At 38.6% G+C, this 72,089-nt stretch overlaps 2 protein-coding genes across 2 annotated transcripts; one reads left to right on the plus strand and one right to left on the minus strand.

Annotated features, from left to right (window-relative positions):
- The first annotated feature begins 25,531 nt into the window (after window positions 1-25,531).
- Window positions 25,532-47,045, plus strand: LOC136218174 (uncharacterized). Its single transcript, XM_066004943.1, has 4 exons — window positions 25,532-25,671; window positions 45,035-45,147; window positions 46,052-46,811; window positions 46,907-47,045. Exons 1-4 carry the CDS (start codon window positions 25,532-25,534, stop codon window positions 47,043-47,045), a joined length of 1,152 nt encoding a protein of 383 aa, XP_065861015.1.
- A 6,546-nt stretch (window positions 47,046-53,591) lies between these two features.
- Window positions 53,592-55,194, minus strand: LOC136233804 (dof zinc finger protein DOF5.4). Its single transcript, XM_066023494.1, has one exon. The coding sequence runs from the start codon at window positions 54,857-54,859 to the stop codon at window positions 53,870-53,872; it is 990 nt and encodes a 329-aa protein (XP_065879566.1). The 5' UTR covers window positions 54,860-55,194; the 3' UTR covers window positions 53,592-53,869.
- Window positions 55,195-72,089: the final 16,895 nt, after the last annotated feature.

A 72,089-nucleotide genomic window follows, 5' to 3' on the forward strand; every position in this document is an offset into this window, starting at 1 on the left:
CAAAGATTAATCGGGGATTAATCGAAGATTAATCGGATTTGTATTTTTCTATTTTTTAGATTTATATTAAATAAATATTATATAAACACATTTAAAATATAAATTATACTATCTAAAAATAATAATAATAAATATTATATAATAGAAAAATATAAATATTTATTTTAAATAAATAATAAAATAGTTATTAGTTAATACTAATTACTTGTATTATTTTTTTACTAATTGTAATTTATAAATTGGGCCGATTTTAACCTATTTCAACCGATTTTTTCCGCCTAGACCGATTTTTCCCGCCTAACCCGACTTGACCGACTTATCCGACTTAACCCGAGTTGAACCGCCTAGGCGGAAGAAAATCGGACTCCCGACTTATGCCGATCAGTTATATAAAATCGGTCGGTGTTGTAAAACTCACCGATATATCGGCCGATTAGTCGCCGACTTGACCGACTTTTACAACACTGCCAGTCATACACCAGTTCGAATTAGGGTTGTAAATGAGCCGAACTGTTCATGAGCGGCTCAGTGGTCGGCTCGATTTGTAAACGAGCCGCTCGTGAGCATGATTTACTGGCTCGGCTCGAAAGCTCGCGAGCATGCTCAATTAGAACATTTATGAACAAATTTTAGTTTTGTAGAAAACTATATAGTTTTGTGTTAGTTCACAAATATCTAAACTTTTATATTATTTCATTTGCTGTTAGATGAGTTCGTTCACAAAAATAATAAAGGAGTAATAGACGAACTATTTGTAAGCATATTGTTTATTTATTCACGAAATTTTCTTATGAGCTTGTTTGTGTACACAATTAAAGAGTTATTTGTGAGCAAACTTCACAAATCTAACTAACCATTTACTTACAAACAATTCATGATTAGATAATTTTCTTAATGAACCAAGTCCAAAGAGGATTTTAGGCTCGAAACAAGCTCGAAGCTTGGCTCAAGCTCGTTGAGCAAGCCAAAGCTCAGCTGGGGGCTCGAGCTCATTAATTTTATAACAAGCTTGGCTCAGTCTCGAGCTTGTTAATTTTATAGCGAGTCGAGCTTGAGCAGGTCGAAGATCGGTTTGGTTCGGCTTGATTACAGCCCTAGTTGGAATGGACAAATTCTGGTCATTTTATGGAAGTTCTCCCCTTGTAAAAGGCTCTACACATGTCGTTCGACCAAAAAGTCAGAAGAGGATACCATCTCAAGGTGAAGATCCAATTCCAAGAACATGTAGTAGGTACAGAAATACTAGCCACACTAGGTTGAATTATCATCGTTTGCTACCAAACACAACTCAGCCTTCAAGTACAGTAGCAAGTTCTCTAAGTTCTAGAACGTGATGATGTAATATTTCATTGTGTAAACTTTCATTGAACTCATATATTAAAATCTTTTGTTTCCTGTCCGAGCGTGCCAGAAGTTTTGCGGAAAAACCCCAAAAAAATGTCAAATTTGACTTTTGTCTTAGAATGTAAAAAACTTCAAGGACTAAAAAGCTTAGAATTTGCAATTAAAGCTATAGAATTGGTACTAACTCTATTGAAATAGTGCCAAAAAATGGAAAATCAAATTGCTTAAATTGAATTTAAATGACGAAATGACAGAAAACTCAAAACTTACAATAATGGACGAACAGATTAATAAAAGCTACGTTTGCAGGAAGTAAATAATTTAAATCTCCATTGAAGAATTTCTAGATTCTGTCTCGTTTTTGTGTGATTGTTTGCATGTCTTCCCATTTCACGAAATCTCATTTTTTAAAGTGTAAATTACCATCTATTGGAAGAAATAATTGTTTTTCCCCACTACTCCTAACATGTAACCACTTCCCCATTACTGCAATCTTACGTGACCTGTAACCACTTCTCCATATGGCTGCTCTAACCGTCTGGCAAGGAAGTTCCCAACTGCTCCACTATCTCACGTCTTCTCCCACTTTCTTTCTCCAAATTTATGCAAATATGGCTGAAAACAACTCCAATACAGCCAACAAATATGGATAATTACCAACTTGGTCCCAAATCTTCCATCTTCCCTATATTTTGACGGAAAAAGTGTATTTGAAGGGCTAATATCACATTCCAACCGGAATAAACATCGAAATCATCCAATTGGCCCCCATTTCCTTTAGTTTAACCAATTTAGGCCATATGAAGTAATTAATTATGGAATCGCCCCAGATTAAAATATGGATTGAACAACGGTCCCCAATTCCATTAACTTTACTAATTTGGACCAAATTAAATACATTAATTGCAAAATTAACCCAAATTAAACGAAGGGTGAAACAATTTCATTGTGTGCTTATTTGTCAGTAGGTGTGCTTACTCATATATTTCATTGTGTAAACTTTCTTTCATTGAACTTATATATACCATAAAATTGTATAAATAGGTGTGCTTACTTGACCATTTCAATAGGTATGCTTCACAGTTATATGGGCTGCGATGACATGCTATTGAAATTAAATTCATAGTTACATGAGACTACAGAACAGACATTTGAACTGCAAAATCATCTATTTCACAGGTCAAATAATACATCCGCATTTAATGAGACATCGAGGTACGATGTGCTACAAGTTCAAACAATACCTCTGTAGTTAATGAAACTTCGAAGTGGTTATTTACACTGCGAAATAACTATAATAATTCAATACTCAAACCTGAACATTCACAGTATCTACCATAATGTACAATACTCAAACTTGAACATTAACAATATCAAACACAATATTACCACAATATGAAACATAATATCAACCACAATATTTTATAAAATAACAAACACAATATCCAAAATATCAACCTGAATGTAATATAACAAATTATACACTCAAAATCTTTACTTTTCCAATCATAAATCAAAACATTCAATATTCCAAATCCAACGGATAGAGTTTCCTATGAAACCCCTCAAGCGCAATACGATATCAAAAAAAGTTCCATTCATTGGGGTAAATGTAAACGGCGTTCGATCAGATAAATACTGTGTGAAAGCACAAACGAATACGTCACAATCGTTTGAGCCCGTTGTAGACACCGAGTCGGAGGACCTGTGACGAAAACCTGAAAACAAGACGGTTGAAGCGATAGATTCCGAAAGTTTCGAAAAAAAAAAAAAATAAGTTACGATGGGTCGCTGATGTTGATCGAATGGCTCGCGAATGCTTAACGACATGGTGCGAGTGCTTAGCGGCAGCCGGCACGCATTCAACGACAGTCGGACGCCCGCTCAACGATGCAAAGCGCGCGCTCGACGTCTGTTGGACGCGCGCATCCAACCCCGGATAGCACGCGCTCGACGTCTGAGCAATGCACGAGCTTGGCGGCGCGAGGCGCGTGCTCGTCGGCCACTGGACGTGTGCGCCCGGCAGTGCGGAACACACGTTCGGCGGTCACGACGCGTGGACGCCAGACGGCGCGGAACGCGAGCTCGACGGCCGCGGGGCGTGCACGCCGACGGTGCGAGACGAACCCCGGCGGCCGTTGGGCGGGCGCCCAACTGCGTCGGGCGGACGCCCAACCTCGCGTTGGGCGCTCGCCCAACGCAAGGTTGGGCAGCCGCCCAACATGCCTTGGGCGGCCGCCCAACCCCCTTGGGCGACGCCCAATTCTCTTCGGGCGTCGCCCATTCCGTCGGGGATCCGTTTGCCTATAAAAGGCACGGATCCCCATGCATTGAAGGAGAGGGGAGGAATTTTTGGAGCTTTCTCACTCTAAACATTTTTAGAGAGAGAAAGTCAATTTTTTGGAGAAAATATTTTTTTTTCCCAAAAAAATCCAAATTTTCCAAAGTTAAATTTTTACTAAAAAAACACAAAAAACCGGAAAATCACGACTCGTGGAATCAATCGGCTTCAACTGTCAGATACCGAATTTAAGGTATTATCCGAGGACTAGACTCTTTTATTTTATTTAATTTATTCCTTTCCTTTATTTATTTTTATGTTATAGTTTTTTATTTATTTAGTTATTCTTTTATTTTATCATGTTTTATTTAATTTGGCATATTTATTTAATTTTCGTCTCGTGTTGAATAAAATTCGGTTTTGCTTTAAAATAAAAAACCTCGTTTTGATATCCCAATACGAACCGTGATCCGATAAAAAGGTAGTTCGGGTGTTAAAAACGTTGTAATTATAAGTTTTAATTTAAAAGAATTTCCGAATAATGTTTTAAAATAAAAACGTCGTTTTAGGAACTTCCGTTATTGACTATGATCCATTTTTTGTAGTTCGGAAATCCGAAACGATTGAATTAGACTTAATTTAAAGCTTTTGAATAAATCTGGAAACAGTTGGAGTAGTTCTGTAATTTTCCATTTCTGTCACTAATTGCTGTTTACCGACGGATTTTCCGTCGGTAAATCTGCCAGAATGTAAAAAATGCTGTTTTAGTCCCTCTTTCTCAACTTTTAAGTTTTTGATCCTTGGTATACATATATATAGTTATGTAATATATATTTTTAAGCTATTTTTAAATACTTTGTACATACATTTACTTAATGTCTTCATATGTCTTTTCTTTCATCAATTTGGTTTTATAAACTATATTTTATATATTTTCTATTTAATTCATTTAAACCATATTGGGTATTATTTTAGAAGATTATTCATTTGGGCATTTTGGGTAATTAATTAGAAGGTGTTTTGAGGATGATTGGGAGTCATTTTGATATTAACGTATATTTGGGAGGGTTATTTCTTATATACTTATTATGTTAGTTATTTTAGGGGGTATAATGTTTATTTTCAATTAATTTAACTTAATAAAATATATGTGTATATATAGATTTTTCTCCTCATTTCATTTAAGCTAAATATTAATTTCTTATTTATAACTTATTTCCTTTTTTGGCTTTTGATTAGAATGGCAAGTTATTATACTTATTAAATACTTTCATCACTATTTTCATTCATCAAAGTTCATTATTTTCTCTATATTGTTTTAATTACTTATTTTGTCACATATGTATATGTATATATATATCTTTCTCCTTTTCTTCTCAAAATTCTTATATGTATATATATATTATTTGGGGAAAATGTTTTGATTGATTGAGTTTGAGATTCAATTTATTATTTATTGTAATTATGACAAGTGGAGAATCCATTAAGGAAAAAGGAAAAATAAATCACAAAAAGGGTTTTCAATTTAAACTAATGAATTTTTAGAGGTTCCGAATGTAAATAAATAGAGTTTTCTTGACATTTCAAATCGTTTCTCAAAACAACACGTTTTAAAACCTTAGTCCGTTCCAACGACGGATTAAGCGAACATTGTAATTAAAATCGTTTTCTTTGTGAATAATAGAGTTTTGAATCATTTTCTTAAAGGATTTGTATAAAAATAAAATTGACTTGTATGTTTAACCACGTTTTCTTAACTAAAGGTTTTTGTCTCAAATGTTTCCAAAGCACTTGAGTCGTTCCAACGGCGACTCGAGTAAACTTCACTAATCGGGGTTTTAAAACGCATCTAAATCGTTCCAACGGTGATTAAGATGCGAACCATGTAAATAAACTCGTTTTGGGGAAATAAGTTAGTGTAGAATAAACACACGGCATGACATTTAAATAAAGTTGTAAATAAATCACTTCTTTCTTCCCCCTTCTCTGTGTATGTATAATATAAATGGGTGATCCTTTACTAATATGGCTTTCCAATAATATATGCTCAAAACGGTTTCTGAAAAGAGAAAGAAAAGGTTTCAAATGAATTTTAAACTTAAAGAAGTATACGATTAGTCCGTTATCGCCTAACATGCTGAGTAGGAGGCCGGTGGTTCATAACCGGGCGATGTCGGGGTGCCTAGTAGCCTTTCTCCGGAAAGGAGCTAGCCTTCTCGGCTCGTACCTAAGTTTCCCGAACCCACACCGGTCTCCCGCAAGGGATCGGTGTTCATTTTCCCATTCGTGGGTGGCGACTCTTCCATATCTCCGAGCTCCGGTCCTGCCGAGCAGCTTGATTCCACGATTGGTTGCTTTCGGCGCCAATCACCGCTTACATCGCCATGAGGTGTCCACCCCCCGGTCCGCCCGGGAGATTAGGCCGCGGCACCTCGTCTAACAAGTGGCGACTCTACTGGGGAAGCGAGAAATTTGATTCCGGAAGGCGTGTATTAAGCCCTTAACGAGGACGGATCGTTTTACTTCTTTTCGTATGCATTCATGTGCATTATTGCAAACCCTTTGGGTAATTTCCGCGAAACCTCTAGTGAGAGTCCATTCGTCGCTCGAAAGAGGCTGGTGTAAGTTCCCCCTTACAGTAAGGCGCCAAAGGGTCCCCATCCATTCGTTAGGGGCGAATTTGTGAGGTCCTGTGAGGTCCCGCGGTCAGCCGTGTCAGCATATAGTAGCCTTAGAAGTTTCCATAGGATCACCCGTTACTATTTTTGATGTGATAAATGAATCAGTTCGTGTTTTCAAACCGCCATGATACGTGTCTAATCCTAAAGTATGTAAAGAAAATGAGACGATGCGTTAATATATACTCATGAATCGACATACTAATTACCCTAAAACATCGAAACGATTTGAACTAAAGACGACTTAGTTATCTCATATGAATGAACATGTGCGACCCGCCTTGTCCCTTTCGGTGTCCCGACGAAGGCACATGTTCAGGAAATGTGTTATGACGTAAGCACGTATTAGTATGAATCGGTTCGATGTTAAGGATAGTTACATCTCGATACAAAAGACTATATTAACAGTAGCCGTTATTCACATTCTTTAAATAAGTTGGGATAAAACGAGATCATGACGAAACGAAAACGAAGAACATTTCTGTTTTGAACGACCCTGTCGTAACGTGAAAAGTTTCGCACAAGTAGCCCGTCCCTTCCGAATAAAAGACGAGCTTTTACGTTATGCCCCGTGTCATTTTTAAGAGAAATGGACGTGTCCGCGGAAGTGACTAAGAAAAGAAAAGCGAAAAATGAACTAAATGACCAAAATCATTCCGAATTTACGATATATGTCAATCCCGAGCGTAGTTAAAGAAAATAAACCAATGCCGTTGAATACGTGCCTCGAACGAGTGTATACCCCGTTTAAAATCTCGAAGCCGAATCAAGCCAACTCATATAATTGCGCCATATGGACGAGACTGCGGGTTTTGACTAACGACTCGATCATTTCGACCGTTACCAAAACTGCAAGAAATATGGCCCGATATACGTGTTTGCTTAAGTCGTGCCTAAAGGAAAAAGAACGGTGATATCCTCGCTTTGAATAGGCATGCGATTCAACGAAACGTTGATTTTCTATAACCACACTAACGTGATATATCCCGTAGATCGGAAAGAATAAGTAGTTGTGCAGTTTGACCAGTTACAGATTGACAGTTCTGAATCAGTAGTTGTGGCTTCGGAATCATCTTCGTCCGAGTATACTCAGTCTTCAGCTAGTATGTCTGCGACCGACGAAAAAGTGGCCGGATTGGAAAACTCCGTGAACAACATTAATGAGCAGTTAGCGGTGATAGCGGCCCAGTTAGCTAAGCTGGCGATGAAAGACGACAAAAGTGGCAGTAAACACGCTGAGAATGAGGTGAACGATGGACCTCGCTTTGGGAATGAGGAGGATTATCAGGATTATATCATAAAACAGTTAGAGAAAGAGAAAGCTAAGGAAGAGGAGTGGAAGCAACACATCACACAGGAAGTGCAGGACTTGCGCGGAGGAAGCTCTGGAAGTCAGGATTTCTATAACTTGAAGAATTATTTGTCGGCAACAGCTTTGCCTTTGAAATTTCGGCTCCCTGATATGAAAAAGTTCGATGGAACGGGAGATCCCACCGCTCACATGAATCAGTATGTTGCGGTGATGAAGCACATGATCCTGACGGAGGATCAGGTCCTAGGGCTGTTTAACACCTACTTAGAGGGGGCTGCCCTCACATGGTTTCATGCGTTACCAATGGTGACAAAGAAGGATTGGAAGGAATTAGCGAAGTCATTCATCGCTCAGTATAGCTTTAACACCATGCTGGAGGTCACTTTGAAAGAGTTAGAGAGCACTAAGCAACAGGCTGGGGAGTCCTTTTCCGATTTTGTGAAAAGATGGAGGGCTAAGGCCGCAGTGATGAAACAAAAGCCGCTCGAGCAGGATCAGATCCGAATGGTGGTTGGCAACACGTTGCCGTATATCAAAAATGAGTTGCGGTATATGCCATTTACGGATTTCAATCAGATGTATAGTTGTGCCTTGACTGTTGAAGGGGATGGAGAGCCGAAGAAAGCTTATACCAAGTGGACGAAGTCTGGATATAGTGCCGGAGGGCCTAGCGCGAGTACGGAATCCACAGCAGTGAAAGTGGTTGATCTTAATACTATTGAAAAGAGGCGGTTCTCCAAGTTCGATCAAACCTACGCGAAAGTTTTCGAGCGTCTACAAAAAAAGGGATTGTTGAAAGCCCTTACCCCGTATAACAAAGCTCAACCTACTCCGTAGATACAGGCTAGAGGGTATTGTGAATTCCATAGCAGTTATGGGCATACAATTGAGAATTACGAGAGGTTGAAACACGAAATCCAAGATTTAATCGAAGAGAAGAAGATAGCTGATCCTTCATCAGCGAACCCTTCCGTTAGGCGCAATCCATTGCCTAATCATAGAGTGAGTACGATCAGAGTTGGTTTGACAGAAACTGTAGTGATGGAATCCTTCGAGGAGAATGTAGAGGAGTTGTTGGACTCCGATGAAAAGAGCAATGTGGGAAAGGGGCTGTATGTGTCCTTCCTGGGTGAAGAACAAGAGGATGAACCGATGGGGGAAGGGTCAGATGGTGGAGCACCGTATGATGAGGATAGTGCTGAAGAGACCGGAGAAGGGTCGTCTCGGACTATTGTGCCAGATTTGGGTTTGTTTAGTGGAGGAAGGGATCCCGAGGCGCACTTGCGTGAATATATGCACGACATGTTTATTGAATCCTTCGGAGTAGATGAAATTGCCCCGTGGTTCCACCATTCGCTGATAGGCGAGCCTCTGGAATGGTTCCATTCATTACCCGACTCTTGCAAGCATGATTGGGATCGGTTGTCGGATTTGTTTCTAGAAAAGTACCAAAGAGCTGAAGATAGAACTGCGGAGCGCTTTGCGATGCAGATCGGACCCATCAAACGTCCGCTACCGAGGGTTAGTAAGTATAACGGCAATAAGGACCCTATGGAGCACCTTCACTTCTACTTGTCGGCTATGGTACCCTTGGGTTTTAAAGAAGAAGAGATCACTAGCTTGTTTTGTAATTCGTTGATGGGTGAACCATTAATGTGGTACATGTCGTTGCCGATGTATGTTAAGACCGATTGGGCGGCAATGACGAAAAGATTTATCAAAGAGTACACAGTATGGATGCTGGCAGAGCAAACCCCGGATTCCCCGTCTTACCAAACACCTGATGCGGTGTTAGCGATGCCTAGGTATGGTGGATACCAGGATCCTGTTGAGCATGCGAGGTTATTCCGCAACCATATGTACGACGCCGGATTCCCGCAATGTGAATTATATGAACATTTCCCGGAAACTTTAATGGGAGAAGCCTTGTTGTGGCACCAAGGCCTATCAGAGGAGGAAATAGGTCATTGGATACCGCTTAGGAGCGCTTTTGTGACGAGATATGAGATGTATGTTCCATGGACGGGATCCCTGGAAGATCTGGATAGGATCAGTCAATTCCCCAAGGAACCATTCGTGGATTATGCTAGGAGGTGGAGGCACCGGTATGAATAGTGTCACGAAACAATGAGTGATAAGGTGCAGCTTATGTGCATACAACGAGGTGCTATTCCTTTGGCCGCAAGAAGGATGAGCAGAGTGTCCCTCCGTGATTACGACGATTTGATAGGCTGGGTGTTGTATGGATCGGCAGATCCCTTTTATTTGAATCCAAACATTCCTCACGTCATGGATTTAATGATTGTGGACATTTGGGAGAGTTCCTCGGACGAGGAAGATACTAATCAGAGGATTCCTATCAATATTTGGGATGAATTGGATGATGAGCCAGAAATCGCCGTCATGACAAGGTCAGGACGAGTGGCCGAGGGAAAGGCACCTATGGTTGAGACTGAGATAGGGGAAGGGTCGGCTCCTAAGCCCGATGACCAAGTTCTTGAGCAGTTGAAGAAGACACAAGCCAAGTCCACAGTCTGGGAAGTTCTATGCCATTCCAAATACCATCGTGAAAATTTGATGAAAGAGTTGCAGAATCTGGTTATTTCCACCGATACTGAGCCGACAGCGCTAGTAGGGGAATTATGGCTCGAAAGAAAACTGAAATCACATTTACCGACGAGGATCTCCCAGAAGAGGGGAAGGCTCACAATAAGCCTCTGTACATCCGAGCAAAAATCAACGGGAAGAAGACTAGCTGTGTGATGGTCGATGATGGATCGACCATTAATGTTTGCCCGTTGAAACTCTTGTCGAAGTTGGGAGTTGAGAGGGGAGACTTGACAGCCTCTGAAACTGTGATTAGAGCATATGATGACAGCCGTAGGCATATTGAAAGAGTCTTCAAGGCCAAGTTGAAAGTGGGGCCGCATGAAGAAGAAACTGAGTTCACAGTGCTGGATATCCCGGTAACCTTTGCCGTATTATTGGGATGCCCATGGTTCCACAAGTTGGGAGGTGTGCCCTCCACGCTCCATCAGATGATCAAGTTCCCCTTCGGGGAGGAGATAGTGACAATTAGAGCTGAGAAATTGAGCTCGGTGGCAGCATTGGGAATTGAGCCTCAACTTTTCTCCGGATTCCAAGTCTCTGGGATTTATGAGTCCAGCATGACCACCGATGTGGTGAAGATGATGAAGGGAGGTTTCATCCCAGGAATGGGCTTAGGAGCACACCATCAGGGGTTGCCAGAATTTCCGGACTTTAAGAGTCAGAAAACCCGGAGGGGTTTGGGATATGAGCAGGGAGGTCCATCCAACGCAAGTGGCGAAGGAAAAGTGGGCTTAAGGAAGTACTTCGTGAATGAGGGGCATGGAAAGGTGTATTCAGGGACCCCCGAATCATGGACTAGCACAGAAGGAAAGATTCTGCCGGGATTCGAAATCTTCAATGATGTTGCCGACTGGGGCAAAGGAAAAGCGAGCTGCTTTGTCGAGGAGATTATGATGTTAGACTTAAATGCCAAGGAGCAAGTCATCACCATTGAAGCAACTGCGGGAACGGTGGACGAGCCTAGTACCTCCAAAATTCATGAGAAGTCCGAAGACCCTGATGATGAAAACTGTATTACTGCTTTGTTTGAATCCGACGATGTAATCACCCATACTATCAATGAAATGAATTCTGATTTTGCTTACTTGCTCGATGTTGATCATGATCATTCCATGCATTCTCATTCATATAACATGCCTACATTTGAAATCAATGCAATAGAAATGTCAACTTTCAATCTTGGTACGGATGAAAATCCTAAATTTATACAAATTGCTCAAGAATTAACTATTGAAGAGAGAAAAGAACTTGAGAGAATAATTAAAAAATACGAAATTGTATTCGCATGGACATATGAAGACATGCCTGGAATTGATCAATCTATCGTAACTCACCGCATTCCAACTTACCCCGAAGCAAAGCCCGTAAAGCAGAAGCTCCGACGTATGAGACCAGAATGGGCAGATAAGATCAGAGAGGAGGTGAAGAAGCAGTTAGAAGCAGGATTCATCGAAGTGATCGACTATCCCCCTTGGGTCGCAAATGTGGTGCCAATCGCAAAAGAAGGACGGCAAAGTAAGAATGTGCGTCGATTATCGAGACCTTAACAAGGCATGCCCCAAGGATGAATTCGCGTTGCCTCATATTGACGTGTTGATCGACAGTGCAGCATCGAGCGTCTTATACACGAATGTGGACGGTTTCATGGGCTACATGCAAGTTCAGATGGCCGAAAAGCACAAAGCAAAAACCTCGTTCACAACCGAGTGGGGGACATACTGTTACAGAGTAATGCCGTTCGGTTTGAAAAATGCCGGGGCAACTTACCAGCGAATGGCCACAACACTGTTCCATGATATGATACACACGGAGGTAGAAGTCTACGTGGACGATATGATGGTCAAATCAGAGATAAGAGAGGGGCATTTTGCCGCGCTCGAGAAGTTTTTGGCCCGAATTGCAGAATTCAAGCTAAGGTTAAACCCGAAGAAGTGCTTTTTCGGCGTTTCATCGGGGAAAATCTTAGGCTACGTAATCGGAAATAAGGGAATCGAGGTGGATCTTGATAAAGTGAAGGCTATACAGGAGATGCCGGCGCCGAGAAATGAGAAGGAAGTGAGAGGGTTTCTGGGGCAGGTTCAGTATATCAGTCGGTTCATAGCGAGACTCACCGCAATCTGCGAGCCAATCTTTAAGTTGCTAAGGGAAGACCAACCCGCTACTTGGAATGATAAGTGTCAGCAAGCTCTGGAGAGCATCCGGAACTATTTGTCTAATCCGCCATTGCTGAGACCGCCTAAACTGGGAAAGCCGCTTCTCCTCTATGTAGCAATTGAGGAGCGATCTATTGGGGCAATGTTGGCTCAAGAGGGAGACACCGGTGTGGAGCACGCGGTGTATTATTTGAGTAAGAAGTTCTTGGAGTACGAGCTCAGGTACAACATGATCGAAAAGACGTGCGTGGCAGTAGTATGGCTAACAAAGAAACTACGGCACTATTTTCAATCATATAAAGTGATCATTATTTCTCGGATGGACCTCGTGAAGTATCTATACCGAACTCCATCCTTGACAGGGAAGTTAGCCAGATGGTTGTTGCTTTTGTCCGAGTTTGACATTGAATATGTGACGAAGAAGGTTATCAAAGGGAGGGCCGTGGCAGAATTTCTGGCCAACCAACCCCTGAATGCGGAGGAAGAAGAGATAAGCTATGATTTCCCCGATGAGCACTTGAACGCAATAGAAGTTATACCGTGGAAAATGTTCTTTGATGGAGCAGTTAATTCGAATGGAGCCGGAGTTGGAGTACTACTTATCTCACCAGAAGGAGAAAGGATCCCGATGGCCAAGAAGTTGTCGTTCCCTCTTACCAATAATATGGCCGAATATGAAGCGTGCATTTATGGTTTAGAGTCTTTAGCGGCACTAGGAGCATCGTACGTCGAAATTTGGGGTGACTCAAAGTTGATCATCGAACAGGCACAAGGAAACTGGGAAGTAAGGGAAGAAAGGCTACGTCCATATCTAGATCAGCTAGAAGGGTTGGCACAAAGATTCAAGGAATGTCGTTTCTATCATATTCCTCGAGCACAGAACCAAGCGGCGGATGCTTTGGCCACTTTGGTGTCAGTTTGGGACAACCCCCGGAACCTTGCCTCGAAACCGTTGGTATTGAGGAGATCTCACAAACCATGCTACGAGGACATAATGCTGTTAGGGGCAGATGAAAAACCGTGGTATTTCGATATCGTGAACTTCATGAAGCATGGAACATATCCGGCAGAGTCAGAACCGAGGGATCAAGCTGTGATTAGAAGGTTAGCCTGGCAGTTCGTCATCCACAATGATTTGCTTTATAAAAGGCACACCGATGGGTTACAACTGAGGTGCTTGGATGCGGAAGAAGCCCGCGAAGCAATGGAATCAGTACACTCGGGAATTTGCAGGGCCCATATGGAAGGAGCGGTGTTAGCAAAGAAAATCATAAGGCAAGGCTTCTACTGGCTCACCATGGAAAGAGATTGTAACGAGTATGCAAAGAAATGCCATGATTGTCAAATCCACGGCGATTGCAGTCATCTTCCGGCCATGGAACTACATGTGCTAGCACCTATTTGGCCATTCGCTGCTTGGGGCATTGACATCATCGGCAAAGTAAGGCCTAACGCTTCAAATGGACATAAGTTTATTGCTATCGCCATCGATTATTTCACCAAGTGGGTAGAAGCAGAGTCGTTTAGCAAACTGGGATCCAAGCAGATGAGAAAGTTCATTGAAAAACACTTGATCACCAGGTTTGGAGTGCCTCATCACATGATTACGGATAACGGGGTCCAGTTTCAGGGGGAAGTAAGGAATCTTTCCGAGAATATGGCATTGAACATCACAGATCTTCTCCGTACCGTCCACAAGCTAATGGGGCAGTAGAAGCAGCTAATAAGAATCTTAAAAGGATTCTCGTAAAAACGGTGGAATCACATCGGAATTGGCATGAGCAGCTCCCACTCGCATTATGGGTTTATCACACGACAGTCAGAACCTCGACTGGGGCAACGCCATTCTCCTTGGTATACGGAACAGAAGCAGTCCTGCCGATTGAGATCGAAAAGCGATCGTTGAGAATCGCAATGGAAGCAGAAATTCCCGAGACGGAATGGGTGAAGAGGCGATGTGAGCAGTTGGCTTTAGTTGACGAAAAAAGGATGGAAGCGCTTTACCATGTACAGTTATACCAGAGAAGAATGGCTCGGGCTTTCAATAAAAAAGTCAAGACCAGTCCTATCAAAGAAGGAGATTTGGTGCTGAAACAGATTCGTGTGACGCACACCGACCCTAGGGGCAAGTTTAAACCTAACTGGGAAGGGCCATTCGTCGTGAAGAAGATACTAAGCAAAGGAGCGATGAAGTTAACTACCATGGACGGCATGGAATTCTCCGAACCTACCAACCTGGATAGGCTTAAGGAATACTTTTCGTAAAAAAAAAAAAAAAAAAAATTCCCGATAGGTTGAAAACCCGCAAAGGGCGACCTATACAACAATAAGGGAACTCCCAATGGGTGAAAACCCGAGAGGGCACTCATTTAAAAATTCCGGGATAGTAAAAGGAGAGGAGAAAAATCGCCGGGATCCGAAAACCGAAAGGCGGGTCCTGGTAACAATAGTTATAACTTGAGCAGTTACAAAAACAATGTATAAGAGGCTAAGTATTTCTGTTGTTTGTAAATAAATAAAGGCATGAATATATTTGACGAGAATGATTGGAATCATCATAATCTACTGAATGCATGGTAATATGAATCACGAGTTATACATTTCCTATCCTACTTTTCACAAAAAGCCTACCTACTATCCACCCACTCCCTATACATTAGCTATACAGCGGGGAAACTCCAATAAAAGCTACAAAGCAATAATGAAAGCTACAAAGCAATACATAACGAGCCTAATACGGAGGGAAGTCCCAATAGTCCTCAAAATCTCTCAAGTGTGATGCCCGCTCCGCAGATAGTGCCTCCTCGGCAGCTCGCGCTCGCTCATCAGCAACTCATGCTCTCTCATCGGTGACCCGTGCTCTCTCCTCGGCAGTGAGGCGTCCGATCGACTCATCGCGCGCCCTCTCCTCGACGGCGAGGTGACCCTCAGTCTCCCGTCGCATCATCCCTGACCAGTGATCATTTCTCTCCAGATACACCTGACCGACCCGGGCGTCGGCCTCCCGCACCAACTCGCTCTGTCTCCGCTCGTGGGCATGCAGATCGCTCTAAAGCAAAAAAAAAGGGGAAAAACAGATAAAAATAAGAAGCAGCGTAGGCACGAACATAAATCATACATACATGCATACATCCCACTACACTAAAGTAAAATAATAATACATACCAGGTGATCGGTGCAGCGCAAGCTGAGGCGATCTCGGAGATAACCAGACAGCCCCACGTAATCCGTGCAGGTCTCCCTCGTAGTCAGAGAAGCATCTGAGGGATCAAAGGGGACCCTCGAGGTGAAGATAGGAGGAGCTGTCTCAAATCCCGCATAAGCTGCCCCGGACCCGTCATAACAAATCGTGGCAAAATCTCGCCCGTAGTCTGGTAAGGGCACACCTAGGGATGAGCTCTCTGGTCGGGCAGCGCTGGAGGACTCGCCGATATAGTAAGGCTGCTCGCACACGGGTGTCTGAGCTCGAGTGCCGTCAAAGAAATCAGATAAATAGGCACTCCTCCAGGATCCCTCCTGCAAAAAAAACACACAATAAATACCGCTAACCATCTCATGAATAAGGGGTAAAAAAGCGGAACCACTCACCGGGACCTCCTCCTGACCAAAGACTGCCGCAACAGCCTCCCTCGAAAATACATCTGCCACCGGATCCACCTCCATCGCTGCCGCTGGGGCATCCCTCGCGCTCAGCAGAGTAGACAAGTAAAGCTCACGACCCCCGGTGTGAACCCACACCGCTCTACCAACGAACCGACGAGACAAGTCCCGATGAACGACCGATAGGGACATGGTCCGCACCGCAAACATAGAGACGGGGATCTCACCCGGTGTCCAATACGCGTCACTAACTCCGGTGATGCCTCGGTCCCCCAAATACCACGCCCGCACGCAGGGGCCGGTGAGCACACACTGCTGCTCCTGGATCATAGATACATACGTATAATCGGGACCGAAGTCGAGGTCGTCCCACCTGAACTTAATCTAAAAAATGCACAAAGAGAAAGTCAGAAAGACTCAAACAAAAATCTAGCACGACTAGGCAAAATCTACCTGTCTGAAGGTCAGCGAGTCTATCCAATCTAGAAGTCGCGGCACCGTCCGTGTCCTCTCGGCACCCAAGTCAAAATCTCTCCACCCGGTCATGAGAGGCGGCCTCGGTACTCTCGGTCGAGATCGACTGGGAAGGATGTGCCTCTCATACGCCCACACCTGCGGTAAAAACAAGGACTAGGAGTGTGAAAAACGCGAAGAAGATAAGCCGGGCAAGTTAAGAAGGCGTCACGTACCAGCAGAGCAAAGGTGTAACCACCGAAATCCTTGCGCTTCCGGCAAGTCAGATCCAAAAATTTATAGAGAAAGGCTAAGCCTGCCCCCGCCCAATCATAGGAAGCCGCCGCATCTAGATCGCTGAGTGCCTGAATGAGACCCGCGTGTACCTTCCCGCCCTTCGTGCGGAAAATCGTCTCACTCAGAGTATATACCAAGAAGCTACGAACCGCCAAGTCGGTATCGTCAGTCTTGCGAAAATCTCGCCGACTCAAAAGGCTCGCGGTGGAAATAAACTTCGCCGGAGTAGATTTGGTCGACCCGTGGTCGCATCATATCAAAATGAAAGGGAACGGGAGTGCTGCTCCCTCGTAACCCTGTCAGTAGTGAAAAATCTCTGGGCGAGATGGTCATCTCCCCAAAAGAAAGGTGGAAGGTGTGGGTCGAGTCAACCCACCGCTCACATAAGGCGCGTAAGCCAAAACGATCACATACCCCGTTGGTGCGGGGCAACGCTGCAATAAAAGGCTCGAAGCCCAACTCACGCACGCGGGCTCTCGCCGCGGCACCCAGCCTAGCATACCACGAGTGAATCTCGGCGGTGGTCCCGGAAATCTCAATAAACTAGAAAGAACAAGACAAGAAAATTTAAATACAGTTCCTAAAGCATGCAATTAATGAAGACACGTTAAGACTATGCATTCTTTCATTATCTAACCTAGAGACATCCGGTCAGTTAGGACCAACTTTCTGTAAAAATCTCTCCTTTAGGGTCGTCCATGTAAGGTTTAGTCAATTCTTTAACCCACTCTCGTTTGCATAGACGAGAGGCATAGATTAGGTTTACACTCACATGCATTAGTTAAGTTTGCACTATTCACGTTTTTTTACTATTCACGTGCATTAGTTACGTTTTTACTATTCACGTGCTTTAGTTAAGTTTTTACTATTCACGTTTTTTACTATTCACATGCATCAGTTAAGTTTTTACTATTCATGTTTTCACTATTCACGTGCATTAGTTAAGTTTTACTATTCACATGCATTAGTTAAGTTTTTACTATTCACGTGCATTAGTTAAGTTTTTACTATTCATGTACACTATTCACATTTTTACTATTCACGTGCACTATTCACGTTGTTTTTACTGTTAGCATGCATAAATTCGTAGTGTAACTATTCACATGCATATAGCGCGCATTCTCACACAGAAATAAACAAGTTAAGAAATTCATGTTTTCTAGCTAAAGTCCTCTAAGGCAATCTAAAGGTTAGCATGCAAATCATGTTCGGATAGGAATGCTAAAGCCTAGAGCTTGAATCAAATAAAAGTGAGAAATCACTTACCTCGTTGCAGCGTGTCCGGCTCAGATGCGTTGTAGGGTCGTGGAAGGGATCCACTCTATCTAGGTTTACGTAAACCTCGTCCATGCCTCTAGTGCCATCCTATTCATCTAAATCCATCCCGAGAATAATCCAAAATCAAAGTCTAGAGAGAGAAAGAAGAAGGAGAAGGTGTGGGGTTGAAATGAAACCCCACCACCTTATATAGGAAGAGGGAATGGCATTCCCGTAAATAGTGAAAAAAAAAGTACGATGTGACATAAAGGTAAAAAGTAAATAATTAATTACCGAGTGCACAGACCTCCGATTTGCAGTCCGTTTCAGCCTGCATTTCTCCCAGACAGCAACCAATACTGTCAAGATATGAACTCCAGACAACAGTTAATTTTTACAGAACAGTGACACCAGTCAAAATACAGACGACAGTCAATAGAAAAATAATCATTAGTCTATATCATTCCAGACCAAAACACGTTCCCATTAAACCTCCGAGACACTAGCTCCAGACAATGGTGTTTTAAAAGAATTCAGAATCGTTAGAAAAAAACTTTTCTGCCCTTGAGCCATCTTACCTACGGCTCACGACCGAGGTAGCTTTTTAGCCATCTTACCTACGGTTCACGACCAAGGTAGCTTTTTAGCCATCTTACCTACGGTTCATGATCGAGGTAGCTTTTTAGCCATCTTACCTACGGTTCACGACCGAGGTAGCTTTTTAGCCATCTTACCTACGGTTCACGACGGAGGTAGCTTTTTAGCCATCTTACCTACGGTTCACGACCGAGGTAGCTTTTTAGCCATCTTACCTACGGTTCACGACCGAGGTAGCTTTTTAGCCATCTTACCTACGATCCACGACCGGGGTGGCTTTTGAGCCATTCTTACCCATAGTCAACGTACGCTAGATTCCGAGAGAAAAACATCCACCGACGACCGATTCAGAGGCGAGGATGGAAAGAATCGGAGAACGACACCGGAACGCGCAGTGTGAAGGTCAGGTATGCTCCCTCCTACTCTTCACGTGTCTTTTACTTTTATATGTTTTACATTGCATGTGTTACGTTAGCAAAAAAACGTTTTCAAAACACACACATCACTGTCAAAATAGAAAAGTAGGGGCAACTATAGACACCGAGTCGGAGGACCTGTGACGAAAACCTGAAAACAAGACGGTTGAAGCGATTGATTCCGAAAGTTTCGAAAAAAAAAAAAAGTTACGATGGGTCGCTGCTGTTGATCGAATGGCTCGCGAATGCTTAACGACATGGTGCGAGTGCTTAGTGGCAGCCGGCGCGCGTTCAACGACAGTCGGACGCCCGCTCGACGACGCAAAGCGCGCGCTCGATGTCCGTTGGACGCGCGCATCCAACCCCGGATAGCACGCGCTCGACGTCTGAGCAATGCACGAGCTTGGCGACGCGAGGCGCGTGCTCGTCGGCCACTGGACGTGTGCGCTCGGTAGTGCGGAACACACGTTCGGTGGTCACGATGCGTGGACGCCCGACTGCGTGGAACGCGAGTTCGACGGCCGCGGGGCGTGCACGCCCGACGGTGCAAGACGCGCCCCGGCGGCCGTTGGGCGGGCGCCCAACCGCGTCGGGCGGACGCCCAACGACAGTTGGGCGCGCGCGCCCAACCTCGCGTTGGGCGCTCGCCCAACAATGTTGGGCGGTAGCCCAACGCAAGGTTGGGCGGCCGCCCAACATGCCTTGGGCGGCCGCCCAACCCCCTTGGGCGGCCGCCCAACCCCCTTGGGCGACGCCCAATTCTCTTCGGGCGTCGCCCATTCCGTCGGGGATCCGTTTGCCTATAAAAGGCACGGATCCCTATGCATTGAAGGAGAGGGGAGGAATTTTTGGAGCTTTCTCACTCTAAACATTTTTAGAGAGAGAAAGTCAATTTTTTGGAGAAAATATTTTTTTTTTCCCAAAAAAATCCAAATTTTCCAAAGTTAAATTTTTACTAAAAAAACACAAAAAACCGGAAAATCACGACTCGTGGAATCAATCGGCTTCGACTGTCAGATACCGAATTTAAGGTATTATCCGAGGACTAGACTCTTTTATTTTATTTAATTTATTCCTTTCCTTTATTTATTTTTATGTTATAGTTTTTTATTTATTTAGTTATTCTTTTATTTTATCACGTTTTATTTAATTTGGCATATTTATTTAATTTTCGTCTCGTGTTGAATAAAATTCGGTTTTGCTTTAAAATAAAAAACCTCGTTTTGATATCCCAATACGAACCGTGATCCGATAAAAAGGTAGTTCGGGTGTTAAAAACGTTGTAATTATAAGTTTTAATTTAAAAGAATTTCCGAATAATGTTTTAAAATAAAAACGTCGTTTTAGGAACTTCCGTTATTGACTATGATCCATTTTTGGTAGTTCGAAAATCCGAAACGATTGAATTAGACTTAATTTAAAGCTTTTGAATAAATCTGGAAACAGTTGGAGTAGTTCTGTAATTTTCCGTTTCTGTCACTAATTGCTGTTTACCGACGGATTTTCCGTCGGTAAATCTGCCAGAATGTAAAAAATGCTGTTTTAGTCCCTCTTTCTCAACTTTTAAGTTTTTGATCATTGGTATACATATATATAGTTATGTGATATATATTTTTAAGCTATTTTTAAATACTTTGTACATACATTTACTTAATGTCTTCATATGTCTTTTCTTTCATCAATTTGGTTTTATAAACTATATTTTATATATTTTCTATTTAATTCATTTAAACCATATTGGGTATTATTTTAGAAGATTATTCATTTGGGCATTTTGGGTAATTAATTAGAAGGTGTTTTGAGGATGATTGGGAGTCATTTTGATATTAACGTATATTTGGGAGGGTTATTTCTTATATACTTATTATGTTAGTTATTTTAGGGGGTATAATGTTTATTTTCAATTAATTTAACTTAATAAAATATATGTGTATATATAGATTTTTCTCCTCATTTCATTTAAGCTAAATATTAATTTCTTATTTATAACTTATTTCCTTTTTTGGCTTTTGATTAGAATGGCAAGTTATTATACTTATTAAATACTTTCATCACTATTTTCATTCATCAAAGTTCATTATTTTCTCTATATTGTTTTAATTACTTATTTTGTCACATATGTATATGTATATATATATCTTTCTCATTTTCTTCTCAAAATTCTTATATGTATATATATATTATTTGGAGAAAATGTTTTGATTGATTGAGTTTGAGATTCAATTTATTATTTATTGTAATTATGACAAGTGGAGAATCCATTAAGGAAAAGGGGAAAATAAATCACAAAAAGGGTTTTCAATTTAAACTAATGAATTTTTAGAGGTTCCGAATGTAAATAAATAGAGTTTTCTTGACATTTCAAATCGTTTCTCAAAACAACACGTTTTAAAACCTTAGTCCGTTCCAACGACGGATTAAGCGAACATTGTAATTAAAATCGTTTTCTTTGTGAATAATAGAGTTTTGAATCATTTTCTTAAAGGATTTGTACAAAAATAAAATTGACTTGTATGTTTAACCACGTTTTCTTAACTAAAGGTTTTTGTCTCAAATGTTTCCAAAGCACTTGAGTCGTTCCAACGGCGACTCGAGTAAACTTCACTAATCGGGGTTTTAAAACGCACCTAAATCGTTCCAACGGTGATTAAAGTGCGAACCATGTAAATAAACTCGTTTTGGGGAAATAAGTTAGTGTAGAATAAACACACGGCATGATATTTAAATAAAGTTGTAAATAAATCACTTCTTTCTTCCCCATTCTCTGTGTATGTATAATATAAATGGGTGATTCTTTACTAATATGGCTTTCCAATAATATATGCTCAAAACGGTTTCTGAAAAGAGAAAGAAAAGGTTTCAAATGAATTTTAAACTTAAAGAAGTATACGATTAGTCCGTTATCGCCTAACATGCTGAGTAGGAGGCCGGTGGTTCATAACCGGGCGATGTCGGGGTGCCTAGTAGCCTTTCTCCGGAAAGGAGCTAGCTTTCTCGGCTCGTACCTAAGTTTCCCGAACCCACACCGGTCTCCCGCAAGGGATCGGTGTTCATTTTCCCATTCGTGGGTGGTGACTCTTCCATATCTCCGAGCTCCGGTCCTGCCGAGCAGCTTGATTCCACGATTGGTTGCTTTCGGCGCCAATCACCGCTTACATCGCCATGAGGTGTCCACCCCCCGGTCCGCCCGGGAGATTAGGCCGCGGCACCTCGTCTAACAAGTGGCGACTCTACTGGGGAAGCGAGAAATTTGATTCCGGAAGGCGTGTATTAAGCCCTTAACGAGGACGGATCGTTTTACTTCTTTTCGTATGCATTCATGTGCATTATTGCAAACCCTTTGGGTAATTTCCGCGAAACCTCTAGTGAGAGTCCATTCGTCGCTCGAAAGAGGCTGGTGTAAGTTCCCCCTTACAGTAAGGCGCCAAAGGGTCCCCATCCATTCATTAGGGGCGAATTTGTGCGGTCCTGTGAGGTCCCGCGGTCAGCCGTGTCAGCATATAGTAGCCTTAGAAGTTTCCATAGGATCACCCGTTACTATTTTTGATGTGATAAATGAATCAGTTCGTGTTTTCAAACCGCCATGATACGTGTCTAATCCTAAAGTATGTAAAGAAAATGAGACGATGCGTTAATATATACTCATGAATCGACATACTAATTACCCTAAAACATCGAAACGATTTGAACTAAAGACGACTTAGTTATCTCATATGAATGAACATGTGCGACCCGCCTTGTCCCTTTCGGTGTCCCGACGAAGGCACATGTTCAGGAAATGTGTTATGACGTAAGCACGTATTAGTATGAATTGGTTCGGTGTTAAGGATAGTTACATCTCGATACAAAAGACTATATTAACAGTAGCCGTTATTCACATTCTTTAAATAAGTTGGGATAAAACGAGATCATGACGAAACGAAAACGAAGAACATTTCTGTTTCGAACGACCCTGTCGTAACGTGAAAAGTTTCGCACAAGTAGCCCGTCCCTTCCGAATAAAAGACGAGCTTTTACGTTATGCCCCGTGTCGTTTTTAAGAGAAATGGACGTGTCCGCGGAAGTGACTAAAAAAAGAAAAGCGAAAAATGAACTAAATGACCAAAATCATTCCGAATTTACGATATATGTCAATCCCGAGCGTAGTTAAAGAAAATAAACCAATGCCGTTGAATACGTGCCTCGAACGAGTGTATACCCCGTTTAAAATCTCGAAGCCGAATCAAGCCAACTCATATAATTGCGCCATATGGACGAGACTGCGGGTTTTGACTAACGACTCTATCATTTCGACCGTTACCAAAACTGCAAGAAATATGGCCCGATATACGTGTTTGCTTAAGTCGTGCCTAAAGGAAAAAGAACGGTGATATCCTCGCTTTGAATAGGCATGCGATTTAACGAAACGTTGATTTTCTATAACCACACTAACGTGATATATCCCGTAGATCGGAAAGAATAAGAGATTTTTGTTAGCCGAAAGATTACCGTGCGCACAAATAAGACTCGCCGTCTTTTCGTGTAGCAAAATGAGCAAACGAATCCTCGACGCTAAGAACAAACACGTTACGCGATGAGTCCGTTCCCTAAAGTAAAATCCAAAAGTGATTCCATCACTAAATAAACGCATGGTTACGTCTCTCGATAGATCCAAAAAGATCCCGTTATAATCCAAAAATCGAGACACGAATCCACGTGAATAAAAAGGGAACGAGTCATTTGCAATAACAAACGATTGGAATAGAAGAATAACTCGCACCACGTCTAAAAGCTGAGATGCACTCAAAGGGAGTCAAAACCCGAATTAATGCGTCTCGCGAAAGGACAAAAGACGAGTTATTCTGAAAGGACAATCCGACTTGGTCGATTTCTTAGTCACTGAACGTTGATACGTCAAAACGAATTGTATTGTCTGATGAATGATTTCTTTTTCCGCAATAATCGACGGCATCACGCGTCCCTAGGAAAGAGACCTGGACCAACGAGTGTGTGGAGGAATAAGGGTGGAAGAGAGATGTTGTGATACGTGTAATTAGACTAACGTTTGTTCTTCTTATCTTATATATCCGTAAATAAATAAACGCACACACCACGAATCATGCATATAAAATCATGCATACATACTAATGGATACCGTTCGCGCATACGTCATCATTAAGCGATTGTGGTACCGAGAGAGCAGTCGGCTAGTTAGGCAGTTTGACCAGTTACAGATTGACAGTTCTGAATCAGTAGTTGTGGCTTCGGAATCATCTTCGTCCGAGTATACTCAGTCTTCAGCTAGTATGTCTGCGACCGACGAAAAAGTGGCCGGATTGGAAAACTCCGTGAACAACATTAATGAGCAGTTAGCGGTGATAGCGGCCCAGTTAGCTAAGCTGGCGATGAAAGACGACAAAAGTGGCAGTAAACACGCTGAGAATGAGGTGAACGATGGACCTCGCTTTGGGAATGAGGAGGATTATCAGGATTATATCCGAAAACAGTTAGAGAAAGAGAAAGCTAAGGAAGAGGAGTGGAAGCAACACATCACACAAGAAGTGCAGGACTTGCGCGGAGGAAGCTCTGGAAGTCAGGATTTCTATAACTTGAAGAATTGTTTGTCGGCAACAGCTTTGCCTTTGAAATTTCGGCTCCCTGACATGAAAAAGTTCGATGGAACGGGAGATCCCACCGCTCACATGAATCAGTATGTTGCGGTGATGAAGCACACGATCCTGACGGAGGATCAGGTCCTAGGGCTGTTTAACACCTACTTAGAGGGGGCTGCCCTCACATGGTTTCATGCGTTACCAATGGTGACAAAGAAGGATTGGAAGGAATTAGCGAAGTCATTCATCGCTCAGTATAGCTTTAACACCATGCTGGAGGTCACTTTGAAAGAGTTAGAGAGCACTAAGCAACAAGCTGGGGAGTCCTTTTCCGATTTTGTGAAAAGATGGAGGGCTAAGGCCGCAGTGATGAAACAAAAGCCGCTCGAGCAGGATCAGATCCGAATGGTGGTTGGCAACACGTTGTCGTATATCAAAAATGAGTTGCGGTATATGCCATTTACGGATTTCAATCAGATGTATAGTTGTGCCTTGACTGTTGAAGGGGATGGAGAGCCGAAGAAAGCTTATACCAAGTGGACGAAGTCTGGATATAGTGCCGGAGGGCCTAGCGCGAGTACGGAATCCGCAGCAGTGAAAGTGGTTGATCTTAATGCTATTGAAAAGAGGCGGTTCGCCAAGTTCGATCAAACCTACGCGAAAGTTTTCGAGCGTCTACAAAAAAAGGGATTGTTGAAAGCCCTTACCCCGTATAACAAAGCTCAACCTACTCCGCAGATACAGGCTAGAGGGCATTGTGAATTCCATAGCAGTTATGGGCATACAATTGAGAATTGCGAGAGGTTGAAACACGAAATCCAAGATTTAATAGAAGAGAAGAAGATAGCTGATCCTTCGTCAGCGAACCCTTCCGTTAGGCGCAATCCATTGCCTAATCATAGAGTGAGTACGATCGGAGTTGGTTTGACAGAAACTGTAGTGATGGAATCCTTCGAGGAGAATGTAGAGGAGTTGTTGGACTCCGATGAAAAGAGCAATGTGGGAAAGGGGCTTTATGTGTCATTCCTGGGTGAAGAACAAGAGGATGAACCGATGGGGGAAGGGTCAGATGGTGGAGCACCGTATGATGAGGATAGTGCTGAAGAGACCGGAGAAGGGTCGTCTCGGACTATTGTGCCAGATTTGGGTTTGTTTAGTGGAGGAAGGGATCCCGAGGCGCACTTGCGTGAATATATGCACGACATGTTTATTGAATCCTTCGGAGTAGATGAAATTGCCCCGTGGTTCCACCATTCGCTGGTAGGCGAGCCTCTGGAATGGTTCCATTCATTACCCGACTCTTGCAAGCATGATTGGGATCGGTTGTCGGATTTGTTTCTAGAAAAGTACCAAAGAGCTGAAGATAGAACTGCGGAGCGCTTTGCGATGCAGATCGGACCCATCAAACGTCCGCTACCGAGGGTTAGTAAGTATAACGGCAATAAGGACCCTATGGAGCACCTTCACTTCTACTTGTCGGCTATGGCACCCTTGGGTTTTAAAGAAGAAGAGATCACTAGCTTGTTTTGTAATTCGTTGATGGGTGAACCATTAATGTGGTGAGTAAATTACACCAAAGGTACCTGAATTATATCCAAATTCACACTTTAGTACCTAAATTACATTTTGTCCCAAAAATATACCTCAGCTATAGGTGACTGGACATTTAAGTGTGTTTATCCAGTTTATGACTGGTCAATGACTGTTTGACCATTTCTAATTCAAAATTAGGATCCACCATACATTCAACTTATATAAAAAATACAATAATACCCTTTGACTAAAATAAATACCACCCTTTAATATTTTTAATTCCTAAATTCTTTCCATCAAAAAAAAAAATCCTAAATTCTAATTCTCCCCACCACCATTCATCTTCTCTAAATCCCAAACTTAAGCTCCTTTCATAATTTTCAATACCCATTCTTCACGTTCTTCCCACATTTTGGGGCAAATTTCTCCTAATAATGCTTGAAGATTTTATAACTGATGATGATTGAAAGGATAACATAATGCTTGAAGATTTATAACGGATGAAAATTGCGAAGAACATGAATCTAGGTTTTGAAAAGGGGAAAATATTTTCTATGAATGAAAATGGAGAAGAAGAGCAATGGCGTGCCTGTTATTTACTAATTTTTCTAATTTTATCTATATTTCTAGATTTGGCTTAGATTGTAAATTTTAAATGGGTTTGTTCCTATCTTTGCTCAGTGCTACTTGATTGATTTGGATTTTTTTAGTTTGAGGTGCTCTAATGAAGTGGGTTTCACTAGGAATTTAAGTTGGCACTTCTTCACGGTTAATGAATTTGGTTGAAAGTGATTATAATTAACTAGTTCAAAGAAAAAGAGAGTGTTTTTAGTTTTCGTTTTCAAATTTCTGGGTTTAGCTTCAGGATTCCCAGAAAAGAGAGAAACAAAATGGAGTAAATTAGACCGAAGAGAAGAATAGGGTTACAACCATGTTAGGAAATGGAGAAGAAGGGGAAGAGGGAGATGAAGAGATTTCTGATTTTAGCAATTCTCAAGGCGGATACAACAGAGGAAAACAAAGAAGGAGAAAGATTAGTAGATACATTTATTGAAGCAAATGAGGAAGATGAAGATTGGAATGAAAACATTATTTGAAAACCCAGAAAATAAACAACCCATGAGACCAGAAGAGAGAGAAATCGAGACACAAAAAGAGAGAGAAAGAGAATAAAGGGTAAATTAGTATTTTTAAGTTATTTAATGAAGGGTGGGTCCCAATTATTTCTGTAAAAATGGTCAAAGTCGCGTTGACCAGGCATTTACCGGTCAAACGTATTAAATTGTCCGGTTACCATTACTTGAGGTATATTTTTGTTACAAAATGTAATCTAGGTACCAAAGTGTGAACTAAAGTATAATTCAGGTACCCTTGATGTAATTTACCCTTAATGTGGTACATGTCGTTGCCGATGTATGTTAAGACCGATTGGGCGGCAATGACGAAAAGATTTATCAAGGAGTACACAGTATGGATGCTGGCAGAGCAAACCCCGGATTCCCCGTGTTACCAAACACCTGATGCGGTGTTAGCGATGCCTAGGTATGGTGGATACCAGGATCCTGTTGAGCATGCGAGGTTATTCCGCAACCATATGTACGACGCCGGATTCCCGCAATGTGAATTACATAAACATTTCCCGGAAACTTTAATGGGAGAAGCCTTGTTGTGGCACCAAGGCCTATCAGAGGAGGAAATGGGTCATTGGATACCTCTTAGGAGCGCTTTTGTGACGAGATATGAGATGTATGTTCCATGGACGGGATCCTTGGAAGATCTGGATAGGATCAGGCAATTCCCCGAGGAACCATTCGTGGATTATGCTAGGAGGTGGAGGCACCGGTATGAACAGTGTCACGAAACAATGAGTGATAAGGTGCAACTTATGTGCATACAACGAGGTGCTATTCCGTTGGCCGCAAGAAGGATGAGCAGAGTGTCCCTCCGTGATTACGACGATTTGATAGGCTGGGCGTTGTATGGATCGGCAGATCCCTTTTATTTGAATCCAAACATTCCTCACGTCATGGATTTAATGATTGTGGACATTTGGGAGAGTTCCTCGGACGAGGAAGATACTAATCAGAGGATTCCTATCAATATTTGGGATGAATTGGATGATGAGCCAGAAATCGCCGTCATGACAAGGTCAGGACGAGTGGCCGAGGGAAAGGCACCTATGGTTGAGACTGAGATAGGGGAAGGGTCGGCTCCTAAGCCCGATGACCAAGTTCTTGAGCAGTTGAAGAAGACACAAGCCAAGTCCACAGTTTGGGAAGTTCTATGTCATTCCAAATACCATCGTGAAAATTTGATGAAAGAGTTGCAGAATCTGGTTATTTCCACCGATACTGAGCCGACAGCGCTAGTAGGGGAAATTATGGCTCGAAAGAAAACTGAAATCACATTTACCGACGAGGATCTCCCAGAAGAGGGGAAGGCTCACAATAAGCCTCTGTACATCCGGGCAGAAATCAACGGGAAGAAGACTAGCTGTGTGATGGTCGATGATGGATCGGCCATTAATGTTTGCCCGTTGAAACTCTTGTCGAAGTTAGGAGTTGAGAGGGGAGACTTGACAGCCTCTTAAACTGTGATTAGAGCATATGATGACAGCCGTAGGCATATTGAAGGAGTCTTCAAGGCCAAGTTGAAAGTGGGGCCGCATGAAGAAGAAACTGAGTTCACAGTGCTGGATATCCCGGTAACCTTTGCCGTATTATTAGGACGCCCATGGTTCCACAAGTTGGGAGGTGTGCCCTCCACGCTCCATCAGATGATCAAGTTCCCCTTCGGGGAGGAGATAGTGACAATTAGAGCTGAGAAATTGAGCTCGGTGGCAGCATTGGGAATTGAGCCTCAACTTTTCTCCGGATTCCAAGTCTCCGGGATTTATGAGTCCAGCATGACCACCGATGTGGTGAAGATGATGAAGGGAGGTTTCATCCCAGGAATGGGCTTAGGAGCACACCATCAGGGGTTGCCAGAATTTCCGGACTTTAAGAGTCAGAAAACCTGGAGGGGTTTGGGATATGAGCAGGGAGGTCCATCCAACGCAAGTGGCGAAGGAAAAGTGGGCTTAAGGAAGTACTTCGTGAATGAGGGGCATGGAAAGGTGTATTCAGGGACCCCCGAATCATGGACTAGCACAGAAGGAAAGATTCTGCCGGGATTCGAAATCTTCAATGATGTTGCCGACTAGGGCAAAGGAAAAGCGAGCTGCTTTGTCGAGGAGATTATGATGTTAGACTTAAATGCCGAGGAGCAAGTCATCACCATTGAAGCAACTGCGGGAGCGGTGGACGAGCCTAGTACCTCCAAAATTCATGAGAAGTCCGAAGACCCTGATGATGAAAACTGTATTACTGCTTTGTTTGAATCCGACGATGTAATCACCCATACTATCAATGAAATGAATTCTGATTTTGCTTACTTGCTCGATGTTGATCATGATCATTCCATGCATTTTCATTCATATAACATGCCTACATTTGAAATCAATGCAATAGAAATGTCAACTTTCAATCTTGGTACGGATGAAAATCCTAAACTTATACAAATTGCTCAAGAATTAACTATTGAAGAGAGAAAAGAACTTGAGAGAATAATTAAAAAATACGAAATTGTATTCGCATGGACATACGAAGACATGCCTGGAATTGATCAATCTATCATAACTCACCGCATTCCAACTTACCCCGAAGCAAAGCCCGTAAAGCAGAAGCTCCGACGTATGAGACCAGAATGGGCAGATAAGATCAGAGAGGAGGTGAAGAAGCAGTTAGAAGCAGGATTCATCAAAGTGATCGACTATCACCCTTGGGTCGCAAATGTGGTGCCAATCGCAAAAGAAGGACGGCAAAGTAAGAATGTGCGTCGATTATCGAGACCTTAACAATGCATGCCCCAAGGATGAATTCGTGTTGCCTCATATTGACGTGTTGATCGACAGTGCAGCATCGAGCGTCTTACACACGAATGTGGACGGTTTCATGGGCTACATGCAAGTTTAGATGGCCGAAAAGCACAAAGCAAAAACCTCGTTCACAACCGAGTGGGGGACATACTGTTACAGAGTAATGCCGTTCGGTTTGAAAAATGCCGGGGCAACTTACCAGTGAATGGCCACAGCACTGTTCCATGATATGATACACACGGAGGTAAAAGTCTACGTGGACGATATAATGGTCAAATCAGAGACAAGAGAGGGGCATTTTGCCGCGCTCGAGAAGTTTTTGGCCCGAATTGCAGAATTCAAGCTAAGGTTAAACCCGAAGAAGTGCTTTTTCGGCGTTTCGTCGGGGAAAATCTTAGGCTACGTAATCGGAAATAAGGGAATCGAGGTGGATCCTGATAAAGTGAAGGCTATACAGGAGATGCCGGCGCCGAGAAATGAGAAGGAAGTGAGAGGGTTTCTGGGGCAGGTTCAGTATATCAGTCGGTTCATAGCGAGACTCACCGCAATCTGCGAGCCAATCTTTAAGTTGCTAAGGAAAGACCAACCCGCTACTTGGAATGATAAGTGTCAGCAAGCTCTAGAGAGCGTCCGGAACTATTTGTCTAATCCGCCATTGCTGAGACCGCCTAAACTGGGAAAGCCGCTTCTCCTCTATGTAGCAATTGAGGAGCGATCTATTGGGGCAATGTTGGCTCAAGAGGGAGACACCGGTGTGGAGCACACGGTGTATTATTTGAATAAGAAGTTCTTGGAGTACGAGCTCAGGTACAACATGATCGAAAAGACGTGCGTGGCAGTAGTATGGCTAACAAAGAAACTACGGCACTATTTTCAATCATATAAAGTGATCATTATTTCTCGGATGGACCCCGTGAAGTATCTATACCGAACTCCATCCTTGACAGGGAAGTTAGCCAGATGGTTGTTGCTTTTGTCCGAGTTTGACATTGAATATGTGACGAAGAAGGTTATCAAAGGGAGGGCCGTGGCAGAATTTCTGTCCAACCAACCCCTGAATGCAGAGGAAGAAGAGATAAGCTATGATTTCCCCGATGAGCACTTGAACGCAATAGAAGTTATACCGTGAAAAATGTTCTTTGATGGAGCAGTTAATTCGAATGGAGCCGGAGTTGGAGTACTACTTATCTCACCAGAGGGAGAAAGGATCCCGATGGCCAAGAAGTTGTCGTTCCCTCTTACCAATAATATGGCCGAATATGAAGCGTGCATTTATGGTTTAGAGTCTTTAGCGGCACTAGGAGCATCGTACGTCGAAATTTGGGGTGACTCAAAGTTGATCATCGAACAGGCACAAGGAAACTGGGAAGTAAGGGAAGAAAGGCTACGTCCATATCTAGATCAGCTAGAAGGGTTGGCACAAAGATTCAAGGAATGTCGTTTCTATCATATTCCTCGAGCACAGAACCAGGCGGCGGATTCTTTGGCCACTTTGGTGTCAGTTTGGGACAACCCCCGGAACCTTGCCTCGAAACCGTTGGTATTGAGTAGATCTCACAAACCATGCTACGAGGACGTAATGCTGTTAGGGGCAGATGAAAAACCGTGGTATTTCGATATCGTGAACTTCATGAAGCATGGAACATATCCGGCAGAGTCAGAACCGAGGGATCAAGCTGTGATTAGAAGGTTAGCCTGGCAATTCGTCATCCACAACGATTTGCTTTATAAAAGGCACACCGATGGGTTCCAACTGAGGTGCTTGGATGCGGAAGAAGCCCGCGAAGCAATGGAATCAGTACACTCGGGAATTTACGGGGCCCATATGGGAGGAGCGGTGTTAGCAAAGAAAATCATAAGGCAAGGCTTCTACTGGCTCACCATGGAAAGAGATTGTAACGAGTATGCAAAGAAATGCCATGATTGTCAAATCCACGGCGATTGCAGTCATCTTCCGGCCATGGAACTACATGTGCTAGCACCTATTTGGCCATTTGCTGCTTGGGGCATTGACATCATCGGCGAAGTAAGGCCTAACGCTTCAAATGGACATAAGTTTATTGCTGTCGCCATCGATTATTTCACCAAGTGGGTAGAAGCAGAGTCGTTTAGCAAACTGGGATCCAAGCAGATGAGAAAGTTCATTGAAAAACACTTGATCACCAGGTTTGGAGTGCCTCATCACATGATTACGGATAACGGGGTCCAGTTTCAGGGGGAAGTAAGGAATCTTTTCCGAGAATATGGCATTGAACATCACAGATCTTCTCCGTACCGTCCACAAGCTAATGGGGCAGTAGAAGCAGCTAATAAGAATCTTAAAAGGATTCTCGTAAAAACGGTGGAATCACATCGGAATTGGCATGAGCAGCTCCCACTCGCATTATGGGCTTATGGCACGACAGTTAGAACCTTAACTGGGGCAACGCCATTCTCCTTGGTATACGGAACAGAAGCAGTCCTGCCGATTGAGATCGAAAAGCGATCGTTGAGAATCGCAATGGAAGCAGAAATTCCCGAGACGGAATGGGTGAAGAGGCGATGTGAGCAGTTGGCTTTAGTTGACGAAAAAAGGATGGAAGCGCTTTACCATGTACAGTTATACCAGAGAAGAATGGCTCGGGCTTTCAATAAAAAAGTCAAGACCAGTCCTATCAAAGAAGGAGATTTGGTGCTGAAACAGATTCGTGTGACGCACACCGACCCTAGGGGCAAGTTTAAACCTAACTGGGAAGGGCCATTCGTCGTGAAGAAGATACTAAGCAAAGGAGCGGTGAAGTTAACTACCATGGACGGCATGGAATTCTCCGAACCTACCAACCTGGATAGGCTTGAGGAATACTTTTCGAAAAAAAAAAAAAAAAAATTCCCGATAGGTTGAAAACCCGCAAAGGGCGACCTATGCAACAATAAGGGAAATCCCAATGGGTGAAAACCCGAGAGGGCACTCATTTAAAAATTCCGGGATAGTAAAAGGAGAGGAGAAAAATCGCCGGGATCCGAAAACCGAAAGGCGGGTCCTGGTAACAATAGTTATAACTTGAGCAGTTACAAAAACAATGTATAAGAGGCTAAGTATTTCTGTTGTTTGTAAATAAATAAAGGCATGAATATATTTGACGAGAATGATTGGAATCATCATAATCTACTGAATGCATGGTAATATGAATCACGAGTTATACATTTCCTATCCTACTTTTCACAAAAAGCCTACCTACTATCCACCCCACTCCCTATACATTAGCTATACAGCGGGGAAACTCCAATAAAAGCTACAAAGCAATAATGAAAGCTACAAAGCAATACATAACGAGCCTAATACGGAGGGAAGTCCCAATAGTCCTCAAAATCTCTCAAGTGTGATGCCCGCTCCGCAGATAGTGCCTCCTCGGCAGCTCGCGCTCGCTCATCAGCAACTCGTGCTCTCTCATTGGTGACCCGTGCTCTCTCCTCGGCAGCGAGGCGTCCGATCGACTCATCGCGCGCCTCTCCTCGACGGCGAGGCGACCCTCAGTCTCCCGTCGCATCATCCCTGACCAGTGATCATTTCTCTCCTGATACACCTGACCGACCCGGACGTCGGCCTCCCGCACCAACTCGCTCTGTCTCCGCTCGTGGGCATGCAGATCGCTCTAAAGCAAAAAAAAAGGGGAAAAACAGATAAAAATAAGAAGCAGCGTAGGCACGAACATAAATCATACATACATGCATACATCCCACTACACTAAAGTAAAATAATAATACATACTAGGTGATTGGTGCAGCGCAAGCTGAGGCGATCTCGGAGATAACCAGCCAGCCCCACGTAATCCGTGCAGGTCTCCCTCGTAGTCAGAGAAGCATCTGAGGGATCAAAGGGGACCCTCGAGGTGAAGATAGGAGGAGCTGTCTCAAATCCCGCATAAGCTGCCCCGGACCCGTCATAACAAATCGTGGCAAAATCTCGCCCGTAGTCTGGTAGGGGCACACCTAGGGATGATCTCTCTGGTCGGGCAGCGCTGGTGGACTCGCTGACATAGTAAGGCTGCTCGCACACGGGTGTCTGAGCTCGAGTGCCGTCAAAGAAATCAGATAAATGGACACTCCTCCAGGATCCCTCCTGCAAAAAAAAAAACACACAATAAATACCGCTAACCATCTCATGAATAAAGGGTAAAAAAGCGGAACCACTCACCGGGACCTCCTCCTGACCAAAGACTACCACAACAGCCTCCCTCGAAAATACATCTGCCACCGGATCCACCTCCATCGCTGCCGCCAGGGCATCCCTCACGCTCAGCAGAGTAGACAAGTAAAGCTCACGGCCCCCGATGTGAACCCACACCGCTCTACCAACGAACCGACGAGACAAGTCCCGACGAACGACCGATAGGGGCATGGTCCGCACCGCAAACATAGAGACGGGGATCTCACCCGGTGTCCAATACGCGTCACTAACTCCGGTGATGCCTCGGTCCCCCAAATACCACGCCCGCATGTAGGGGCCGGTGAGCACACACTGCTGCTCCTGGATCATAGATACATACGTATAATCGGGACCGAAGTCGAGGTCGTCCCACCTGAACTTAATCTAAAAAATGCACAAAGAGAAAGTCAGAAAGACTCAAACAAAAATCTAGCACGACTAGGCAAAATCTACCTGTCTGAAGGTCAGCGAGTCTATCCAATCTAGAAGTCGCGGCACCGTCCGTGTCCTCTCGGCACCCAAGTCGAAATCTCTCCACCGGGTCATGAGAGGCGGCCTCGGTACTCTCGGTCGAGATCGACTGGGAAGGATGTGCCTCTCATACGCCCACACCTGCGGTAAAAACAAGGACTAGGAGTGTGAAAAACGCGAAGAAGATAAGCCGGGCAAGTTAAGAAGGCGTCACGTACCAGCAGAGCAAAGGTGTAACCACCGAAATCCTTGCGCTTCCGGCAAGTCAGATCTAAAAATTTGTAGAGAAAGGCTAAGCCTGCCCCCGCCCAATCATAGGAAGCCGTCGCATCCAGATCGCTGAGTGCCTGAATGAGACCCGCGTGTACCTTCCCGTCCTTCATGCAGAAAATCATCTCACTCAGAGTATATACCAAGAAGCTACGAACCGCCAGGTCGGTATCGTCAGTCTTGCAAAAATCTCGCCGACTCAAAAGGCTCGCGGTGGAAATAAACTTCGCCGGAGTAGATTTGGCGCATGGGCGAACTCCCGGTCCAATCAAGGCAGCAGGCCTAGCAAGGTCGACCCGTGGTCGCATCATATCAAAATGAAAGGGAACGGGAGTGCTGCTCCCTCGTAACCCTGTCAGTAGTGAAAAATCTCTGGGCGAGATGGTCATCTCCCCAAAAGAAAGGTGGAAGGTGTGGGTCGAGTCAACCCACCGCTCACATAAGGCGCGTAAGCCAAAACGATCACATACCCCGTTGGTGCGGGGCAACGCTGCAATAAAAGGCTCGAAGCCCAACTCGCGCACGCGGGCTCTCGCCGCGGCACCCAGCCTAGCATACCACGAGTGAATCTCGGCGGTGGTCCCGGAAATCTCAATAAACTAGAAAGAACAAGACAAGAAAATTTAAATACAGTTCCTAAAGCATGCAATTAATGAAGACACGTTAAGACTATGCATTCTTTCATTATCTAACCTAGAGACATCCGGTCAGTTAGCACCAACTTTCTGTAAAAATCTCTCCTTTAGGGTCGTCCATGTAAGGTTTAGTCAATTCTTTAACCCACTCTCGATTAGGTTTACACTCACATGCATTAGTTAAGTTTGCACTATTCACATTTTCTTACTATTCACGTGCATTAGTTACGTTTTTACTATTCACGTGCTTTAGTTAAGTTTTTACTATTCACGTTTTTTACTATTCACATGCATCAGTTAAGTTTTCACTATTCATGTTTTACTATTCACGTGCATTAGTTAAGTTTTACTATTCACATGCATTAGTTAAGTTTTCACTATTCACGTGCATTAGTTAAGTTTTTACTATTCACGTACACTATTCACGTTTTTACTATTCACGGGCACTATTCACGTTTTTACTATTCACGTTGTTTTTACTGTTAGCATGCATAAATTCGTAATGTCACTATTCACATGCATATAGCGCGCATTCTCACACAGAAATAAACAAGTGAAGAAATTCATGTTTTCTAGCTAAAGTCCTCTAAGGCAATCTAAAGGTTAGCATGCAAATCATGTTCGGATAGGAATGCTAAAGCCTAGAGCTTGAATCAAATAAAAGTGAGAAATCACTTACCTCGTTGCAGCGTGTCCGGCTCAGATGCGTTGTAGGGTCGTGGAAGGGATCCACTCTATCTAGGTTTACGTAAACCTCGTCCATGCCTCTAGTGCCATCCCATTCATCTAAATCCATCCCGAGAATAATCCAAAATCAAAGTCTAGAGAGAGAAAGAAGAAGGAGAAGGTGTGGGGTTGAAATGAAACCCCACCACCTTATATAGGAAGAGGGAATGGCATTCCCGTAAATAGTGAAAAAAAGTACGATGTGACATAAAGGTAAAAAGTAAATAATTAATTACCGAGTGCACAGACCTCCGATTTGCAGTCCGTTTCAGCCTGCATTTCTCCCAGACAGCAACCAATACTGTCAAGATATGAACTCCAGACAATAGCCAATTTTTACAGAACAGTGACACCAGTCAAAATACAGACGACAGTCAACAGAAAAATAATCATTAGTCTATATCATTCCAGACCAAAACACGTTCCCATTAAACCTCCGAGACACTAGCTCCAGACAATGGTGTTTTAAAAGAATTCAGAATCGTTAGAAAAAAACTTTTCTGCCCTTGAGCCATCTTACCTACGGCTCACGACCGAGGTAGCTTTTTAGCCATCTTACCTACGGTTCACGACCGAGGTAGCTTTTTAGCCATCTTACCTACGGTTCACGACCGAGGTAGCTTTTTAGCCATCTTACCTACGGTTCACGACCGAGGTAGCTTTTTAGCCATCTTACCTACAGTTCACGACCGAGGTAGCTTTTTAGCCATCTTACTTACGGTTCACGACCGAGGTAGCTTTTTAGCCATCTTACCTACGGTTCACGACCGAGGTAGCTTTTTAGCCATCTTACCTACGGTTCACGACCGAGGTAGCTTTTTAGCCATCTTACCTACGATCCATGACCGGGGTGGCTTTTGAGCCATTCTTACCCATAGTCAACGTACGCTAGATTCTGAGAGAAAAACATCCACCGACGATCGATTCAGAGGCGAGGATGGAAAGAATCGGAGAACAACACCAGAACGCGCAGCGTGAAGGTCAGGTATGCTCCCTCTTACTCTTCACGTGTCTTTTACTTTTATATGTTGTACATTGCATGTGTTACGTTAGCAAAAAACGTTTTCAAAACACACACATCAATATCAAAATAGAAAAGTAGGGGCAACTATAGACACCGAGTCGGAGGACCTGTGACGAAAACCTGAAAACAAGACGGTTGAAGCGATTGATTCCGAAAGTTTTGGGAAAAAAAAAAATAAGTTACGATGGGTCGCTGATGTTGATCGAATGGCTCGCGAATGCTTAACGACATGGTGCGAGTGCTTAGCGGCAGCCGGCGCGCGTTCAACGACAGTCGGACGCCCGCTCGACGACGCAAAGCGCGCGCTCGACGTCCGTTGGACGCGCGCATCCAACCCCGGATAGCACGCGCTCGACGTCTGAGCAATGCACGAGCTTGGCGGCGCGAGGCGCGTGCTCGTCGGCCACTGGACGTGTGCGCCCGGCAGTGCGGAACAAAAGTCCGGCGGTCACGACGCGTGGATGCCCGACGGCGGGGAACGCGAGCTCGATGGCCGCGGGGCGTGCACGCCCGACGGTGCGAGACGCGCCCCGGCGGCCGTTGGGCGGGCGCCCAACCGCGTCGGGCGGACGCCCAACGACAGTTGGGCGTGCGCGCCCAACCTCGCGTTGGGCGGTCGCCCAACGCTGTTGGGCGGTCGCCCAACGCAAGGTTGGGCGGCCGCCCAACATGCCTTGGGCGGTCGCCCAACCCCCTTGGGCGACGCCCAATTCTCTTCGGGCGTCGCCCATTCCGTCGGGGATCCGTTTGCCTATAAAAGGCACGGATCCCCATGCATTGAAGGAGAGGGGAGGAATTTTTAGAGCTTTCTCACTCTAAACATTTTTAGAGAGTGAAAGTCAATTTTTTGGAGAAAATATTTTTTTTTTCCCAAAAAAATCCAAATTTTCCAAAGTTAAATTTTTACTAAAAAAACACAAAAAACCGGAAAATCACGACTCGTGGAATCAATCGGCTTCGACTGTCAGATACCGAATTTAAGGTATTATCCGAGGACTATACTCTTTTATTTTATTTAATTTATTCCTTTCCTTTATTTATTTTTATGTTATAGTTTTTTATTTATTTAGTTATTCTTTTATTTTATCACGTTTTATTTAATTTGGCATATTTATTTAATTTTCGTCTCGTGTTGAATAAAATTCGGTTTTGCTTTAAAATAAAAAACCTCGTTTTGATATCCCAATACGAACCGTGATCCGATAAAAAGGTAGTTCGGGTGTTAAAAACGTTGTAATTATAAGTTTTAATTTAAAAGAATTTCCGAATAATGTTTTAAAATAAAAACGTCGTTTTAGGAACTTCCGTTATTGACTATGATCCATTTTTGGTAGTTCGGAAATCCGAAACGATTGAATTAGACTTAATTTAAAGCTTTTGAATAAATCTGGAAACAGTTGGAGTAGTTCTGTAATTTTCCGTTTCTGTCACTAATTGCTGTTTACCGACGGATTTTCCGTCGGTAAATCTGCCAGAATGTAAAAAATTCTGTTTTAGTCCCTCTTTCTCAACTTTTAAGTTTTTGATCCTTGGTATACATATATATAGTTATGTAATATATATTTTTAAGCTATTTTAAATACTTTGTACATACATTTACTTAATGTCTTCATATGTCTTTTCTTTCATCAATTTGGTTTTATAAACTATATTTTATATATTTTCTATTTAATTCATTTAAACCATATTGGGTATTATTTTAGAAGATTATTCATTTGGGCATTTTGGGTAATTAATTAGGTGTTTTGAGGATGATTGGGAGTCATTTTGATATTAACGTATATTTGGGAGGGTTATTTCTTATATACTTATTATGATAGTTATTTTAGGGGGTATAATGTTTATTTTCAATTAATTTAACTTAATAAAATATATGGGTATATATAGATTTTTCTCCTCATTTCATTTAAGCTAAATATTAATTTCTTATTTATAACTTATTTCCTTTTTTGGCTTTTGATTAGAATGGCAAGTTATTATACTTATTAAATACTTTCATCACTATTTTCATTCATCAAAGTTCATTATTTTCTCTATATTGTTTTAATTACTTATTTTGTCACATATGTATATGTATATATATATATCTTTCTCCTTTTCTTCTCAAAATTCTTATATATATATATATATTATTTGGAGAAAATGTTTTGATTGATTGAGTTTGAGATTCAATTTATTATTTATTGTAATTATGACAAATGGAGAATCCATTAAGGAAAAGGGGAAAATAAATCACAAAAAGGGTTTTCAATTTAAACTAATGAATTTTTAGAGGTTCCGAATGTAAATAAATAGAGTTTTCTTGACATTTCAAATCGTTTCTCAAAACAACACGTTTTAAAACCTTAGTCCGTTCCAACGACGAATTAAGCGAACATTGTAATTAAAATCGTTTTCTTTGTGAATAATAGAGTTTTGAATCATTTTCTTAAAGGATTTGTACAAAAATAAAATTGACTTGTATGTTTAACCACGTTTTCTTAACTAAAGGTTTTTGTCTCAAATGTTTCCAAAGCACTTAAGTCGTTCCAACGGCGACTCGAGTAAACTTCACTAATCGGGGTTTTAAAACGCACCTAAATCGTTCCAACAGTGATTAAGGTGCGAACCATGTAAATAAACTCGTTTTGGGGAAATAAGTTAGTGTAGAATAAACACACGGCATGACATTTAAATAAAGTTGTAAATAAATCACTTCTTTCTTCCCCCTTCTCTGTGTATGTATAATATAAATGGGTGATTCTTTACTAATATGGCTTTCCAATAATATATGCTCAAAACGGTTTCTGAAAAGAGAAAGAAAAGGTTTCAAATGAATTTTAAACTTAAAGAAGTATACGATTAGTCCGTTATCGCCTAACATGCTGAGTAGGAGGCCGGTGGTTCATAACCGGGCGATGTCGGGGTGCCTAGTAGCCTTTCTCCGGAAAGGAGCTAGCCTTCTCGGCTCGTACCTAAGTTTCCCGAACCCACACCGGTCTCCCGCAAGGGATCGGTGTTCATTTTCCCATTCGTGGGTGGCGACTCTTCCATATCTCCGAGCTCCGGTCCTGCCGAGCAGCTTGATTCCACGATTGGTTGCTTTCGGCGCCAATCACCGCTTATATCGCCATGAGGTGTCCATCCCCCGGTCCGCCCGGGAGATTAGGCCGCGGCACCTCGTCTAACACCCGTAACCTATTGTGGAGTCTCCGCGGGCCTACTCCATGTTATGGGTCGAATATCCTTTAGTTTTGGCCAATATCTAGACTTTGCAATAACCTTAGAAAGGACTAAGAGGTGCTTGAATAGGAAATCACATAGTGATGCATCACTATCGTTTGCAATCAGACTATCGTATATATAGATGCATCATTGTCAAATCAAGTTCCCCTAGTATCCAATGATTTAAGTTCACACAGATAGGCATGTATACCCTCTTTACTTCCTTTTATGGTCTCATGTATTCTGATTCTTTACCAATACATAACTCAACAGCTCTTTTTTTCTTTATTTTTCGCATTCTTCAAATACTATAATGTATAAAAATAATTTTAAATTAATTATATATATTTAATGTATATAAATATCTATACAATATACTAAATCTTTAGTTAATACTGGTGATGTGTCGTCTCTTGAAACTCTCTATGGCTGATGTGTCAATTTTTTAAAATATCTTAACTCTTCTTATTTACCATTACTTTTCTCCTTGACTTTACATAACGTGGTAATAACTGTTTCAAAAAAAAAAACCAACCACGTTATCAATCTACGTTTGCTTCTTTTTGTACTCTGTGGCTTCATCTTCCACATTTGCTTCTTTATACCTTCTTTATACCATAATAACCAGGTAACTACTCTCTTTTATTCTTCATTTGCATATCCTGGTCTTCATTTAATTTCTTACTTTTTCTGTTCTCTGTAAATTGTAAATTTCATCTGGATCTATATTTTCTAATGGTTCAATTTTTCTATCCAGAATACCTAAAATCGTTTGCTTCTTTTTGATTTCGAATCGCCATCTTCCGTAGTTGCTTCTTTATACCATAACCAGGTAACTGCTCCTTTTTTTTTCTTCATCTCTGTAAATTTCATTTCATTTGTTCCTGTTCTATGTTTTCTAACAATTCAATGTTTCTTCTTCATCTTTGTTAGCAGGGAGAAAGTCAGGGGTCGGTTTCCCTACATGCATCGATCTATGGAACATGTTAAAATTTTAATAGAAGATATCAATCTATTAAGTTTTTTCATTCTTTTCCTCTCTCTTTATCTGAACATTTTCCCTTTATATGATATCAATTTGGATGGAGTATTGATGGTACTTGGATTAGAGGAAATGGAATTTGAAGGTAATACCAATTAGTGAGGTTTGTTTCGGTTCATAACTATTTCATTTGCCATACTTCTTCTTTACCCTGTGTTTTAGACAACGTTTATATCTTTTCCCTTTCTTCAAAACAGGTTCATTGGAAAATAAAAAATTTGAAAGCTCAACATTTTCACTCCTTGCACTAATATGCCACCTTCCGCTACTTTTTCTTATTATTATTATGGAGGTTGTTCTCTCTCTTTCCAAAATTCACCTGTTAACAGTCTTTTGATGTCTTAAATTACACAAAACACCTTTGAATAATGCATTTGTTTGTATGTTGCCAGGTCTTCCATGATAGTCTCTTGCATGACATGGTATGGTTTTCTGTATTGGGCATTTTTTTTGTTTATCTTACTTTGTCATGGGTTCTAATTGCATGTGGTGGGGATCTGATCGAGCTTCTGACAATAGTGTGAATTGTAGTGTGAAAAGCAAATTTGCGATAAAATACTTGGGGGTATTTGTTTGTTTTGTTGGACATGTTACATTTATGAGATAATGAGGGACTCCAGCCTGAGGTAGTATGCTTTTTTAGCTATGTAGTAATTGTAAATATATCAGTTACTCCATAAGTTTATGTAGAAATGCTCATGGGCATCAGTGAAATGTATGTATTTTTTTCTCTCTCTGAAATTTGATAAGATATCAATTGGTATAAGACATACAAAATAATTGTCCTGCAAAATCTTTTTGAACTTTTTAATGGAGATTTGAAATGGCCCATATAGGGTTTGTTAAGACATAAGAGAGAAATAAGTATGCATATTTCATTGAATGCAGCCCCATGAATAAATCATATCTCACTTTGAATTCATATCTCACTTTGAATCGCTAAATTTTCTCTGTATTAGGTCTTACACAGTATGACAGGCCAGAAATGCATGAGTTTTGTCATCATATTGTTGGATTGATAGGATTATATATGTCCCTCGTTAGTTAAATTTATATAATACAAAAGCAACCTCTTCCATCCATAATTGTTCTAAACTATGGCATTGGATCTCCAAGAATGCACACTTCTCCTTTGTTTTGTCATGGTGTAGTGTAGCCTTTCGTTTCCCTGTTTAAGTTTGGAAAGCATGGTTAGCTAATTTGTTAGATGTGCATGGACATGTGGCATATACTAATGAGAGTTATGCATATTTATTTGGATTCAAACTTTGATTGAGGTGAAAATAAGAACTTAGGAGCTCAATGTGTAAAAACAACAAAGTTCAGTGCATGAGAATACTTTAATCCTATTTATGTCAACAGCTATTTCACAAAGTTGAATAGTCACCATCTTTTTAAATTTTGCTCCAACAATGTGGTTTTACTTCTAATCTCTTCATAATTTTCTTTCTTTGTTTTTTCTATTTGGCAAGTGCTCTTCTTGAATTTTGACATGTCTTCTATGTTCAGTTGGTGTTTTTTTTTTTGGTTTTCCATGCTGGATTTTAGATGTAAAATCTTGAAGAAAGAAAATTGTAAATTCCCTCAAAAAGAATTGCAAACAAAAATGATTTTTTTACAGCAATTAAAGTTCATTTAATTTTTCTAAAAGTAAAGGATTTAGCTCACTCATTAACTCACTTTGTATTTTCCTACTTAGAGGAGTCTATCATTTCACTTTCTCATTTTTTAGTGTTGTGGTCTTAATTGTCATTTGGTTCTTTTGTTTCTCAAATATTATTGGATCATAACTACAGTAAGATTGAAATTTTTTGTTCTCCTTTATTCACGCAACAGTTATTAAGATTGAAATTAAATATTTCGTTCTCCTTTTATCTTTCTTTTTATGTTTGTTTGTATTAATATATTTGTTTGATTTTTATTTTGAATCTCTTACCGGATTTTAGAAACCGAGGCGTGTTCAAAAGAAGCTTCAACATGGATATAAGGGCTTCAACAATAATATTCGTTGTTTGCCAAGATTGGTTTTGGATTCGGAGTATGAAATCTCTGAGCAGTGACTATTATTGCTTAATGCAAACATAGAAGAAATTATAAACTCTGTTTATTAAAGCATATTACTTAATATTACTTAAGTTTATTATACAAATATTGTTTGGATAATAAATCTTTAATACATATAACGTTATAATAAAAGTATATATCATGTTTAATAAAAGTATATATAAAAAACGTGTTTTAATTTTTACTAAAAATATATAAAAAAAGGAAAATCGTGCATTGCACGAGTCTAAAACTAGTTATTTATTTATTACGTCATCCGGTTCGATCAATCTGAGCCATCCGGTCCGACCAAGTGACTCGTGACCCAGTCATCAATCCGGTTTGATGTCCTGTCCGATTCTGATAACATTGGTTTTTTGGGATTTACATTTTCATCCAAAGATCAAAATGTTTCTTTGGGAACTTTGCTCTAACTGTCTACCTTCCCGGATTTGTCTTTGCTCAAATAATGTTTTAGTTTTTTTTTTTAAAACAATAATGTTTTAGTTATATGTATTTTAAACTGTCAGACTTGGTTTATATATTCTTAACAACTTTATCCTTATTAATATTATTTACCCAACTTCAAAACTTAATATAAATATGATTCAACTTTGCATTTATTAACATAAAAATCGCTCAACTTTCCATTTATAAAAATAAACGACTTCAAAATTACCGTTGACGACTTCAAAATAAAAAAAAAGTCAAAAAAATTTAAGTTATCTAAAACCACACTTTCGTAAAAATTTAAATCACAGCTTTCTCTCACTACACAGTCGCTTTTTGTCTGATAACCAAACAAGACATAAATGAACTCAAAACCAAAAAGTTCTAGAATGTAAAAGTTGTTTAGAATATCATTTCTATAATTTTTAGAATTAAGGATTATCCGCTATTAGAATAATTGACTTTTATATTAATAAATGCAAAATTGAGTGACTTTGAGGTTGAGTTTTGATATTGAGTGTTAATAAGAGCAAAATTGAGTGGGATGGAAACCTTTGGTTTAAATGGAAAAGGAAGAATATATAGGGGTTAACATAACAAATTAATTACTGTTTTTGGCATCATAATCCAAGTGTAGAAGAGGTTGACCTGTTCAATTAGTTAATTATGAATTAATGATAATAAAAGTATTACATATAAATTCACAACTTTCTTTTCCTCAATTCAAGGCTATCATTTGATAACCTTCCCTTTTTTATTTTTTGATACCCTAAACAATTTAGTGTATTACCAATTTTGTTTTATTTTTGACCCACTACTTTTTTTGTTTTCTTTTCCATACTGAACTGAACTCCTAGTCTTTAGGATCTTCTTCTTCTTCTTTCAATGAAATATATAATTTCTATGTTTGGTTGGACACCAAAATGGTTTTGATTCCTGTATCAGGTTAAAAGGGTGTAGATTGAGATTTTTGCAGCCTCAATTTCTGGTAATTAAGGAGCCAAAAATGTTTCATTTCATAAGAGAATTGAATATGATCTACGATAACCAAGATAAAGGTATGTTTTCTACTCTCTGTTACAGAATTTTATTTCCGAATGTTAGACAGATTTACTTTTATATTCGATTTCTTTTATAGTCATTTTAATTTGATCTAGTCACCGAAATGCACACATAAATGAATTAGGCTTTTTAAAAAATATGTCACAAAATCCAACCTTGTTAAACTGATCTAGACCTGTTCATGGATTGGGTAGGTTTGGGCTTGGGCCAAGTTTAACCGGATTTGATATGTAATTAGTTTGTCCAAGTCCAGTCTGATCTGTATTAAATTTATATTGGGCTCGGACCGGGTCAGATCGGGCCGGATCAGATTAAGGAAACTAATTCCCAAACTTAGCCCTAATCGTCCAACTAATTTATTTTACATTTAAAAAAATTAAAAAATTAAATTATGATTAGTTTAAAATAACAAGCAACAATTTAATTAAATATAAACTTTTTTTATATATTTTTTATATTGTTTTATGAAATATTCACACTATGTAAGGTTCTATTTTGTATCTCAAAAGAAAATGCATATGCTGTGTATGGTGTATCATATGCATTGTATTTGATTGAGTTACACTAACAAACTTTAATATATCAAATATTAATTACTTTTTCAACAAAATAATGATAAAAACATAATATATAATATAAGGGCGGGCCAGGCTGGCTGGACTTGGGATTTTTAAGTAAATCCCAAACCCAACCTATTTCATGTGTGGGTTTGAACGGTCTGGATCGAATCGGGCCAAACATAAAATATACATATACAAACCCATTCCATAAAGGGCGGGCCGACCGGCGGGCTCTTGAACAGATCTAAACCGACCTGGCCTATGTGTCTGAGTCGTTTTTTAGACATAATAAATTGAATGTATTTACAAATTAAAGCATATATATTCACTTGTCTGACAGGTATTAGACCCATGGAGAAGAAACTGAACTTGAACAAATTTGGTGTTCACAGTTCATTCAATTCAAGTAACAAAACTCAGGAACTGAAAGAAATAAAAGAGAAGCAGAGGGGAAAATCAGACAGTTACAATGACTGGCACAACTTATTACAAGAACGTTCAACATATCCTACACCTTCCATTAACAAAGTAGTACCAATTTACGAGGTGCCCGAAATGATTACATTTGTTGTGGACTCAAAGCATCATTTGAAGGACGTGAATGTTGTCTTATCTCAATTAGACGATTGTGCTTTGGAAAAGTACACTTTTTCTACTGATTCCGATTCTGATTCCGAAAGCATAGACTCAACCAAAGAAACATTAGAAAGATTGTCCTACCTTGCAAATGAATATAAACTCAAGTATGATTCGGAAAGTTGTGACTCAACCAAAGAAACACTTGAAAGATTGTCCTGCATTGCTAACGAATTGAAATTGGGGTCAGAAAATGAAAATGACGATAATGATGAGGAAGATTTTGATGTTGAGAATATTTTTGCTAGAATTGAAGAGTGGATTGAGAATGATCCAGTTGAAAAGATCATACACACAGTTGAAGATTGCCAAAGTGAAACTATAAAGAGGAGCGTAAGTGAGATTCAAGGGAGCATTCCTAATTCAAGAACAAGTTCTGTTTCTGTCCCAATGCCAAGGAGACGTAATGCTAGTGAAGGCTCCATTCAGTCCACTGCCAGCGGAGCTTCTTTTGCTTTCCCAATGTAAGAACTCGGAACTCGCTATATCTATATCTATGTATCGATCTATTTGTAAACTGAATTGTAGTTTAACAATGTTTTGGTTGAATGGTGTACAGATTGGGCGGGGAAGTAACACAGACGCCTCAAGTAATTGGTGGTGGTTCGGTAAACAAGAAACAAATAGTGGCGGCTAACCGGAAACACGTACAATGGTATCCGCGTTGGAGAGTGCTTGCTTGCTTCCGAGCAATATAGTAACATGATTAGCATCAGAAAAACAATGTCGTTTTTTTGTTCACCTCCTCCTAGCTCAAATATTTTGATTAATAATCCATGTTACAGTTTTGATGAAATCTTTTTCATAATATAAATTATGCATTACATATCCATTTCAATTGACCAATTTGATCTTGTTTTGCTATTATGTACCTGACAATAGGACATATCCAAATAGGTATAATGAGATAGAGCTAAGAGCCCCCTGTCTAGAAAACCGGTAGTCCTCTCCTTGAACCTAAATTCAAGTGTTACTTCTAGGCCGATGGATCAATAGACCCAAGTATGCAGGGACTACTTTAAGAGGGGTTGGAGTTTTAAGGTTTAGTATAAAAACATTTAAAAATATATTACCAAAAGGCATACTAAATATGATGAAGGTATCAACACGAAAGAACCGGGGAAAGCTTGAGGCATGGCTCACACAGTGTGTGGAGACAACAAGTGGGCAGTCAAACAATCTTGGCAACAAGACAATGAAGGCCACATGCATGTGACTTTACTCATACTTGGTGTGGAATTCTTGGGAAGTTTCGACTTCTTTCTTTTGAGGTAATTCACACGACGTGTTCCTATTTTAACACACCGTGTGCCTGTGGTCGGCTATCAATTATGGCAGATTTTATGGCAGATTTCAGCCTACACGGTGTGCGTGTGGCATAACTTCCTCATCAAGTCTTGCAGATTCTGGTACATGATAATGTTAGTATTTATCATTACTTATTATAATTATAATTATTTTTTATAATTATTTTATTATTATTATTATTATATTATTATAAGATTTTTATTTTAATTATTGCTATTTTTAAACGATTATATTATTATTTCAGTATCAGTAGAATTCAGTCCAGTTCAGTTCAGTAGTATTCAGTTCAGTTTTTTGCAGTGATAATGAACAAAGCCTTATGAGGGATATTAGGTCTTTGCTCACAGGAAGATATATTATATAAGCCTAATGTTTGTAAGAAAAAGTACATTTTTTTTATCAATCTAAACTTATTTTCCTTCATTGGAACTAAGGTTTACGCTTTGAATAAGATTATTTTCTTCTAGCTATGCTAGTAAAGAGTATTTTACTTATTGGTTTACTATCAAAACCATCACTATCATTACCGATCCATATAAAAAATATTCGCCAATGAAAACTGAATCTCTCACTGTATGTATCCTTCCATCTGCCCCTCCTTTTACTTGTGTATTTTGGAATATATAAAAATATTAAAAGTTAATTCAATAGCAAATGAAAACCGCATACCAAACCGAACCAATTGAATTTGATTTTTCGGTTCGGTTTTTTGACACTTTGGTTCGGTGTCAGTTTTATTTTTGTACATTTCGATATTCGGTTCGGTTCGGTTCGGTTTGATTAGAAAATGTAAAAAACTGAACCGTACCGAATTACACATATTCTATATTATTTTATATATATACATACGTATATTTGAATTTACAAGTTTAATTTTGTTTATTGTTGTTGAGATAATAAATTAATATGAATATATTTTGAAAGTATTTTAAATTTTTTATTCTTGAGGAAAATTTAATGATGAAATATAGTGATTTTTATTTATTGTTTTTATTTTTTAATTAAATTCGGTTTGTTTGTTTTAAAACCGAACCGACCTGAATATTTCAGTTCGGTTTTATATGTTATTCTGTTCGGTGTCGGTGTCAATTATTTTGGTAATTTCGGTATTCGGTACCCCTAATAAAAATGTATATACGAGTAAAAGCTGATTCAATGGGAAATAAAAGACGACCTTTTCATCCCACCTAGGTTGTCACTAAAATGAATAACCTTCGTAACCTAAGCCCAATTTAATAATAAAAAAATGAAAGAATAAATGAAATAGGGGCATTTGGTAGGACTGCACAAAACTAACCGGAAAACCGGAAAACCAAAAACTGATTCTTGAAACCAAAATTGAACCGAAAAATAGGTTAACCATAACTGATGGACTAGGTTACGGTTTTTCATTTCAAAAACCGATAGTTAACCGAAATCAAAAAATAAACCGGTTATGTATTGATACACATAAAACTAGTACCAATATATGTAGAAATTTAATTATAAATATATAAATATACATATTTATATTAATTTTTAAGTTAAAAATAGTAAACTAACTTAAAATTTATTTGTTTTGGCGATCTTGTTAATTAAATTTGAAGTTCAATATTTTTATCTAATATTTAAATAATTATATATTTATTTTAAAGGGAATAATTATAGATTTAAAGTGATATTTACTACGAAAAGTCACTAACGGTTAACCGACCAAGATATAGGTTAACCGACCGAAATAATAGGTTAACCAAAATATGGTTAACTGAATTAAATGGACCGGTTCATAGTTTTTGTTAATAGACTGGTTAACCGACCATGTGCACCCCTAGCGTTTGGTATTTGATGTGGATATGTATAAGGATAAAGGTTGGGATATAGATAAAAATAAGATAGTGGAAAATTATTATTTCATGTTTGATATGTTGGATAGAGGTATGATAAAATAATATATTTTACTATCTTACTCCTATTTATATTACAGCAAGTTAATAACTAGGGATAAGATAGATTTTTCATCATATTAAAATTGTAGGAACTTATCTCACCCTCTTATACCATACACCTTTGGGTATAAGCGGCACTAGGCAGTTCTAATGTTTCAAATTTTTTTACAAATATACATTTTATTTAATTATTTTAATTGTGTCAAAAAGAACCGAATAAAGATCAATTTTTTAAGGCGATTTGAAGAGAATAAAGAAGTTAACAACAGTATATTATTACGAGATAAAGTACAAGTTTAGCCCTATGGTTATTTGGAAAGAACAAATATATCCTCAACATACAAAACATTGCAATCTTAAGCCTAATGTTTGCCACACAATTTATTGTCAAGGCTCAATTAATGAAAGATGCGTTTTTTTTTCTTTCTCGTGCAATTTCATGTTCTAGCTAGCCTCCAGTCTCTGGCATTCTAAACACTCAATAAGGTTTGAAATTCCTGATAATAAAAACTCACCTTCAGTTAATGAGGGTAGAAATTTAACTCTCTCGTAAATTTTAGGTCTAAAATCGTACTTTTTTGTACATAAATGTCAAATTTGATATTTTTTTAAGTTGTACGCAATGCACTTAAATTAAACAAAGAAAAATTACATTAAACATAAAAGAAAACATACAATCCATCCTACCCTTGATATCCTTCAATAACCACACTGATCTATTTCTATTATTATTAATGAAATAAAATTTTGAAGGCCCCTATATCATGCTAAGAAAGAAATAGTCCATGTGTGTAATTGTTGTCGATTTTCGATTTTATTTTAACACGTTGTATTCTTATTTGATATATATGATTACTATTAAATTCAAATATGAGATAATAATTATTTATGAAAATAATTTTTGACAATTAAGATTTTAATATTATTACATTATAATTGAAAAAAAAATGGATCGAAGGCCTCTCTAAGGGGTGTTTGGTTGCTCATTTTCATGCTCATTTTTGCCTTTTCACTTCAAAAGTGAGAGTTTTAGGTGTTTGGTTAGTGACCTCTTGTTTGCCTTTTACATCTGAAAAGCAGCATTAGGTGTTTGATTAGTGATCTCCTATTTTCCTTTTACACCCGAAAAGCAGCCTTTTACAAAAACAGAGAATCTCTGTTTTTTGGAAAAGCAGCTTTTTCCAACACCAAACAGTAGGTAAAACAAACGGGCCCTAAATAGGAGGCCCTAGGCGGACGCCTATACCGGCTCCCCCTGGAGCCTCCCATGGGTTTATGATTTGAGGGCTAACACCCTTAACCCTCCCTTATCTTCCTACTATATCTCTAAAACAAACATGCAGTGGCGGAACTAGAATTCGAGATAAGCCGGGCTCAATTTTTTTTATTAACAGTTCATTTTCACTTGAATAATAATTTGTCCTTGACTTTTTAATCAAGAATTTATCCATTCTTATAGCAAAACCAACAACAAATGCATTAAACATAACAATGAAATAAGAAAACCAGGGGAGAGAGAAAAAAACAAAAATGGAAATCGATAAACATGTAATATAAAAGATGGACTTACAAATCAGGGAAGGTTAGAAGTGGAAAAATTACGATTTGATATTGAGAATGAAGTTCATGGATGAAATCTTATCTCAATGTGAGAATCTACATGATAGGATGGATTTGCAATTAAGTAACATAACATGTTCTTTTTATTTTTTATTTTTATGTTTTAATTAATCGAAACGATACTATTTCAATCAAGTGTATACGTATCTGTATTGTTTATATCCATGGCACTGTTTCGAAAACAAAAAAGTTATTCAGTTTTTCTTCAACCTAGCCTCCTTACGACTACCATGCTATGTGCTGCAATTTCTTTTGTCGGAATTAGGGGGGCCATGTTATTATTTTCCACCAATTTCTGGCGGTTTGCCGGGGCTCCAGTCCATGCTAGCACACCTCTAGTTCCGCCAATGCAAACATGGAATAAAAGAACCTTGCATTATTTATCCTTATCTCATCTCATTTATCCATCGTACCAAACATCTGGTAAGGTCAAATCAAGCTAAAGAGCCAAATTAACAAGTCCTAACATGAATTGTGTTTTTGAAATCGCGGATAACAAAACTAAAACAAAAAAGGTGGGAAAGAATGCCACCACTTTTGTCTATTAGAGGACGCCCCAAACTTAGAGAAACAATCAACTGCATAGTTTTCTTCTGGAAAAATAAGTAAGACTCATACTAAATGAATATCCATGATAAGTAAACAGTCAAGCTAATTTCTCATCAGCTCCCACATTAACAGAACCACTGTTCTACATTTAGAAAGCAGATCAACGACGTATTTCGAGTCACTTTCAATTCAAAACAAAAACCAACCAAAAACATTAGCCGTTTTAATAGCATAAATTTCAACTTTCGTGGTGCGATGTCCCAAAGGAAGGGAAAAAACAAGCCTTCAGAAAGCCCTTATAATGAGGAATAATACCTTATGTACCAGATGGAGATAAATCTAGGTTAGCAGACCCATCAGTGTTGATTTTAGTCCAGGTAAAAGATGGAGTTAGCCTGCCAACCGAAATAGAATGAATAGAAGGAGGATGTCTAGTAGCAATGTCGAACTTCATAAGAATGCCACGCTCCAAGGACACATCCAAATCCTTAATCTCCTTCCTTAGCATACAAAGAGCATTAAGGATTAGCCCTTTTGTGGGCCGTTCTCAAGCCCAGTTTTTTACAATAAATATATAACACTATGTATCAGGATATTATTGTAAAAAATTGAGGACAATAATAAGAACATTACACATGCACACCACACAGGAAACTGTATGAAGGACGGACGAAAGGCAAGTAGCCAGTTGCGATCCATGACACAGTATAGTGTATAGTTTATGCCGTTTGAATTATAAATGAATGTCAATTTGGGTAGTCATTTCATTTCATGCAATTAGAATGTGATAGGCCTCTTGCCACCTCAACAGGTCATTTCATTTCTCAATTACACTATCCTTGGACCATTGCACTACTGCACCACTCACGTCTTTTACATTATTTTTATAAAAAAATAAAAACAAAAAATCAATTTAATTTTCAAGATATTTAAATCAGTCGCATTGTACATTTTCATTCTTCCCCTAATTTATGTGGGAAGTGAGCCCACATTCTTTGTTGTACCCAAATTAAAGCCCAAAACAGGTGAAATCCTACTATCATATTTTTCATTTCTCATTTTCAGTTTGAAGAACCTAACTAAAATTTCGGGTGCAGCATTAATTCTAATATCTAACAGTAAAAAAACCAGTGCTTCATACACCAATATATACCATACAATTCATTCAAGGAAGTTGCTATTTTTATCAATTTAGGTACTCCTAGACCAAGTCTTAGTCCTAACCCACTTCATTCTAATCTGTCTGTCGAGCGGGTCAGCCAATTCGACTCATTATGCGTGACTCCTACCAGACACCCACTCTCTGCACATGCCCACTGGTCCCCACCTTTTACTAGTAACCACCCCACCTAATCTAGGGCCCCTCCTTATTTCCCATCCACGTCATTTCTCATACTTCCCCATCCCTATCAATATCTTTGCGCGCCACGACAAACCGACCTCCCTCTCTCTCTATCCAATCACTCTGTCCCACGTGTCCGTCTACCATTTATGGCCCATTTCCCACTACCGCCACGTGGAGTCATTATCACGCATGGGTCTCGTCACTATAAATCATGGGCCCTTTTACCCACCCACCCAATCCCACTCGTACACTATCTTCCCCCCTTCCCTCCCTACTCGGTACTCACTCTCTCTATACCGATCCCCATGTTGCATTCCACTCATTATCTTCGTTTGTGTTTTCTGTTATGATGCTAATCACATAAACAACACAGGAGAATTTATAGATCCATTTTCGAACCAAACAAAACACTGTTTTTCCTCTATATTTTTTCATTTCATTTTTAATTCCAGGTACATCAGGAAATTATATATCAAAGGAATAAAAACCCTTCAAAATAATTTGGAAAAACATTAAAGGATAACAAACATGGAAGTTAGTTGCACATCACATGAACATCATCAAAGATCAAAGCCAAACATCATCCTGAATAACCAAATAAACCCCTCCCAAAAAAAGAGTAATAAATATTGAAAAAATTTACATAAAAAAATAAAAATAAACAGAAAGTCATATCATATTTATATTTTCATATCAACTCTCCTTTTTTTTTTTTTTTTGTCTTGAGAGATTTTTTTTTAATTCCTCATTTTGAAGTTAAAAAAGATGAGGACAATTACGGGAGATAGAGACTAGGTTGATCCTGATCAGTCCACTGACTCTGGTTCCAGTAAGTTTGATCAACGGAGTTAGGAAGATCAAATAAACCTTGATCACCCGTCCCTTGCCAATCCAACGTTCCAAATCCCCCATTTCCTGATCTACTACTCTGTAATTCTGATAATTCAACTTGAACCGTCTGATCAATAAACCCTCCCGCCATCGACTCATGTAGCTTCATCCCCTCATTCAATCCCGCCATCTTCTGCTGCGGCGGCTGTTTCCACTGCTGATTCTGATCCTGCTGAACTTGTTCAAGACTTTGTTGGCTCATTATGTTACTAAATCCAAACCCTAAGTGATCGTTTGTTGATGTAATTAAGCTAGTGAAGCTTCCAATCTCAGAAAATATCCCACAGTCCGATCCTTGCTCAAGCAAACCTCCCTGAAAACTTGAATTTATGAATGGCTTAGATTCATTAATGCCGTTTAGTAAATTATTCGAGGCAGAGCTTGATGAATGCGCAGACACTACTTCTAAGGCAGTGTTGCCCGCTGCTGTGGTGTTTGTAGCGGTCAGACTGGAGCTTTCGCTGCTAGAATGAGAATTTGAGGATTTCCGTTCCCGTTGCTGTTCTTCTTGTTGCTCTTGCGGCTGCTGCTCTGGTGGCGGTCTTGTTGTTGTAGCGGCAGTAGTGGAGGCGGTGATATCTGTTGTCGAAGTGGTTTGTTTAGGTTTAGAGCGCTTCGTCTTGCGACAGCCACCTCCGACGGGAACGTTACGGAGGACGCCGCCTTTAGTCCAGTACCTACGGCAGCTCTTGCAGAAGTGACGTGGCTGTGAGAGATTGTAGTTATTGTAGTAGCAAAACTTGGTGTTGAGTGAGTCACACCTCGGGCACTTCAATGCTTGTTGATTCTGGTGATTGTGCGGCCTCAACCTCCGGTCACCTCCTCCGGCGTTAAACAAACGGCTTCCGCCTCCAATCGAGTGAATGTCTTGCATGTCTTAATTTAGCCTCCTCCACTTGAAATCAGTAGAAATCTCAACTGGATATATAATCCAAATTGAAAATGGAAAAACCAAAAGTATTGCGTAGAAGAGTTTCGAAACTTCCCTTCTGAAACCGCTCACATTAAACTGACCTTGAAATCAGAGCTCAAAAATCTCAGAGAAAGGAAGAGAGAATAGCGCGAATGGAAGGAAGAGAGAGGGGCAGAATTCTGAGTGAAGTCTGACAAATATCCGCTTGAAAATCTTCTAGTAACACAATATCATCTCGCCAAAGACCTAACAGTCCCTGTATAAAACCAACAATTACCGTAAATATCCCTGACAATGTAAAAACCCAAAAATATCCATATCAAAAGAGTGGGCTGGTTTGAAGAAGAAGGGCGTAGCATGGAATTTGAAGAGCACGAGGTTGGAGAGTACGGAATGGAAGAAGATCGGGTCGTCGAATACGGAACACGTGGACGGGTGAGAAGAGGGAAGAGTTGCTGATCACAAAATGAGGCTGTCTACTTGTCGGCCACCCCCGATTTATCTGCGATGCAAAATCGGTGTCAGTACAACTGGTGCAGCGAGTGCCACGTTGCACGTTTGAATTGGTGAGTTGTAAAAATCATAAACATGATTCCTGCACTATTGAAAACAATTAAACAGATAAATTGCTAATGTTTTGCTACTCATACAATAAAATAATATTAAGTGTGAGTTTGATTTTATTAATTCTTTATAAAGGTAGATAAAATAAATAATCATATATATTTAATTGATTAATATTTAAAATTTATTTTAATGAATAACTAATTACTTAAAAAATAAATCAAAGTTATTTAATAATAAATATTTTATTTTTATTTTTATCTTGTATTCGTCGGAGCTAACAAAAATATTACACTAATAAAAAGCATTACGTAATAAGTATTGACTGAAATTTTTCAAACACGGATTTATGCTTATGAATATGTTCGAAATTATATATGAATTCGTAATATAACAATAAATCAACAATTACAAGTCAATTGAGTTGAAAAGGAAATAAAAAAAAATGATAATTGATACTATATTCTTGATATAAATTTTTAATATTGAATTTTATTATAATTTTATTATAATTTTCTATATAATTTTTTCATAAATCAATGTTACATTTTTTAAATTTTTATTGATTTTTATAATTAATTATTTTATTTTATTTATTAATTTAAATATTAGTTAATTAATCTATTGAACAATTTATTAAACAATAATTGGATCATCGAGGCTTGTCAGAAATTACTAAAACGGAATTGGAATGTTCGTGTTGTTCATACTCACCGAGAGGGTAATCGAGCAGCGGATTGGTTGGCGAATTTCGCAGGAAATTTTTCCCTGGGTCTTCACGAGTGTGATAGGCCGCCTGCAGGCCTTCTGGACATTCTTCATGCTGATCTGAGAAGTACAGGGCTCGATTGACTCCGGTTTTTCTGCTTTGTTGTTTTGTTTTTTTCCCGGGGTGCTTAGCCCTTCCTTGTCTACCAAAAAAAAACAATAATTTATTTATTAATAATTAATATTTGTATTAAAATCTTGATTGAATCTCAAAATATAAATAATTTTATTTTATAATTATTATAATAATAAAATATCTTTCATTTCCACCATTTTTTATTGAAGACCGGTTAGCGAGAGAGTGCAAAAAACAGACATCCCAACTATGCTGGCACCTCTGAAAATCACAGCAAATCCAAACCAATATTATTACAGAAGAAACATTATCGCTTATGCATTTTTTCATTTTTCCTAATCGAAACATTTCCCTCTTTTATTAATTGTATCCATTAATTATCCGGAGAACTCTTCCTTCTTCATTCCTTTTAAAAACATTATTAATGGTAAAAAAGAAAAAAAATATTCTTGCAATCGAGCAAAAAAAATAAAGTTTATCATGTCTTCAAACTCTATCATTGATTTGCCGGTCCAAAAAATATTAGAAAAAAACCAATAACATAAATTTTTCATGTCATAATAATCTGGAGCAAAAACATATATAAAAAGTTAACGTAATGGAGCTGAACTGGAATATGAGTTCTTTTGTCACGTACGTGTCCTCAATGATTAGTCCACTATTAAATTATATCATAGTTTCGAGATAATTAATGAATGCTTTGATTATGATGAATATATTTTGAAGACTAATTCTATATTAAAAGTTTAAGGTAAATTTTAGAAGAAATGAGATTTTGGAAGGATTAAAATGGATATTCTCCAATATGGGAAGCTAAATATCGCGGTGTATAGACATGAATTTCATGCATCTTTTCCAAGCTTCATTTTCTCCTTCTTTTGCTCCATGCGCCCAAATCTACCCCAGCTTCAATGATGCTTTGATTTTCGGAGTTTGAATATCCGATTGAGCTAAAATATTTTATGGTAGGTTCTAGACATCCTAATATATATTTTGAATAGTGTGATTTTGATTTGTAGCAAGCTAACATAGGCTCGAGTCAGGCAGATTATGGGCAAGAAATCGAGTCATAATTGTGATATTCTTCTTTTCTTTGCAAAAGTAACTATCAACTATTATTTTCAGGTTATATATATATATATATATATATATATATATATATATATATATATATATATATATAACTTTATGTTTTCCAGAAATTGAATTTTTTTTACTGAGGTTTTACATTTTATTAATTGGAATTTTATTATATAGTTTTTACCATGAGTTTAAACTGAAGTTAAAGTAAGTTAATATATATATATATATATATATGGATGTGTATGTTTGCATTTAAATTTCGATCTATATATATGTGTCTGTGTGTGTTAAGTGATTTTCTATGAGTTTATTTTTCAAAGTGAATTTTGGATTTTAATTAAAGGTTGTTAAAATAGCAATTTCGATGAATTTATAATTTATTGAAATAAGGTGTATATATGATGATTTATGTGTTTATTTTTAAGAAATTAAAGTTAGTATTGATGAGTATATTTTTAATTCGTTTATTGGTAAATTTTAGTTTTCTCATTTAATATTTTGAAAATTGATTGAGTAAAGATATTGATAAAATTGATGTTATTTTTTATGTGATTTGGATTGAAGTCCACAAATGATTTTTTTATGGGTTGTGATATTTTGAAAGACAAATAAAATGGTTTTGGTCAATATAGGATTTTGCTCAAAATATTAATTATGAGGTGAAATTCGATGATAGATACAAGTTCTATATTAACTATTTTAAAATAGTAATCTACGTTTTGCAATATGTGATAATTTGAGAAATAATATTTAATAGTAAGCTTATGATATTTTTATTGCAGATTTTGTTAAAACTATCATGTGAGTATTTTATTATGGTTTAATCTATAAAATTTTGATTTTTTTAAAAATATGGATTTTGTATGCTCCATTTTCGAATATTATATATATATATATATATATACTTTTTTAGTGTAATTAATTTACGTAGTTGATAATTGATTACTGAAATTTTTGTCTCACGTTTTTAAATGTTTTAATATTTTAAATGAAAATACAACAGTGTATAAGGGAAATTACCGATTAATAGACAAGGTTTGACGATAGGGTATTGCTATATACCGCAATTGTTTTTTCCACCCACCGCACAGTTTTGACATTTATGCCCTTGTCATAATTTTTTATCAAAAACCAAAACTTTTTTTTCTCTTTTTTTTTTAAATGGATTTGGCCTAAACGGGCAGCGCGCACCGTTCCACCGTTCGTTCCACCCGTGGTGGAAACAGCACGTCCCGTCCGTTTAGGCTAAATTCATACGGATTCCGACTCCGATTCGGAGGCGGAACCCGTGATTTCGGAGTAATTTTTTTTAAAAAAACCTTACGGGAGCATTCATGAAGCCTTTACCCGCTCATGTCTTTGGCGCCATGTCGTTTTAGGTCGGGTTTTTTTAAAATCCAAAAAGCTAGAGAGAATTTGAGAGTTTTGAGTTTTTGAGTTTAAATTATGAGGAGGGCAAAATTGTCAAAAAAGTGCGGTGGTTGGAAAAAATATTGCGGTAAATAGCAGTCCACTTGACGATATCATAAGTCATTGGTTTGCCTTTAGTTAGGACATTTGCTGTCCGGCCCCATTTCTTACGATTAGAGAGTAGATTTCGGAAAAGAAGACATCACAAAGAAATAAAAATAAGAATAAAATCAAATTTTCTATTTGTAACAACATGATTTAATATATGTAAATATTTCTCAAATTTTTATTTTGTGTCTCACGATTTTAAAACAAGTCTATATATATATATTAAAAACTCATATTGTTAATATACTAAAATCGTTGTCTCTTCATTCTCTTCATTTTCGATGTACAATTCACTTTCTTATTATCATCATCTTTTAAAGTCAATTCTTGTAAAGAGTTTTTACACCGAATATCACCCTTTGTCGGTGGTGTATACATGATATGTCCGTTGGTGGCCAATTTTATACGTGCGTAGGTAAAAAAAATTGCTAAATCGAACTCGCTCAATACATGTTATCATCTAAGTGATCGACTGTAAAATTTCTCAAAATTAAGTTTGATTTCGACTACTTTGTATTGATTTGTATTGAATAAAGTTAGAGAAACTTATTGTCTATCATATATTAATCAAGTTGGATTTGGTACTTAAATACAAACGCAATGAGTTAATTAACCATTCTGAACCTTAATTTATCAGAACCTGGAAACCGAAACCATCCATAATAGGGTAGTTCTAACGGCTGGGTCCAAAACCATTCATAATAGGGGTAGTTCCAACGGTCGGAGGAGCTAGACCCTCTATCTTCGCCCCTGCCTCTCGTAACTTGTCTAATTTGCTGGTATTAAAAAAAAAACAGAAAAGAAATTTGTAACAGCAATTAGGTCTTGCAACAAACATTCATCGAGGACCATACTAATGGGAGAATAAATTAATTTAGTAGAATTAGGAGAATAAAGTATCCTACAAAGTTAGCAACTCCTTGACCATTCTATCTTCTTCACATATTTATGAGGCAGGAAATTAGTTACTACTTACTAATTATTCTGTTATATTTATCAACTAATACTGTTGAAATATGAATGCAAAAACTATCAAAATTAGACTAGCTAGGGAGGTGATTTTTCAAAGATTTAAAGTTGGTTTAGAAAAAAAAAAACTAATAATACCAACCACACGAGCTTCTATAACATTGATAACATTGATAATAGTACACACTACCTATTTAGGAGCATCCAATCTTATATATTTCAGTCACTGCAATAATTATTGAAATCTCAATGGTTAAAAACTATCTTTATATAAAATAATGATTTCGTATTTGAATCTGATAGTAATCATATCATATATAGAATATAAGAATGTAGTATGCTAGTATGGAATCGAAAATTGATAATAGTACACACTACCCTTTTTCTCAATCACAGCCTCTCAACAACAATAGCACAATATATGACCTCCAAAATTTATTTCACAATTTCTCTCTTAACAATAAGGGTTAAGAGAAAAAATAATATGTAAATTGTAAATCCTATTTTAATATTGAATTGTTTTGTTTTGTTTTATAGTACGCTAGTATGGAATCGAAAAAAATAATATGTAAATTGTAAATCCTATTTTAAAATTTATTTCACAATTTCTCTCTTAACAATTTCTCTCCAACCTTTTCTTTAATTCGTGGACAATTGTTTTGTTCGTTATTTTGGTCATCCCATTTATTTGTGGATAAGCAACCGAAGTAAAAGGAAGCTTGATATGCAGGTTTTCACAATATGATCGAAATGTTTTGCAATCAAACTGTTTGCCATTATCAATGATGATTGTATGAGGGACTCCAAATCTGCACATGATCATTTTGTCTAGAATGAAATGATTTGTGGTGAAGTAATTGATGTCACTACTTCGACTTCCATCCATATAGAAAAATGATCAACAACCACAATCAAGAACTCCTTCTAGCCTTTAGCTGTTGGGAAGGCTACAACAATATCAATGGCCCAAGTTGCGAAAGAACAAGATGGCTGAATCACTCTCATGACAACTGCAGAAAATTTTACAATTGGTGCAAAATGTTGACAAACTGAGCATTTTTTTTACAATGGTGCTAATTTTGCTATTTGGGACAATAGGAGTTACTCGGTCTGGAATAATAGAGGGCTTTCTACAGGTTTAATCTTCAATAACGCTATGGCACTCCTTTTGCGTTGGTCCCAAGCGCATTTTACAGGTGTTGTTGGTGCTGCCATGAACTACTCTACTCCAATCAAGTGGACGCTGCCTGTTGCTGGTTGCCTAAAATGCAATGTGGATGTTGTGCTTTTCCCAATCTCGTGCAGGGAAAATTGTGGTTGGGTTCTTCGTGGGCAAGGTGGGGTTTTGTCGGTGCAAAAAAAAATGGCACTCTATCAGCTTAAAAGAAGCTTTCAGTTGGCTTAAGGAGAGGGGTTTCAAAGATGTTCGGATAGAATCAGATCACAAATTCTTGTTCAACCTATGCAATGCAAAGTTGATTATGTTTCTTTCTTTGGTTTAATTTTTTTGTTGATTGTACCTCCTTATTAAGGACATTAGATAATTGTTCAATCTCGTTTGTGAAACGATCAATGAACCATGTTGGTGATTTCTAAAGCAACTACTTCTTTGTCTAATTTTAGAGTTTGAGAGTCTGTTCCTCCTCCTTTTATTTGTAATAGCTTGAAGCTTGATTAATAAACCGTCATTTGTTTCAAAAAAAATAAAAATAAAGGTTAAGCACACAAAAAAGCTCGTGGATTGTCCGATTTGTAGACACAATCATATAGTTTTAAAAAACTTATAAATATTTGTGAGTCAATAAAAAATATTATGGTTTAGTTCATTTGCAAAATCAGATTTTTTATTGCTTCAAATCGCTTCCATTTGGAATAAATTACGATAATACTTTTTTGACAGAATATCTTAGCCCGTAAACTGCACAAATCACAAATCTATGTTTGCAAATTTTAAATTCAATCTCGTATTGTGAAAACTCAAATTATACAGTTTTTTTTTAATTTACTCTAAATAATAATATAATTACTAACCGTTTCATTTTATGCAAATTACTCAAAAAAGTTTAAATTTTATCTTTTATCTTTTTATCCAAAGAAAAAATCAATTAACTATTATATTTATTAAATTTATTAAATTTAAATTTATAAAAAATATAGTGGATTACTATACCCAGCCCCAATTTCACACTTCCAGCCCCGAAAAAAGACGTAACCTCCCTTTAACCAAAAATTAAAAATTCCAAACCCACCCAAACTCTCTCAAACTCTTCCAAATACATTTTGTTCCGAAATCAAAAATAACACGTTTGATGGAGAGTAATCTGTTATCACCGGGAAGAGACGAGAGTGACGTTGTCCCTGAAGTCGAGGTATTTTTTCGATTGAACTTCCATTGATTTATGTAAATTTTTTTAAGAAAAACTCGCTGGTTCGGACCTCGGGCGTGTGAGCATCACGCCTCACCATGTGGTGGAGCGTTTGAATATTATACCCTACCACATAGTGGGCATGATGTTCATAAGCCCCACCATGAGGTGAGACGTGATGTGCATACGCCCCACCATGTGGTGAGACGTGATATTCATACGCCCACCACATGGTGAGACGTGATGCTCATACGCCCCACTATATGGTGGGACGTGATGCTCATACGTCCGGACATATTTGTGGGTGTTTTTTCAGGTTTAGACACCGAAACGTTATAAAAATGTTGCGTGTTGTAATGTAATGTTCGTTATTTATCATTTGCAGGAGGTTTCGTTTGAATATTTTGGCGGAAACGACATTGATTACAGTTCGCAGTTTTTTTCCCAAACAAACGTTTGAAACATATCATGAAGCTGTTAATTGGACAAAACAGATAGCAATTGGGATCGGCTTCGAGTTAACCATAACGTCGCACAAGATAGGGGGCAAGTCAAAATGGATATTGGTTAAATGTGCTCATGGTATTAAGAATTGTAGAAGGAAAAGGGATATGGATATGGAGGAAGTAGTACGGAGGGCAGTTATATGTGGGTGTTATAAAAATTGAAGCTTTTGCTCCAACCTGATGTGTATCCGACAGCCATTGCTACGGACCGGGAGTTAGGACTGATGAGACCGGTTCGTGAGGTATTTCCTCATATTCATCATTTATTGTGCACATGGCATATTAATAAAGATGTGGAGGATAGAGTAGCAAGTTGTGTGGCTTGAAGGTTTTTGGTGAAATTTTTAAGAATTCCAAATGGAAAAATATAATTGAAGCCCCGACAGTAGCTAAATATGAGGCGGCAGTGGTAGCCATGAAGAATAATACTACCAACTGGCCTTGTGTGATAGAGTACGTGGAGACCATATGGCTAGTGCATACAGAGAAGTTCTATTGAGCATGGACGAACAAGGTGTTGCACTTAGGAAACACCACAACCTGTCGAGTGGAGAGTTCACATGCACAGTTGAAATAGTGGTTGAATTCATCTATTGGTGCACTCGATACAGTGTGGGCGAAGGTGCACAAGGACATTGAGGCTCAGATCGATGCGATCAAGTAAGATATTTATTCTGTTATTTAATTAAATCTTTTAAATTATAATACATTAGTTTTGTAATCCTTTACTGTATATAATCGGATACTCACTCGAGGACTCGAGAAGAAGATCTGCGGTGGCTCACTGTAAAGAACCTTTCGAGTATCTCGACTTACACGTTTCACATTACTGCTTGCGTGTACTAATGATGAGTTCAAGCGTATGCGCGGATTGAGTATAGATGTGGTAAGTGAATGCGGATGCGTGTTGCCCATGACTCATGGCATTCCGTGTGCATGTGAGCTTAAAACGTATATTGACACGGACACATCAGTCCGTGCTGACCGCATCCATCCTTTTTGGAGATCTCTTGTGTTTGAAGGTTTGAGGGACATACCAGTTACTGCTCCCGTATATGCTGACGGGTCTGAGAATCACCGGTTTTTTCACTCTCTTGTGGAAAAGGCTGAAAAATTAGATCCTTCCATGGTGCGTAGCATATCGATGATGATTCATGATCAGATAAACCCGGATCAAAGTGGCTTCAAAGAACCTGAGGTCAAAGACACTGTTAGGGGTAGACCAAAGGGGAATTCATCAATGAAACGGAATCCGAGTTGGTGGTGTGCAAAAACCGAACCGAAATAACAGACCGAACCGATGAATTTCGGTTTTTTCGGTTCAGTTTTTGGTCTATTAGGTTTGGTTTTATTTTTTTATAATATTTTGATAATTTCGGTCGGTTCGGTTTTTAAATCAAAATTACCGAATTAACCGAACAGACCGAAATAAATTAAACATAATTAGAAATTAGATTTATTATATAATTAGTATATGCCATTTATTGTTCTAAGTTATATTTGATTTAGAATTATATTATTAGTATCTTTGTTAAACATGATAGTTTTTGGATTGCCTGTAACTGATTATATTATTTGTCTATTTAATGTTTGTCTACCAATTTAATACAATTGTACATTAATTCATATTGTCTGTAATTGATTATATTATTGGTCTATTTAATATATGTCTACCAGTTTAGTATAATTGTACACTAATTCATATTTGGAATTAAGATTCATTTTGTTTCTATATAAAATTTCTATGTTTTTTTCTTTCCATTCTTTTTTTTCTTTCAATCCAAAAATAAAAATAAAAATAAAAATTATTGTATATATAAATAAATACCCAACAACATTATTAACGGTGTAATATTAACCTTACATAAAAATAATTGTTAATGAAATTTTTTAATATAAGGAAATCGAATAACCGAACCGAACCAACCGAAATAATTCGGTTCGGTTCGGTTCGGTTCGGTTCAGTTATTTATTATTATTTGATTAGGTTCGGTTTTTATTTTTAAGGCTAATCGGTTTTTGGTTATTTCGATCCGGTTCGGTTTTCAGACCGAACCGATCGATGAACACCCTTAATCCGAGTGCATGGGAATATAGTCAGGAACCACGAGGTCGTGCGCGGTCATCTACTTCGAGGAGTAGTCGTAGTCGAGGCCGATCCTCATCCTCATCTGTGCATAACAACGAGATGTCGGGTATATTTTATTTTAGTAATATATATGTTGAAGTTAAAGTAAATATAGTATCGCTCACGAATTTCATATATTAATATTTTCAGCCGGATTTGATACGGATATCGCCGGTTACCACCATTTACATCGGGTTCAAGGGCTCATCGTACCATTTATTACTGGATACCATGATGTCGTAGCAGATGGTAACTGTGGATTTCGTGTATTAGTCGATGCCATCACCTATAACCAGGAGGAGTGGAAGCTGATGAGAGTGCTAATAGAGAATGAGATGCGGGCACACTGTGATCTGTATGCGCCAGTGTTCTAGAACGGATTCGATGCTGCCCTCACGCGTATTAGATGGGCAGGAGCGGGTTGTGGTGAGTCCCACTGGATGGTGAGTCCGGATAACTTATATGTTGTTGCATCTGTATTGAATGCAGTAATATTCCTTTTTACTACACAACAGTTAGAATGTTGCACTATACTGCCGATGCGTTCGGACGATGGAAGACCACCAGAGCGAGAGATTGTGATTTATCATTTGGGGAGTTATGAACACTACATACGTCTTTATTTAAGACCTGGATTTCCAGTGCCTCCCATTGCCATCCAATGGCATACATTTCGTGATCCGAGTGTTCGTCACTTCGACAATCTATACGCTGAAAGGAGAGCGGCTTGGACTAGATTATATTAGTTTTATGTGTTGTAATTAATAATATTTATTCATGAACTTATATTATTGTTACTGATTTTAGTTAAAATTGTATGGTATTTATAGGTTTTAAGTACAATTGTGTAGTTACGGGTTTAACGGCCTATTTACGGGTTTAATGGCCTATTTTTTTGCCTTTCCGCCACGCGGGCGTGTGGCTATCACGCCTCACCGGGTGGTCGGGCGTGATAGCCACACGCCTTTCCATGTGGTCGGGCGTGTGTCTATCACGCCTGACCACGCGGTGAGGCGTGATAGCCACACGTCCGCGTGGCGGAAAGGCAAAAAAAATAGTTTTTTCACCCTCATAACCCATGAAAGGGCATTTTCGTCCTTTCACGGGGCTAAGGGTGGGAATTTGGACCTAGGTTTAACAACACCCAAAATATATCAATAAAATTTAGGTTTATAAGTTTTTAAAATATTTGAAACCACCTCTTAGACCCTTTGATCCGACTTGTATACATTTATTTTATAATACCTATATTTTTTTATTAATGGAATATATTAGTTGCTAAATATGTTTGAAGATCTGAATGAATAAAACTTGAAAAGAGATAAAATAAAAATAAAGTCGGCAACTGAAATGTCAAAATTGGTCCAACCCCATGGAGTCGTAACATGATAAATAATAAAATCGACAAGAAAGGTCGCAATAATCTCGTTATGTATTGCGCAACTTGTTAATGATGTGTCCCACTACTCCCACAACACTATTAGGGAAGGAAGTGGGTCCCCTCTCTCCTTACCTAAATACTAATCCAAAATGGCAACCGATTTTTTTAGATTTTCCATTTTTTTTTATAAGTCTATGATAATATAGCGGGGATTCTCATCTTCGCTGGTGATCCGCTTCGATGGGAAATTTCCGATAAAAATTCTTATAGAATGAGAATATGATAGTTTTATCTTCTGTGGTGGGGATGAGACGGGATGGAGAAAGGTATCCCCATCCTGTTAATCCCCGAATATATTTCATGTATTAATTGATTTTTTTAAATGATTTAAGTATATTTTAATTAGATAATTGGTTGTTTTTAATTTTTAGTTTTTTTTATGGTTTTGAAATTTTGAAAATGACTATTTATGTTTGGTATTATTAACTACTGAGTCTTAAAGTTGTAGACATTACTATTGTTTTTAAACATAAATGGTGATTGAGGGGAATGAGAAAAAAGTTTTTAGAATATTTATAAACGGTGATCTCCACGGATAAATTAGTCCCCGTTTAATTTGTGGGATGAGAGTGGAGAATCCCTAACTAATCAGAGAACGGGATGGAAAATGCATTTCCCACCTTATCCCGTCCCCTTTACATCCCTCAACTAAATACATCACATTCCATTTTAATATTTCTTTTTCTTTTCAGAAAAATTTCGTAAAAAGTTTAGAAATTTATTAATATGTATATATCTACACAATATATGCATAGTGACACACAGGAGGTTTGGGTGCATTATAATATGGCGTGTATGGTTGCAATTAAATTATATGTGGAATCTTCTGTTCAATATCTTATTCTCGTAGGTATCTCATGAGGCACTTTCACATTGCTTGGTGCTGATGTTTTAGAGGAATTAAGTTGCTAGTGGAATTAATTTTAGAGGTTTTTCTTTTCTTTAATTCAATCTTATTATTATCAATGTTATCATAACTGACCGCATTTCAATCTGGATTTATAGCTGGATTATGGATTATTTAATCGGATCAGATAGTTCGGATTAATCCAACCGGATGATGTTATAAATAAATAAATAATATTTATATATAATTAATTTAAAATTATTTTTATAAATTATATACATCCAAAACAAATTATAAATAATTGTTAGTTTTTTTTTTTTTTTTGTCAATTTGAGACTTAAACATATAATGGGATAAAATAGAATTTAAAATAACTTAAAATATATCAACGTATTTTAAATCATGAGATATTTTTAACGGTATATTATAAACTCAAAATGGAAAAATGATGAATGAGAAATTGATGCTGAAATACATTACTTTATTTATTTATTAAGCTTACGTTACTGTTTGTGTTGATTTTCAAATCCTACATTGAACCGAATGAAGCATATAATGATTCCACTTTGATATTATTTCTATCAAATTGCAGGTCTCTAAGGGGATGGCTAGGATGTAGAAGGTAGGAAGCAAAGGAATATGTATATGTGAAACAGATAAGTTTAGCGGAAGTGCGTATATGATATGCAGTCGGGAATGTCCAGCATAGCGTAGAAAAGTGAGTATCGTAATTATTGTAAGATGATTTTCAAACAAACAAAACAGGGTGGGTCCCACTATACACCCAAATTCAACCGTCCATTAACTGTTGATGATTCAGAATCAGGCCGTCCATTGACTAAATTTGATTTGTTTGTGAATTTACATGTAAAATCACTTCTCCACCTGGGGTTGGCTATGCCTATCTTCACCAAAACGGCAAAATAATCATAAATTTACAGATGAGAATTGGAACGGAAACAACTTCACATGGAAATGGGGACAGACGCAAAATTAGGTGTTCTTTCTGTTACTTGTCCACATCTCTCTCCCTACACAAAAATAGAAAGTTTTAGTTTTTAGTTTACAACGAAGGAGAGTTTAATACTGTATTCTTTAAATTTCTGGCTAAATTGCATTCTTCATCATTCAACGGAATTTTTATTTATTTTTCCTAAAGTTATTTTTTTTATTTTAATAAAAAATTTAGGGTAAATTTCAAATAAAACCCATGTGGTTTCACTAATTTTCAGATAAATGACTGTGGTTTACTTTTTGTCAAAACGAGTATTGGGGTTTTCAATTTTAGCAAAATAAGTACTTTTTCGAATGATACTATTAAAATCACCTTTGACGACTTCAAAAATGACATATTTTAAGAACTACTAATATTCTAAGCAACTTTAATTCTTTAATTTTTTTATTTTGAGGTTATTTAGATGAAGTTTGCTAAAGAGAGAGAAAGTTAATGTTTAGAGAGAGAAAGTTCCAAAAAAGATGATTTCGAAAATCGAAAATATAGTTTCATAGGAAATATGACATTGAACAACTTTGATTCTTGAAAATTTTCATTTTCAGATCGTTAAAGATGGTTTTAATAGCATTAATCCAAATGTGAAACCTCAATCATCGTTTTGATAAAAAGTAAACCACAGTTCTTTATTTGAAAATTAGTGAAACCATAAAGGTTTTATTTGAAATTTACCCAAAAATTTATTGATAAAAAAAATTCACCAAAATAATGACGTGACAGTTATATTAGAAATGACTGACTTTTATAACGTATTAAGGAGGTGTTTGTTTATTTCATTTTCTCCTCATGTACCGGAACTATGATTAAGTTAGTACAAGTATAGGACCGTTTGTTTTAGTTGTTCATGTTTGTTGTTGCGGTTAGCTGTCTCTTATTTGCTGTTGCTGATATGCAAAAAAACAGTTATTTCAAAATTTTACCAAACATTATCTATCTCATATTGGAAGACAAAAAGAAGCCCCAAAAAATGGAAACAAACGAACACTCTGTTTAAAAGAGAGAAAATGTACAAGAGTTTGAGAGAGAAAGTGTTACCCTTTAGTTGGGTTGTTCTTGGGGTATTGATAGGTTTTCCATATATGAGAGATAAATGACCTTAGTATCCTTGGGTGTGGGGGTTTTACTAAAGGGTTTCTTCCGAGGGCCTAGGATCGGTGTCTAGGGTCGAGGTGGGAGGTCGACGTCACATACGTTTGGTCGACTTCTCATATACTTCATCAAACGTTTTTTTTTAAAACGTAACAACAACAACACCAAACAACAGATAAATCAAACGGATCCTAAATAACGATAAAACAATAAAATTATATTTTTTTATTTAAATTAATTTAATTGCTTGAAAATTGAAACAGTCATGTGATAATTATTTTTTTTTTTTATCATCATGTAACACATACGTGATGGGTATGTTATATGTAAAAGTAAATATTTTTTAACGTGGTTGTTATATTACTATTTTAGTAACGGTTTATATCTAAATTAATCAACACGAAAACAAAAAAAAAATGCAATAAATTTATTGAAACAAAATAATTCTCCATTCATTTCCTTATATAAGTTATTCTAAAGTATCTCATATAAATTAAGAAATAGATTGGTTAACTAAAAAAAATTCTCTCTCATATCATTATTAAGGAATAAACATTAAAATATTTAAAAACATATTTGTTAATATAAAAAAATTAATATTTAAATAAAAAAACTAAACTAAAATTTATTAGAATCATAAAATTACTTATATTTAAAAAAAAAACTAATTAATTTACTAGAATAACTGGAAGTATTTTGTTATTTCTTCGAAACCGACCTCAAAACTTGAATGAGCGTAGTACAATTTAACCGTGAATTTCTCAATCTAAGAGATAGGAAAATATACGGAGGGGTGTCGTTGGTGTGTAGTGTAGATTGAAAATGTCAACATCTGAAGCCACCAACTTTGGGGCTATCATCATGTGGTCCATGGGCCCCTCATAACACATGCTAGTTCTCTTCTTTTTTTTTCTTTCCATTTTAAGAAAATTCCTCACAAACTTGTGTTTTCCTCTTCAAATCAAAATCCCCATACATACATACATAAATGTAAATTGTAATTCATCAACTTCACTAGTACGTTCCTGAATCATAACTGAAAGTGATCTACATTTTTTTTTAGGATTAATACCTTCCAAGCCTTCTCAAATTGTCCCAATACTACAACTGACTCCTTAAACATAGACATGTGACAACTAACCCCTTTAACTTGATTATTTAGAACAAATTGTTGAAACACATTTCCACGATGATTTTGATTTGATAAAATTATTCAAATTAGAATTAAATCCCTATGATAAAATATTCCAACACATCAAATTTAAATACTTTAATTTAAATGTTACTAAATGTTGGATATTTAATTCACAAGTATTGAAAGACATTATTTGATTGGATGAAAGGTTTTGAAGGGTAATTAAAGGGATGGTAGGGAAGGGTTAATGGAAACCCATGTTTGGAAGATTAAAAAATAGGAGGGTAAAAGTTTTGAAGGGTTAATGAAGGATTTTGAAGGGTTCAAAATCAATAGGTTTTTAATGGATTTTCAACCCACCAAATCGGTGGGTTTTGATGAACCCTTCCCTTTCTCCCAAATAAGGGTGAGGGTAATACCCTCTCTCCCCCTCTCTCCCCCGTCCCTACCCTTCCATACCCTCCTTTCAATTACCCTTCAAAACCTCTCATCCAATCAAAGCCTAAGACCAAGACCCAAAGCCCATAAAGCCAAGTCAAAAACCCAAGCAAACAGATTCAAGCTTATAGATCAACTTAGCCCAGCTAGAAGATGGATCCAGAAGGCTTGCTAATTGCTTCACAACGAATCCACTGAATTGCACGGACAAAAGACAAGGCAGAAGTTGACTCAAACAACTTGGAGACAAAGCTAATCCAATTAAGGAAAAGTTCAGACGCAACAGAGAGTTGTCGATGAGACTTTTGCATAAATGGAGAGACAACCTGACGCTTACTGACCAAAAGCATCTGAGCACTGAATCACTGATCAACACAGAAAAGGCAACGTTCTTATTGGCCGAAGACACTGAGCACTAAGGAGTGAAAGGGACAGCAGAGCCGTTTCCCTCCAACGATTATTTCAAAATTCGAAATCACTGAAGGCTCAAGTGTCACTATAAATAGGTCCTTCATTTGCTTCATTCAATGCAGATCTTCACCAAGTCGAAACGCTGAGCAAATTCCTACTCGAAGTTTCTGTGCAAAAAGCAAAGCAAATCTTACACCAATTCTAATCTTTGTGTAAACATTTAAACTAGATCTTACTAGTGTTCTTTGTTATTAGAACAAAATTATCAATTCTTAAATTGTGAGGAGGCTCTGTGTTGCTTGATAGTCAGCAATCAGAGTTAGCTAGTGTTGAGTGTAGGTAGATATAACGAAAGGTACTCTGTAACTACTCTTGGTACTGAGTATAGATTTGTAGAGGAAGGTACTCTGTAACTCTATTGTAAGGGGTTTGTGCTCTACCCAAAAGAGCTCAGTAGTGGATTAAAGCTCGGAAGGATTCCGGGGATTGGATGTAGGCAGGAGGCCGAACCAGGATAAATCTGCTGAGTAACATTCTCTAACCTTTTACTCTTTATATGCTTGCTTTACATTGTGGCTAGTAAAACACTTAACTGAATTAACGATGAGTTGTGATTATTAGTGCTGAGCTCAGGAATAGACTCCTCAGTGTTATCTCCTGACTCAACGGTAGAAGCAGCCTTAGTCTTTGATTTACTAAAGCTGTCTCTGACCTCACTCAATATCAAGATGCTAAGTATTAAAAGAAAAATCTTAAGTGATATAAAAACTAAGTCACCATTTAAAGGATAAACTTTTTAAATAGTTCATTATCCTCCCCTTAGGAACTAATCCTTATATC

The sequence above is a fragment of the Euphorbia lathyris genome, chromosome 1 (assembly GCF_963576675.1).
Source record: "Euphorbia lathyris chromosome 1, ddEupLath1.1, whole genome shotgun sequence".
Lineage (NCBI taxonomy): Eukaryota > Viridiplantae > Streptophyta > Magnoliopsida > Malpighiales > Euphorbiaceae > Euphorbia > Euphorbia lathyris.

Coding starts and splice junctions, on each gene's coding strand:
- LOC136218174 (XM_066004943.1), top strand. CDS start 25,532: ATGGAATCCTTCGAGGAGAATGTAGAGGAGTTGTTGGACTCCGATGAA. Junction 45,148..46,051: donor CTACGATAACCAAGATAAAG/GTATGTTTTCTA, acceptor CTTGTCTGACAG/GTATTAGACCCATGGAGAAG. Junction 46,812..46,906: donor GCTTCTTTTGCTTTCCCAAT/GTAAGAACTCGG, acceptor AATGGTGTACAG/ATTGGGCGGGGAAGTAACAC.
- LOC136233804 (XM_066023494.1), bottom strand. CDS start 54,859: ATGCAAGACATTCACTCGATTGGAGGCGGAAGCCGTTTGTTTAACGCC.